The sequence below is a fragment of the Punica granatum genome, chromosome 5 (genome assembly GCF_007655135.1).
Source record: "Punica granatum isolate Tunisia-2019 chromosome 5, ASM765513v2, whole genome shotgun sequence".
NCBI classification, from domain to species: Eukaryota; Viridiplantae; Streptophyta; class Magnoliopsida; order Myrtales; family Lythraceae; genus Punica; species Punica granatum.
Genome location: NC_045131.1, coordinates 13989107 through 14061195, shown reverse-complemented (window position 1 = coordinate 14061195; position 72089 = coordinate 13989107). Strand labels below are relative to the sequence as shown.

General features: G+C 38.4%; 4 protein-coding genes across 4 annotated transcripts; 1 reads left to right on the top strand and 3 right to left on the bottom strand.

Moving 5' to 3' along the window:
- Window positions 1–34789: 34789 nt before the first annotated feature.
- Window positions 34790–36422, bottom strand: LOC116207200 (leucine-rich repeat extensin-like protein 6). The gene is made up of 2 exons (XM_031540087.1): window positions 35746–36422; window positions 34790–35663 (listed from the first exon to the last, which is right to left on the bottom strand). Exons 1-2 carry the CDS (start codon window positions 36362–36364, stop codon window positions 35083–35085), a joined length of 1200 nt encoding a protein of 399 aa, XP_031395947.1. The 5' UTR covers window positions 36365–36422; the 3' UTR covers window positions 34790–35082.
- Window positions 36423–53622: 17200 nt separating this feature from the next.
- On the top strand, window positions 53623–55968 carry LOC116209407 (40S ribosomal protein S3a-like). The gene is made up of 7 exons (XM_031543039.1): window positions 53623–53771; window positions 53893–53940; window positions 54045–54150; window positions 54734–54871; window positions 54958–55143; window positions 55368–55568; window positions 55652–55968. Exons 1-7 carry the CDS (start codon window positions 53761–53763, stop codon window positions 55745–55747), a joined length of 786 nt encoding a protein of 261 aa, XP_031398899.1. The 5' UTR covers window positions 53623–53760; the 3' UTR covers window positions 55748–55968.
- Window positions 55969–59757: 3789 nt separating this feature from the next.
- Window positions 59758–63424, bottom strand: LOC116208557 (protein tas). Its single transcript, XM_031542054.1, has 8 exons — window positions 63053–63424; window positions 62868–62963; window positions 62686–62769; window positions 61842–62002; window positions 61454–61571; window positions 61124–61259; window positions 60571–60749; window positions 59758–60259 (listed from the first exon to the last, which is right to left on the bottom strand). The coding sequence occupies exons 1-8, from the start codon at window positions 63311–63313 to the stop codon at window positions 60020–60022; spliced, it is 1275 nt and encodes a 424-aa protein (XP_031397914.1). The 5' UTR covers window positions 63314–63424; the 3' UTR covers window positions 59758–60019.
- A 654-nt stretch (window positions 63425–64078) lies between these two features.
- On the bottom strand, window positions 64079–71761 carry LOC116208556 (protein NETWORKED 1A). Its single transcript, XM_031542052.1, has 5 exons — window positions 71370–71761; window positions 70456–70715; window positions 69819–69969; window positions 65490–69330; window positions 64079–65379 (listed from the first exon to the last, which is right to left on the bottom strand). The coding sequence occupies exons 2-5, from the start codon at window positions 70556–70558 to the stop codon at window positions 64327–64329; spliced, it is 5148 nt and encodes a 1715-aa protein (XP_031397912.1). The 5' UTR covers window positions 70559–70715; window positions 71370–71761; the 3' UTR covers window positions 64079–64326.
- Between the last annotated feature and the right edge of the window lie 328 nt (window positions 71762–72089).

Here is a 72089-nt window from a genome sequence, read left to right as displayed (position 1 = left end):
CAAAATGGCCATCTTGCTTGGTGCGTTTACATCGAATATTCAGTGCTTTGGCATCGACTAAGCTGCCTCGAGCGAGTAAAGAAAGCGCTTAAGCACCGAACTTTCGCGCCATGGCACCGACTATGCTGTCTCTAGAACCCTAAAAGAAATTTCCCTTTTATTGTCAAGATTTCCTACTATTATTCTTTCTATGTAGTCTAATATCACTGTGTTTCCTTATTTTAGTTTATTTCCTTTTGTTAGTCATATCGATATCTTTAGGATTTTAATTTCTTTTATTAGTCGTATTATGATTTTATATTTAATGCATTGCAGGCCTATGGATATCAATGAATGAATGAATATGAATTGATTTGATATAGTTTTGAGAGCTTTCTCGTCGATCATGGCTCCTTTTGGTGTCTTAACAATTAATATTGCATAATCCTTGTTTATCACGCTTACCCCGCCGCGTCAGTTGGTAAAGCAGTGGTTCTATCGACGACGGTCATAGGACTAAGACCTCTAGGTCGAGAGATCGAGGGATGGCAATAAGGGAATGGAGGCAACAAGTTCATCAACGGTTCAATCGATTGGATAGACACTTCGATAGACTGGAGAGATGTTTCGATGAGGTCATTGAGAGGCTTGATGTCCTAGCTTTTGGAGCCAACATAAACGGGAAAACATGGGACGCATCACTGTGCGGACCTGAATTTCGTCTCGTTGGAACCCGCATGCATGTGCACTGATCGCACGGCTTGAGAGTATTCACCTTCTCGTGGGACATGTAACGGACATGTGTGAGAAAGAGTTGCCACTACCAATTTATGACCCGGAGGTCGAGGGCCGATAAGTTGTCCGCGACTAGGGGTAAGGAATACACTTAGTTTGCTAAGGCATATGGTCTGCAAAACCGAAGGTTCCAAGCTCGGGGGTTCTGTTATGTGCGGGGCCTATATCCCGCAGGCCCTATCGGTACTCTAATTTGTCTAAGGCTTGCCATTTTTAATTTATTTACTGCTTGATTAGGCTTCCCTCATCTCGCTCGTTTTGACACCGTAAATTCGTGATAATGATCGACTCTCAAACTCTACGCTTGTCAATCATGATCATTACATGAATAAATGTACAAATAAATACTTCACAATATACTCTCAAATGATAAATATTAAATAACAACAAATGGACCCCGATCGGTTTACATTCGGCCAATATTCCACTCATGCGCACCGTGACTTTTTTGAAAAGATCGAAACCGAAATTAATGCGATGCGGGCTCATAAGAGTCGAGGGTCGAGTTCGACCTAACCAACGAATCCCCGGATGACCAAATGGTCCTCGAGATAGCTGTGAGACCAGTCGAGCTCCCGGGTGATTGTCTAACCTTATTTCATGTATCCCGACCTGAGTCATCATCCGCTTGGATACTATCAAGGTCGAAATGGTGACCTGAGATTAGACCCCATTCCGCACTCGGGTCACGCGCACTCAGTGTGTGGGAGCATTAGACCCCGTGATCAATGGTTGGGGTATTGGACCCCGTGTGAACCTTGTCCTATGGGTTCGGGCTTGAACCGTCACAAAACAGACAAAAACAGATAAAAAAACATATAATGGATAAAAACAGACAAGTGGCGTGAATTAATTGCCATGTTTACGTGATTATCAGATTACGAACAGGGGTTGCTTAACAGACACGTCTCAATCCTAGATAGATAAAAACAGAGAAGACGCATGTGGTGAAAATCGACCATGGGCTGCCTTGGGGGTGTCAGCACCCCATTTTGGTCCACAAGTCAAACAATGTCCATCAATAGCAAACAATGCTACGACTTGAGCGTTATCACAGAAGAAGGCTCCACAGAGCGAGAAATCACTATTCATCCTCAAGTCGGCAAAATTGAGCAGAAGACATGCACACATGACAGAAGGATTCCAGGAGTCACCAAAGGGTAACATAGTGGCTAGAGAGCTCAACAACGTCCAAAAGAGGCATTTCCAGTGTACCACATGGACAGTCCTAATTTCCGATAGTTCGCTCGACCGTCGGAAGATAGCCAACATTGGACTTCAAAAATCCACATCGATGCCAAACAGATGAAAAGTGTCTTCAAACGCATGTCGCAAATCAACTGCTCTATACAGAACAACTTTCTGTATACAGACAACTTTTCAGTGGAAGTCCAAAAATGCCGATTTCTCGGAGAAAAGTTAATTCCAAATATCAGATGCAGCCATGCCCCACAATCATACAGAGCACGAGCAATGCTTCAGATTGTCTTTTGGAAGCCATACAAGCACTCTAAATGACTTCCGAGCGACAAAACGGGCATACCCCTCTTCGAAAGAGCATAACCGGAGAATGGTCTGATGGAATTACGGCAAACGAAGTTCATACTACATTGCCTTGAAAACTCCAGCGGACATTCGCAATTGGGCAAAACAGATAGCAAAACCCTTCACGGTTTCCCGAGTAACCTCCGAAGAGCACAAAAGGCCATTTTCAGTGAAAATCCATATCCGGAGGTCCTCTTTGGGGAAACTTGACGCCGGATGCTTACCTTACACAATGCTAACCTTCTCAAGGCTCAATGTGGAATCGTCGGAATGAATCACACAACTCATCTAGACCCCTCGAGCAATGCTTTAAGGGTCTCAGATGCACTTTTCATATCCTTAGAGGCCCAATCTCGGCAAACAGAGATCACAGTGATCTCCGGATCACCCAAGAAACTCAGAAAGCAATATGAGAAATCCAGTTTCGGCCTCCTAGGACATCTCCGGCTCCATATTTGCATTACCGGCTTAAGGATAAAGTGCCCGCGTAATTTGACAATTTATGTCAAAATGACCGACGTGGGATGCAGATACAAGATATGCTGTCAGAAGTGGGTAACCTCACTCTGAATGCTTAAAAGGAGCAAAACCAGCTTCCGAGCCTCATACAGACATTTGGCAATTTCTCACGGAAAATGCCAATCTCGGACTCTTTAAACCCGTTTCCTCGCGTATATCGATAATTCAAACCACGAACCTCGAATGCGCGATCAATCGAGATCCGAGCTTTTTTCCGGTTTCTCCTCTTTTGTCGTGGGACCCACGGGCTACCCAAGATGAGTCACCCTTTATTCTAAAAGTTTCTTCTTCTTCAATGCAAGAAGCCAACTTACACTCTTGTTTCAAAATATCCAAGAAGTTTGAAGACAACACTCAAGCCTTCATCAATGCTCATTAATGCTTTTGCCTCTTCCACATAATGGATACTTGGCTCACATTTATCCTCATCCTCATTAGGCAAACCAAAATTTGCTAATGGGAGGCTTAAGTGTGCTTGCTTTTGCTTAATTGCCCATTAGCTTTGCCTATAAATAGCCCCAAAGTGATTAATCTAATGACTTCTCCTCTTGCACACTCTCTCCAAGCTTTCTCCCTCAAGAAAAGCTCTCAACTCCATAGCCAAATCCAGCAAGCTTCAACACTTCAAAACCAAGAGAAAAAAACCCGAAGAAAACCCGAAGGAAGCTTTGAGTTTCTTAAGTCGGAAGCCGATGTTCATCATCCCGACTTAAGTCTAAAATTTCTCAAACTCCATGGACCACATGTTTTCGACCCAAGAAGTTCATTTATGAACTTAGATTTTTGGTTTGAAGTAATTTGTTTATCATTTCAGGTCATTTAGGTGATTCCGGGTGAAGGACGTGCTCTCGGGTGAACAGTACACTCGTCGCCGCACGCCCGCGCGCCAGACGCCGGCCCGCGCGCCAAAAGCCCGTCTCCGCGCACGCCCGCGCGCCAGACGCCCGTCCGCGCGCACGCCGCGCGCCAGACGGCCCCAGCGTGTACGCCCGCGCGCCCCCCGCGCCTCCCATGCACTCCAGCCGCACTCTCCGTGCACCTAGCTCTCCGAACGTGCATCCTTCCAAGCGTTCTACCGAGTCACCCGACTCTCGAATACTTCCCCGACTCTTTCCTCGTATCCCGAGGCTAGGTAAATCACTCTTGACTTAGAGGAGATAGGGTTTTTTACATTATTTGCATGGCTATGGAGTAATATGGCGTTTTATGCATGTTTAACTTACAAGACTTAATTTTTATACACTTTCTTGTTATATTATGCATGTTCATCATCATATAACATGTTAGCATGTCAGGAAACGTTTGGATCGACCCTCGGAAGACCTTCCCGACCCGAAATAAGCAAAAGAGCTCTCGGGTTTGCCTCAAGAAGAGGTGACCGAGGCTTGGCTTGCTTTCCTCGGGTTAAGATCGGCCTTCTTAGCCCGATCCAAGCTTGATTCCCGAGTTTTCTCGTGTTTTCTTACGTGCATGAAGTCGGTATTGTTTTATCGATTCCTTAAATAACTTGTTTGTGCATGTTTGCATGTTCGAATGCATTAGTCAAGTCATGGCAATACCGACTTTCATTTAATCGTGTCATTTATCATGTTTGTCGTTTAAGCATGCGAGAAATGATTCGAAACGAGACGGGGAAACCTCGTGGAATCCCATTCGGGCCATGAGACCTCTCGGCTATCTCCAAGGAGAAGTAACCGAGAGCCTCTTAGACTCGTACGGGTGGCATGAGGATTCTTCTTCCCGTTTTGAGTCCGTTCTCGGCCTTCGTGTAATTTGCAATTTACATTATTGTCGCAATATCGCATGAAAATGTCTTTTCAAAACAAAGCATGCATGGATTCGGGTATCAATGACTCATTCGGGTCCATTCGGTTACGAGGGTAGTTTCGGTCATTGGACCAAATATCCTCGATCCTTACGGAACCGTCTTGGTCGTCGAATCACGAATCGTTTTCACAATTAATGCATTCGGCGATAACCTTAAGCATTAATTCCACGAACGGGTTAATCGGGACGTTCACACGGTTAATTCATTCAATTTAAACAACTTTGCATGAATTGGACATTAATTTGTAACTCGCGTCGACGAATTACAAAACAGTGTTAATGCCCTTTTCAAAACCCTCATACTTTCAAATCCGTATTGTGTTGTTCTCCTTTTATGAAAACAAATTTTCAAATCAAGGGCAAGAACATCATTTTGTGATTTGCCGGCATCCTAGCTCAGTTTAAGGTATCAGTTGGGTACTCTGTATCAAAATTACAATTAACTGACTAATCATTTCACTCGACTTAACCAAATGCTAGAAAATGGTTAGGTGGAACTCTAGGTTCCAAATCTAGATTCAAAACACGAGTTGGGCTAATTCAGTGGTAATTCAGTATCACAACACCGAATCACTGTAAAAACAATCCACACACTCGAAACTTGACTACGGACACCCGACATGTCAGGTTCTCAAACCAAAGCCGAATGCTAAAACATTGGCACGTGCTTGTTTGTCTAGGGTAGGATTTGCATGCCAAAATACCCCGGATCAATAAACTTGTTAAAACATGTACACTCGACAATAACAAACACCTTGTCTGTTATTAACATGTTGCATGTTATCTTTCCGCACTTGTTTGCCATGCGGGTCGAGCCTGATCCCTAGGCCGAATAATATTAGGGTTCAACGCCCTAATCATCGAGCACAGGGTCCAACACCCTAATCAACACTCACAGGGTCCAACGCCCTATTCAATGAGAGCGTGCATTGAATTTCAGTTCTTCGGTCTTTTCCCTAAACTCACGGTGAGTTAGAGCGGAATAATAACCGAATGCGAGTCAACTGGAATTCGGCCATTTGTAATTTGTATTTATTGTTTTCGAGAGCATTGTAAGGACTTTTATTTTGTACATTTGCTCTGTAAGAATTCCAGTCGGTGAGCGAACGGTTCGAGAGTCGAATTAATCGAATCGGTCTAATGCTTGCCAAGACACAAGTAAATCCAAGATCTCGCGGTTTTGGTTCACACGGGGATTCAACCTCCATGGTTCGATGAACTGTAACGCAAGATTGTGAACCAACTCCCCGACATACGGGTTTACTTCTCTCTCGGCTTCTCAACCGACATCGTTTAATTCACCGAATCTCCGGTGTCAAAACGTGCGAGCCGAGTGCAGCTTAATTCATGCGGTAAATCAACAAAATGCAAGCCTAACAAACCAGAGTACCGAAAGGGCGTGCGGGATATAGGCCCACACGTAACATGAACCCCCGAACACGGACTTTCCGGTTCCGCACAGACCAATGCCTTAACAACAACTAGGTGTTCCATACCCCTAGACCCAGGGTAACTTATCCGCCCTCGACCTTCGGGTCGTAAAATGATAAGTGGCGACTCTTTCTCTCACGCGTGTCCGTCACGCGTCCCCACGGGAAGGTGGACACTCCCAAGCCGCGTGATCCAAAAGCGTGCAATGCGGGCCCCGACGAGAGTCCACATTCGGGTCCGCACAGGGGGCATTTAGCATTTGGCTTTGCTCAAAAAGGACTAGACGGATTGATGTCTGTTGTCAGGCGCTGAGTATGTGAGTTTCTTTTATGTTATTTTGTTTTGCGACGCTGCGGCTTTAACAAATTATAACAGAAGTGTGATTTTGCCTAAAACCCAAAACCTGATATTCGATCTAATTGTTTCCCATTGTTTAGTTATGTCGGGTGCATAATTAGTCAGGTTTTGTGTTTTATGACAGAAATACCCAATCTAAATACCCGTAACCATGTAATGACAAAAACACTCAAACGAGGTAAAAAGGGCTATACATGCGCCTACGCAAGTCACCCCGTCTGTATTCGTAACTCGGAGTGTTTTGACCACCCTAACCCTAGGGTTATCAGTAGGTTATGAATATATGATTTTTCCCTTGAGATGGAAAAATTGTTTTATGAAAGGCGAGACTACACAATGCAGGCCACCTCGACCTGTAACTGGTGTGGATCGATCCCCTGGATTCCCAAGGTTGTATGAAAACCCTGAAGGAGCCAGAAGACCAGTCAGTCTACCCGGAAGTGATCTAAGAAAAACTCTGGTGTTCCAACCTGAGTCGCTTGAAATTGGGCTAGGGCCCAAGTCGGGACATGCGAGTTTTCCCCAGACGTCCATGCTACTCGGACCGCGTGCCTCGATAGTTTATCAAAATATGAGTTTTGAAAAAGAGCACAATTACCGGTTCATGACTTATCGACTCGGTTACCAATTATTAGCCAATTCATGCAAGTTAACGAAAAGCCGAATGGAGCGTCCCGATCACCCATGTGTGAAATTATTAGTTAAAATATTGCCGAATGGTTTGGTTTGAGGGTTTCAAGCCGTCGAATCAACCATTGGTGGACCGCCCGATAGTAACTCTAATTCCTGACCGTGTTGGTATTAAATTCGATTTTTAGCCGACTTTACATGATTAATCTAGTTCATGCGATATTTTAATTGAAAATGCATTCGACATCCCAGAGCACACGAACACAGGCATACAACATCACAAGAAGATTTAATTTGTTGGTTTTATACTCAAATGACCAATTAAGCCGGTCTTAATGCCTTTAGTAGATTTAATTCCTTAAAGCCGAGTGAGCATAAGATTCGATTCGAGTGGATTCGTTCTCACTTCAAACAACCGTTTTTTAAGTATCACTCTTTAAAATATTCAAATTCGTATTCATATCGGTTTTTATCACACATTCCGATTTTAAGAGCCCGAGTTTAATCATTAAACTGGTTTGTGCTTATTATTAAACAACATGTCATAACATCATAACATCCACGCAAAAGAAAGAAGAAAACGTAAGTCCTAGGCATGCAACTAAGTTGGGATTTGATACCTCTCTCAAGCTTGTGTCAAAGAAGTCGCTCAAGCTTTAAAGATGCCTCAAGTTAAACCTCGTACTAGCAATAACACGGGAAGATCGAGCAACAACAACATGTCTTCAAAATGGGGCAAATGTCCTGCAAGAAATCAAAGCAAAAGCAGGAAGTAGCAATACAAACATAATGACACAGAGTAAGAGAGACAAATGAAAAAAAAAAAAAAAAGATAGAGAAAGGAGCTAAGAATTGGAGGCTCATCTCGGAGAAGTGCTGGACAGCAATAGCAGCAGCTCGGGGTCAAGAGCAGCTTAGGAAGGCATGGACAATACAACGGGGCAACATCTCAGTTCATGAGCTTCGAAAAGGGGACAGGATGGACGATGTTCAGCTCAAGGAGACGTGGAGGACTTGGAACATGTTGGCTTACAAACAAAGGAATGAGGAGCAGCACAACTCGCAGTAGAGGGGCTCAAGGAGATCGGGAAGGCCCAAACACCAGCAGTGATAGCAACTCAGTTGAGTCGAGGGCCCATGGCGACAATAAGTTGCAGTATCACACAGTAACAACTCAAGGAAGGAAGGAAAGAGGAAGGAGTGAAAAGAAATGATGAAACTGATGAAGTTGCTGAGGATGGTATGGGGAAAACGCTGAGGAAATTAAGGATCGTGGGAGAAGGAGCCGAGAGATCGGGAAGGGCTGCCAAGCAGAGATGATCATCAAGATCATGGATGCGTGGGAGGACAGGATGATGATGATGTTGAGCTCGCCTGTTCTTTCCTGCTCACACCAGAGAGAGAGAGAGAGAGCAATGGATTGAGCCAAGAGTAGAGCGGGAAGAAGAGCCTCCTGGATGGTCACTGCTAATCTGTCTATTTTTTTTGCCACCAATTGCACCCCAGGAAAACCGAAAAAGGAAAAAAAAGTGGGAGAGTTCAACAAAATGATGGGCAATCTATATGTCTGTCTGTTCAACAAAATGAGAGCTACCAAGCTGGTTGTTGGTTTTCCCCTTCGGTGCTTTCTTTCTGCCGTGAAGGAAAGGCCAAAAGCCGAGAGAAGAATGCAAGTGATGGTGATTGAGCAATTGGAGATGTGAAAAAGAGGATTGCAGAGGGAGAAGTTCAGAAAATCGGGCAAGCTTCAGATCAACTTGCTTGAAGGATGAAGATTGCAGGCTCTGATCCCTCTGAAGGAGAAAGACCGTGGTGGCAGAGTCTGGCAACTGCCAAAGAAAAAGAAGAAAAATAGAAAGGAAAGAAGAAGGATGGGATGAAAAGTGGTGCATGGGTTGGCTAATTTGGCCACTTGGCCGACCCATCTACCAACTTTCCTTCTTTTTTAAAAAAAATTTATCGTATTGGCGTCCTTCGGGCGAAATTCAATTTCTTGGGATCCGTTGATATTTTCAAAGTAAAAACTTCAAAATTGAGAAATTTGAAAAAATAATCGGCTTCATAGGAATTGCAATTTGCATAGATGGAGATTGAATTTCGATAAAAATCGACATTGAACCTCCGACACATATTGATCGTAATTGCTCGATTATTTTTTTAATTCAATCTTTAAAATCAGATATCCGAAAAATATTCTAGGGCCTCCATTGTGTACAAAAAATTTCAAGGATTGACATTATGTAGAAAAATATTTTCTAATCCCGAGTATCGTCTCAAATTTTGAAAAAAATCAAAGTTGATGCACTTAAGGCCTAATATTATCATCTTTTCAATCAGATATCAAAAAAATACTTCGGGACTACCATTGAGTTCAGAAAAATTCAAGGATTGATATTACGCATAAAAATATTTTTCAATCACGAGTATCGTCCCGAATTTGAAAAAAAGTCGAAATTGATGCACGTAAGGCCTAAAATTCTCGTCTTTTCAACCGAACATCCGAAAAATAATCTGGGATCACCGTTGTGTTCAGAAAAGTTTGAGAATCAATATTGTGCAGGAAAATATCTTTCGGCCTCGAGTTTTATTCCAAAATTTGAAAATCGAACTTAACGCACGTAAAGCTCGAAAACATCCGGTAGAGTATTTTTTTTCTAAAAAATGAGTTAAATTAAAGAAATGGCCCGATTTCCAAAAGTAGTGAATGTGTCGAGGGATAGTTAGACATGACTTCCTCGATAAATGGGAATACAATCTGGTCCCCTTCGACGGTCTCCAAGCGCCAATGGACCAAAACAGGATGTTGACAGCTTGTCCCTCTTTGGCTGAATTCTTGGGTAGAGGATGCGGTCAAAGACTTTGACGAGTATCCCAATTTGGTCCCAACATTCACCATGATACCTCTACTGGCCACTCCCTTTCTTTGTCTTTGGATATGTGGGAGAAGACAGTACAAATGCACAGACCTATCTCTTGCGGGCCAGGGGTGCCCCCGGCGCCAAGTACAAAGAATGCGGAAGAGTAGCATGAGGTGTGTGCAGGGAAAGTAAAGTTGTATGAAGTGGGAGTTGGAACCCAAAAGAGGAAACTGGGTGTCAAAACCCGATAGCGGTAAGCGAGTGTGGAACTCAAAAGCGGTAAACTGATGTGAAACCCTAAAGAGATAAGTGGGTGTGAAGTCCAAAAGCGATAAATGGGTATGAAATCCTAAACGTAGTAACTGGGTGTGAAATCCTAAAAGCAGTAAAATGTGTGTGAAACCTTGAAAACAGTAAAATGGGTGTGAAACCTTGAAAGCAGTAAAGCGAATGTGAAACCATGAAAGCAGTAAAATGGGTGTGAAACCTTGAAAGCAGTAAAGCAAATGTGAAATCACGAAAGCAGTAAAGTAGGTGTAAAACTCTGAAAACTGTAAAGCGGTTGTGAAACCTTGAAAGCAGTAAAGCGAGTGCAAAACCCTGAAAGCAGTAAAGCGGACGTGAAATCCTGAAAGCAGTAAAGCGGGCATGAATCTTGAAAGCAGTAAAGCGGGTATAAAATCTTGAAAGTAGTAAAGTGGGTGTGAAAACTTGAAAGCAGTAAAGTGGATGTGAAACTCTAAAAGCAGTAAAATTGGTGTGAAAATCCTTGTGGGCCACCTGTCGTTTGACGCATTATGGCCTATTATAAGTTCCAAATCGACAGAGAACCATATGAAAGGAGAACACATACATGGGAGTCGGGAGATTATCATCTGGGAAGAATCCCCATGATTGACAGGACCATATACGACGATGAATTTATGGATTGGTTGTTAGGTGTAGATCAATTCCTTAATTTCTATGACATTCTAGATAGAGGAAGAGCTCTAAAATGGTGGGAGAAGCAGTAACAAGATCGTGTTCGCAATGGAAAAGAGTCTATTTTTACGTGGAAGCGTATGAAGCGATTTCTAAAGGCTACGTTTCTTTCCATGGAATACGAGGAGTGCCTGGATCAGCTTCACCATGAAAGGAAAAAGATAAATCCTAACACGAAGCTGATATTAGCCCAGCAATAGAATAGGAAATCTCCAAGAAGAGTAATGTTTTGAGAAGGAAAATCCATAAGAAAGACAAGAGACTAAAAGCCAGTCAATAGAAAGGAGAAGCAAACTGAGGAAGTCTCCAAGAAGAACGACAATATTGAAACGAAAAGATTGACAAGGAAGATGTGAAGGAGATTGATGGTCTTAACAAGGATGAAGAACTCGAGCTCAAGAAAGAGATTATTTTAGGATCAAAGGAGATGCAAATTTTGAGCGGAATTATCATTGGAAGAGGAGATCCCGTAGATAGAACCAACGTTGAATTTGGTACATGTGGAAATCCGACCCATATCTATTGAAGATCCAACAATAAGAGCAAGTCAACAACATGTTCATGTTGGCATCTACAACACCTCTAAAGCTCGCTGTCGACGTTTTCACAAGCAGAGGAGAATGATGCGAGAAGTCTGCCTTATCTATTGTTCAAGTAACCTGAATTCAAATTAGTATATTTTGGGTTAATCGAATAAGGATTCTCGTTATTTGGAAAGGAAAGATGAGATGTCTTGACCTGGTCTTTTGGAATGTTAATAGTGCGGAGAGAACATTGGATAAGCTTATGGAATGTTGGCATTATCGAAAATCAAAGAAAGTAGTCTCGACCGAGCTTTCTTATCGATCATGGCTCCTTTTGGTGTCTTAATGATTAATGATGCATAATCCTTGTTTATCACGCTTACTCCGCCGCGTCAGTTGGTATCATAGCATGGCCAACCGATCAGATGGGAGAAGCGGTAATTCTATCTACGACGGTCACAGGACTGGGACCTCTAGGTCGAGAGATCGAGGGATGGCAATAAGGGAATGTAGGCAACAAGTTGATCAACGGTTCGATTGATTGGATAGATGCTTCAATGGACTGGAGAGGCGTTTCAACGAGGTCATTGAAAGGATTGATGCCCTAGCTTTTGGAGCTAACATAAACGGGGAACAAGGGAGGCATCACAACCGTGAAGAGTTACTTCACGGCTGACCAAACAAACAACCTGTTTTTGACAATCATCATAGACCATCTATCTATGATAACATATGGGATGAAGAAGACGGAGGTAGAGCATATCGAGATGCTCCTTATGGGCCACCTGTCGTTTGACGCATTCCGGCCTATTATAAGTTCCAAATCGACAGAGAACCATATGAAGGGAGAACACATGCATGAGATCCGGGAGATTATCATCTGGGAAGAATCCCCATGATCGACGGGACCATATACGACGATGAATTTTTGGATTGGTTGTTAGGTGTGGATCAATTCCTTAATTTCTATGACATTCTAGATAATGGAAGCCGAATCGATATGGTGGTTTATCGTTTGAGAGGAAGAGCTCTCAAATGGTGGGAGAAGCAGTAATAAGATCGTGTTCGCAATGGAAAAGAGTCTATTTTTACGTGGAATTATATGAAGCAATTTCTAAAGGCGAGGTTTCTTTCCGTGGAATACGAGGAGTGTCTGAGTCAACTTCACCATGAAAGGAAAAGATAAATCTTAACATGAAGCTGATATTTGCCCCGCAATAGAATAGGAAATCTCCAAGAAGAGTAATGTTTTGAGAAAGAAAATCCCTAAGAAAGACAAGAAACCGAAGCCAGATGACCGAAAGGAAGAGCAAACTGAAGAAGTCTCTGAGAAGAATGACAATATTGAGACGGAAGTTTTGCAAAAGATTGACAAGGAAGATGTGAAAGATACTGTTGGTCTTAACAAGGACGAAGAACTCGAGCTCAAGAAAGAGATTATTTCAAAATCAGAAAGAGATGCAAATTTTGAGCGGAGCTATCATCGGAAGAGGAGACCGTAGATACAACCAACATCGAATTTGGTACATGTGGAAATCCGACCATATCTATTGAAGATCCAGCAATAGGAGCAAGTCAACAACATGTTCATGTTGGCATCTACAACACCTCTAAAGCTCGAGGTCGACTTTTTCAAAAGCAGAGGAGAATGATGCGAGAAGTCTATGACTTATCTACCGTTCAAGTAACCCGAATTCGAGTTGGTATATTTTGGGTTAATCGAATAAGGATTCTCATTATTTGGAAAGGAAAGATAAGATGTCTTGACATGATCTTTTGGAATGATAATAGTGCGGAGAGAACATTGGATAAGCTTATGGAATGTTGGCATCAACAAAAATCAAAGAAAGTAGTCTCGATCGAGCAGCACCAACAACCATGCAATAGCAACAAAATGGCCAACATGCTTGGTGCCTTTGCATCGAATATTCAGTGCTTTGGCATCGCTGAGCTACCCCAAACCAATAAAGAAAACGGTTAAGCACCGCACTTTCGCGCCATGGCACCAACTATGCTGTCTCTAGAACCCTGAAAGAAATTTCCCTTTTGTTGTCAAGATTTCCTACCACTATTCTTTCTATGTAGTCTAATATCATTGTGTTTCCTTATTTTAGTTGATTTCCTTTTGTTGGTCATATTGATATCCTTAGGATTTTAATTTCTTTTATTAGTCATATTAGTATTTTTATTTAATGCATTGTAGGCCTATGGCCATGGATATCAGTGAATGAATGAATATGAATTGATTTGATATAGTTTCTAGAGCTTTCTCGTCTATCATGGCTCCTTGGGTGTATTAAGGATTTTCGTTGCATAATCCTTGTCTTTCACCCTCATCCCGCGACGTCAATTTATTTTATTAAACATGAGTATATTTAATCAAGGAGGAGTTCCAAAAAATAAAAAATCAATGGCTAGACTCGTCGAAGGAGAAAGGAAGAGAGAAGAAGATAAATATGAGAGAAAAGTGCGGGAGGTGGGGTTGGTGGTTGGAAAGATATATGGATTGACAATTTTACTTGTATTTTAGTGTCTCACAATTGTCTATTTTATTTTTAAATGGACATTTTTGAATGACATGTGTTCACAAGGAATTCCTGCATCGTTTATTTGGTTGGTATACTACTAGGCCCAAGTGATATGTAATACGGTAGCATACAAGACCTTCTCTTACAAATGAGGCGTGGCAAGCAAAATATTGAATGTGTAATTATGAGAAAGATGAGCTACTAGTTTAACTTATCATGCCATTAGCATTTGCTAGTAATGGTATATTATTAAATAAGCCAAATATCAACTGCAAAGTGAAAATAACCCTACATTTTCTTTTGGGAAATAACTTCAGGCACCCTGAACTTTTCACTTTCTGTCAATTTTATTTCAAAGAAAAAAAATTTTGCGACACATGCTTAACTATTTTTCTTATCAAATCTATCATGTCATCACCATTTCCGTCAAATATTAACGGAGATGCTGACATGTCTCCTTTAAGGAGTAACGGCGCCGAGTCACACTAACAAAATGACGTCACGTGTTCCTATAGCCCAATGGCTATTTGAAAAGACCCATATATTCTTGTATTTTTAAATTTGAGCCCAAAACTCTAGTTCTCTTTTCTTCTTCCTCCTCTATCCCCACTCTCTCTCTCTCTACCTCTGTTCCGCTCCCCTCCATCTCCCTCCACCGCGCCGGCCTCGACATCCCTGTCTCCTGAACACGTCATGCAATCGGAGCCATCCTATGCCGTATTGTGCCTCAATAACCATCGAAACTCGTTGTCGCTGTCCCGGCTTTCTGCAGAAGACACGACATTAGTACCGAACTTGGAGGTGCGACTTGACGCAAACCTCGTCCCGTCGTAAACTAGCGGAGGGTCAGATAACTAGAGCTAATTCTGCCCGATCATCAAATCCGGGCCCAAACGGCTCGTCGATCCTAGACCTACATCGAGTTCTCGGCTCTCCCTGGGGAATTCTAATGCTCTGTTGCTAAAGAACGCCGTCAGTGGCTCGCTGCGCTTCAGAATCTTGACTTAGCCCATGATGACCCTAGGCGCGGTGGATCAATCGCGTTGTTGAAAGTGGCCTCAATCGGTGAGCTTCCCGTGTGTCCGACGAGAGCAGTTGGGGCCACGACTTTGGAAGAAGCTGGGATTGGGTTGTCGTGAAGGATCGTCGCGACCATTGATTTGCGAGCAGAAGCGAAAGGAAGGGGACGAAAAGAAACCGCTGAATTGGGGAGAGAGGGAGGGTCCGTTTGGGTTTATGATATTCTTCGGTTGTCTAGGTTGGCTCCGATCGTGTGACGTGTTCAGGGAACAAGGTCGCTAGAGGCGGCACGGTAGAGGGAGATGGAGGGGGAGCTGAACAGAGGTAGACAGAGAAAGAGGGGATGAAGGAGGAAGAAGAAGAGAGAAATGGGCGGTAAAATTTTAAAAAATAAAAATATATAAGTCTTTTTAAATAGCGAGTAGGCCCATAGAACAAGTGTCATCATTTTTTTGGTATGACTTGATGCCATTATCCCTTAAAAGGAGATGCGGTAACATCTCTGTTAATATTTAACGAAAAGGGTGACGGCATGATAGATTTGATAGAGTAAACAAAATCTAGGGTGTGCTGCAAAATTTTTGTTCTTTGGGATACAATTGACAGAAACTGAAAAATTCAGGGTGCTTGAAGTTATTTTTCTTTTTTTTTTCCTAAGTGATATAGATTGAATTTAAACATCACACACCTATATAAATATATAAAGTTGTATCCCACCCAATTAAACGGGCTAGAATAAACTTATTAGAATAGTAAATGCCAAATAATATTTAGATTAGTTTTTATTAAAAATTTCTATATAATATATAAAATTGTACCCACCCTATTTAATAGGGTTAGAAGAGTAAATACTAAAATAATATTTAGGTTACTTCTTATTAGAAATAAACATACATATATATATATATATATATTTAACACCATCCTATTAGTAGAGTAGTAAATACCAAAATAACTTTTACGTTAATTATTATTAAAAAATTGCCAGTAGAGACATAGTTTATATTTACAGCAAAAAATCAATAAGTATTAAAGAGAATTAACATAAAAATACACTATATAAACCTCAACTGTGCGGTATCATACATGTATTTTCTCTTTGTCTAAAATGTCTCTCGGTAATAAGCAAGTGTTTTATTTTTATAATTACGTAATTTTGGACTTTTAAAACCTCTCTATATATATATATATATGCTAAAAGACAATTATATATATAAAGTCGAATACAAGTACATTTAAATAATGGTATAATTGTAAATATATAAAATATTTGTCAAAAGTGTTCAAAAAATATTTAGCAATAAATAAATGAGTTCATTTATATATTTAAGTACGATTCATTCATATAAACAAAATATTTACCAAAAATAAATAAGCTCATCTATATATTAATATACATATTTATAAATGATCATTTTAAAATATTATATTGGAATATTAATGCTATAAAATATGAAAAATCTTTATTTTACACAGATCAATTTAAAGTATACTAATTTAAAAATCCAAACCGTTGACATCTATATATAATTGTTTGCAAATACAATAATTTAAGTATTTTAATTTAAAAATCCAAATTATTCACATTAACATTATTTATCAGAACTAGACAAAACTAATTATTTATAATAAAATAATTTTCCATATATGTTTATATATTTATAAATGAACATTTTAGAAGATTAGATTCGAATACTAATACTTTCAAATCATGAAAACCATTATATATCTATATTTATATATAAACTTTCCTCCCACCCTAATAAATAGGGTCGAATCTGTAAATTCATATAAATTAAGAGTTTTTTTTTTAAGGTTAAGAGTTCATTAAATTTAGAGGCTAGACCAATTGGGCAAGGGCCAAATACGCCCATGTTGAGCCACTAGCCCAGGTGCTGTGGTCCAAGATGAAATGAAAAAGACAAACGTAGCCATTGACTCTCTTCTTCTTGCCCTCCCAGTTATTATTGTTTCCATTGTTGCCCATTAAACAACCATTTATGTGGTTTTAATTTTGTCACTGAATTTTGAATTGTAAGAGTTATGGAGTCAAATAAATTGCCATTTACCCAATTGAATGAGGTCAATAATGGTGATTAATATGAGGAAGTTATATCTCTCACGGTATTTTGCCCTATAAATACCGGGATTGGGTTACTCTCTCTACGTTTCTATATTCTTGGAGATAAGTAACAGCCAACTCTTTGAAGAGGCAGTCGGGCAGTGAGTAGAGGGTATTCTTGGAGAAAAGTAAGCTGCAATGTCCGTGTCCATTATTGACGTATTGCAACGATCTATTTTTTATTTTCTAATCTACAGTTTTTATTTTTATAATACATGCTCTATCTCTTCTTTTTAATATTGAAATGCGTCACGAGTTGGAAGTACTTTATTATCATTTTTATTATAATATTAAGTAATTTTTCGATGAAAGTGATATTTATGTACTGTAATTTCGATTTTATTTTAGTTTTAAAATTTAAAAGTTGAGGAGAGCATGAAATTTGCATATTCCTCTTTTTCTATACTACCATTTCATCACAATAGTCCAAAATTATTTCTCTATTTGTTCTTTTAAATTTTCGAGAAATAAAAAAAAACCTTTTAGATGGTACTTTATAAATTCTAAAAATCTACTGTTATAAATTTTATTTATATTTCGAAATTATTATATTTTAGATTAAAATTATTTTTATTTTTATGAAAGAGTTTAAGATTTAAATCAGAAGTGAGATGATTTACCTCCAAATAATTTTTTTTTGTGAAACTCTTAATAGTATTTAATTAAAATTTTATAATAACAATAACGTCTACAAATATATCAATGAATGGAAAAGTATTGTTACACTTTATAAGGTTATTTATTTTAAGAATTATTTTATATGATAATATAATTAATCACGTACATAAGTATTTTAGTAGATGCATCTATTTTGAATGAAAAACTTGGAGAACATATTCGTTCAACATAAGGAAGAACAATGAATTATTCACTCTTAATTTAACTTTTCACTCTTCTTTTCTTTCTAAGTACAGTGAATTATTCAATTGCTTGAGTTCTTCCTACGCTACAAAAATAATGAAAGAATAACTTCACAATTTCATATTATTACATAATTCCTTTCGGGAAATTCTTGAAAATGCAATTGTTATTTGCATGAATGTTAACTCATTTTGGGCGCGTGGCAACTAATAAAAATGAATTTACGTAAAATTTATTTGGCATTCAAGAAATAAGTGTGAAGATCTTATTTTCAGGAAGGCTGATTTATTTAAAATCAAGACTAACCTCTTTTCTTTAGTTAGCATATGTTCAATTTTCATTTTTTTTATAGGTATGCTCATTTGTTTCATTATTTATTTTTATGGATCTTCTTTATTGAGTTTTTTGGGGTGAATAATAAAATTTCTCATTTTTCATATTCATGAATAAAAGAATCATAATTTTTTAGAACTTTTTGGTTTGATGAATGTGGGATATTTTTTAATTGATTGACACAATATTATGATTTATTGATTATGGACCCAAATATATCAAAAATGACTTCCTTTTAAAATTTTAGTTGAATACATTTTGAAGAGTATGTATCATAATCACATTTTTTTATGTGTTTAAATAAAAAATGCAAAAATAAGAATTAATTTTCACTATTTGGCAATGTAAAACAAACACTATCAAATCATAAACTTGTGCAAAGCACGGGCAAAAAAAACTAGTATGAAGAAGGAAAGGGTATGATGAAACTAGCCATCATTTATTTATGTCAAAATATCTGACAAGTTTGTCACATGACTCACATCTATGACAATCTTCTTCATTATTTCTCATGCCCTCTTATTTAGATAATATGATTGGTGAAGGCCTTTTACAAAGCAATAGCAAAGGAAGACTTTGATCTTTCCCAAGACAGCACACTTTTATATCTTCTCGAATGGCTTTGACACCGCAATCTTTATATTCTTCATCAAAATCATTGTTGTGATTCCGCTCCATGCATGGAGCTGTCCAAAATTTGAAAACATAAGACTAATTATGTATGATATCCATGTCTTATTTTCATAGATCCCTCATTTAAAAATAAAAGGAAGATAATAGCAAATGGTGTTATACCTGCTAACAAGACCATTAGATAACTGATCTCAACAGATGTCCCTAGATAGTGTCTCCATTCCCTTTTGGAGTAGGTCTAGGTTATGGCACATTGAATAATTGAAAAAGAAAATTAATGAAACTATCAAGTATATGAATATTATGCTAATTAAATTGAGATAAGGTTAATAACAACTCAGCTCATGTTTAAATACTTGACCGAGGCATATGCGGGTAAGTTTCAAATAATGATGGAGGCCTTTATAAACCACTATAGGAATATGCAAACCTTGTGATGTGAGACTGCTCATACATTCAATGAAGACATTGTCATCCACTTGTCCATATTCATCTTCATCATCTGCTGGTACATATGGCTAAATTTTTCCATACAAAGGTAAACATAAGAAACAATCAATAAGATCAAGAGTAAATGAAAATCATTTTATTTGTCCAACGATGGAGCGCTTACCAATCCAATCACTTGATCCATCTGAATTCGATCTGTTCAAACAGTAAATGACAATTATTAGACAAAATTTCTTAAATGTCACTAACTATGAGTAAAATACTTCATTATAGTACATGAAACTGCTAGGGCTAGTTTGTTGATCTCCAACATTGATTTCTTCAATATTTCCTAATATCACTCGACAAAAGAGGATGTCTCTCACCCCATCCTCGTGGACATCACAATCTCTAGCACTGAAAGTGAGGATGAGGAGGAAAAAAATATTAGTTCATGTCTTTTGATTACGTAACTAAATGTTGAAAATTTTAGAAGAAATAAAAGAAAACCTTATATAAGGTTGATCCACTGGGGTCAATTGAGCCCCAAATCCAAAAGCACCCATACCAATCTTTCCTGGCAACCCAACACACTATTGACATGGCATTGTCTATGGTGTCCTTATCAGATGGTAGCCATCCATACTGAATATTTGTGTTTCCTCGAGAGTGTTTTACTATCTCAACATACTGCTCAAATATCTCAGCTCGAATTTGGAACCCCATCCTATTCGTTGGTTGGATATTAAGCACTTTCACATTAACGAAGTCTGCCATCCCGAGAATGAACATGTCTCTCACAAAAGTTGGGTTCATTGGTGCTCGTATTTGAATTGGGTTGGACCTAATACCAGAGAGCTCCGACTGGTTGCTTCCAAGTTGGTGTAATGGGAAGTGGCAACCCTCTTTATGGTCAACCCAAGCAATTAGTTTCTTCGAGATTTTCATAACATCATAAATGAACAAACTATGAAAGTCAAGCACAAACATCGTCTGACTCTGAATTTGTACTTGAACCCTACCATTTTTAGTTTGAAAATGGTTATGAATGAGTTGGACTAGAGTGATAGGGAAGTCAAGCACTGATATTATAATAGAAAAACAGATGGATAAGACAGCTATTCTTAAGGATGTCGACATAAGGCTCAAGGAACATATGATTGTTGCATTGAGCTCTCAAGCCTGGGAGCGCTTCAACTTCAGTAGCAGCAGAAGTCGAAGCAACAGTAGCATATTCGGAAGCATCGACAATTTTTCCCTTCTCCATGATTTGAAGCGATCAAATCCTAATGAAAAATACCAAGAAAAAAATTAAGAAAGATGTTTCTAAAATATATACACTACAAGAAATCATAGAGTTAGACATGAAATATATCCAAAGATATATTTCGCTAAAGATAGGTGAGTGGTATCAACCTCGCATTTGAAAATAAAAATAGATAAAAGGATGACCTACCTTGTTTACTATTAGCTTTGGTGAAAATAAGAGCTTAAGGAGCAAACAGATACTTTGAGAGTATATGTTCTAGATGAGAATCAAAGAAAGGAGAGGACCTCTATTTATATATAGAGAAAAAAATTAGGTAAGTATTGCAGAGAGTTGGTGAGTTTCTCTACATGCCATGATTGTCCATGCCATATTATTCTCTCCGATGACTTTCGTTTAATTTATCTTATAAATGATCGTGTTAGTTTGCCGATCTTTCATCTAAATCAAGACATTGTTATGTTAATTTACTATAAAAACTTACTACTACGAGATATGCGTTGACCTTCGAAGTTTTACAAGAAATTACCTTTTTTTCTAAATTCATGGCACCTCCTTCATGACGGAGCGAGCAACTTATCTTTTCTTCTTTAATAATATTTGGACACTTTCCTAACCCCAAAAAATTGATGATGGTTATCTTCTATGGTGTGACGTAAGCATGCATTACCATCTTGGAGGCTCGGTGCTGCTATTTTATAATATAATCATTATGGATATGCAATGATTATCTATAAATATATTTGAAAAAATTTGCGATCGTGGATAATAGATGTACATATACTATCTATAAAAAATATCAAGTTTTGGTTCATATTTGTAAAGTAATATTATTCTAAATAAATCCACGAGAAATAGCTTGCTATTGTAATAATTATTTGGTATAGTTTGTATCCATAATTTGAAATTTAATTTTGACTTTTGCCATTTCAATGCTAATTATTATTGCCAAAACAATATTGTCAAAATTTTCAACAAAAATATATTATCTGTAATATTTTTAGGCTAATAATCCTATAAGATATTTATTTGGCCTAAAAAGCTATTTATTTGATTTCCCAGCAAAATTTTTTGGTGGGATCCAATCACCAAGTTTTAATTGCATGACTGTGGCGCGTAATCATTTGCAATACGGAAATATATTAACTTGGTCCAACCACATGTTTTTTAGGCAATGACTCATTTAACTAATTTGGTAAGCAGTTAATATAAGATATGTGAATATAAAGTAATCAAGACCTTATGGTATATGTTTTACTTCTTTATTTATTTATTTATTTTGTAAGAATATATTTTACTTATTGATTTTGAAATTGAAAATACAACTGACCATTATAAGGCACAATAAAACCACATTTATGCCATTTTTATGTGTACATAAATATATCATAACAATAATAAACACTATAATCAACAAATTAGGGTATACAATATAATTGAGTAAACTATCAATTTGGTCCCTCACTTATGCAAATTGCATCACCTTGGTCCCAACTTAAAATCAACATCACTTTGGTCCTTACGAACATCAATTTGGTCATTTGGAACATCAAATTAGTCCTAGGTACATCACTTTAGTCCTTTTTAATATAACTTAGGTCCTCGTAACATCAATTTCATCTTTTGTGACATCGATTAGGTTCTTTTGTAACATCAAAAAGGTCATTCAATCATTATGGTCCCTGAAACCTTGTGAAATGCATCAATATAGTTTTTACTGTCATAACTCTGTTAATCTCAGTTAACTGTCCCAATAAATTTTATCAAATGAGTCCTCTTCTTTTCTATCAAATAATTCCTCTCTTCTTCTTCTTCTTTTAAGGCACAAATCATGTCGAAACCGAAACATATAAATGCTTTTCATTCATTCATTACATATAAAATTACACAACGAGGGGATCAGGAACAACTAAGGTTAGATAATCATCACCATCATCACTAGAGAGGGGAGAGGGGCTGCTACTCAAACTCAGAATCGAAGTCAGAACTGAAGTCAGAATTGTCACCATCATCACTAGAGGTAGGTGTGCTCTCGTCAGACATTCGACCGTAGTCGATGGGAGAATCATCTTCATTAGAGGGGGGGGGTGCTCTCATCAGATAATCGGGCAAAGGCAATAAGAGAGATATGATAGTCTTCATCACTAGAGTAGGAGCTTGTTGACAAGGAGAAAGTAGAGGAATCGTCAAACCCTTCTTCATCTTCTTTTTTCTCTTTCTCTCTCTTCATCTTTTTCTTTCTCTTCCTCTCCTCTCTCATCTTCTTCTTTCTCTTCCTCTTCTCTGCCATCTTCCTCCAATACATCAAGATTCCTCCCTTCATCTGTCAAGGCCCTCTTGGTTGGTGGAGAGGGAGATCAAGAAGGGGAACTATTAACTTCATCTGTCAGGGCCCTCTTGGGTGGAGAAGAGGGGGAGCGAGAAGGAGAACGATCTTTGATCTTTCTTTGACTTCTGTCCATGTTCTTCCTACAAGTTAAATTTTGAACAAGAGAAGAGAGAGCTAGAACGGTATGAATCATGGGGAGAAAGTACGCCATTTATAAGAAAAATACTTATTACTTTACTTTTGGGAGAAGTAAGGTGGTGCATGACCGCAAGCGTGCATGCATTCATCGGCAGGTGACTCTTCATTTCCCGGTGAGATCTGAAATATTTGGCTAATTCAATGTGACTCCTTGATTTCACTTACCTCATGCCATAAACAGGTTTGAACATGTATGAATATAGAACAATATGGAGAGTTTATGATGCTCATAGGCAAGCCACTAGTATTTCATTTCATTACAGATGGACAAAAACTCCACATAGCATAGACAAATGGAACAAAATGCAGTTGCATATACAAATGGACAAAAACTTCACATAGCAACTCAATGGTGTACTCAATGCTGCAATCATAGCAACTTAGTGGATAAAGCCACTACATATTTGAGACCAAATTGATAGTTTACTTGCACTATATCTAAGCTATATACCAGCAACAACGATCTTCACAACCAACAAAGCCACTACAATGGCCAAAATCAACAACAACTGATTCAGCTTCTTCAATTCATTCTCACACGCCGCAATTTTGTGATCTTGCGACATTGTTGAACTGCTCTCTAGTTGGTCTTCCCATCGAAAATACTTGCAAGTTATGCTTGATCCTTCCATAAAGAACACCTATAAAATGGTCGATTGAGAGTTGTAGTGGCATTGGAAATCATCTGATGAGCTCTTCATCCGCAATAATAGAGGAACGACCCAGCTCTGCAAATGGTGAAACTGCAATTGGACTAGCAACTCATCATGGATTTGTGATCTTCTCCAACCTATTTCTTCTGCAACAGTTAGGCTTCTTTATCCAGCCTCAAATTTCTTCGTTCTTCTGCAATGGAGGGGCAATGATAACATAGGAATTCAAAATTAGGATTTCCGGTGACTGAGGGTTTCCAATTTAGGAAGAGAAGATGGCTAAAACTTAGCGTTTTGGGGGGAGGGAAAGAAAGAAAATTCAAAAAGGGAGGAAAAAAGGATAGAAAGACTATTTTGATATTCCTTTCATTTGTCATCAAAACCTAATAGCGACTGACGGAAGGATCGATTTGATGTTACTTTAGGGCCAAACTGATTTTAATAGGACTAGATTGATGTTACTTAGGACTAACTTGATTTTACTGGGACCAAATTGATGTTACTTAAGACCAACTTGATGTTACATGGACTAAATTGTTGTCCCTAGGGACCAAAGTGATGCTAATTTTACACCCGGGACCAAGATGATACAACTTGCATAGGTCATGGACCAAATTGATAGTTTACTCCAATATAATTTGTTACACTTACATGTAACTCAAATATCCAAAAAAAGAAATAAAGAATGCCATAATAGTTACTTAATCTATTACTCCAAATAAAAAATATGGAATTCGTTAGTATGTTTTCTGGTAAATTGCAAAATTAATACAAAACGTTTTACGATTGTAGCACTTTGGTACAAAAAATAAACAGTGTAACAATCAAGAAATTTTTTTTCCAAACTGTAATAATATTGTACAAATCGTCAATTTGGGGCTAACTGAGTCAATTAGTGCTTATGTGGATCCTTCATGGCTGCTAACAACATTAAGCATCGCTTATGTGGCTCTAAGGGGTGTTATCATGTCATTTTAAATTAATAAAAAATAAAAAATAAGAATGAAATTAAAATAAATATTTAATAATAGAAATATAATAAATAAAAATAAAAACAAATTAATTTAAAATTTTAAATAATTTTTTAAAAAAATTAAATTAAATATATACAGATAAATAAAAATAAAATTATAAATAATGTAAAATAAATAACAATAAAAATAAAAGTTATAAAAATTCAAAATAAATAAATAAATAAACTAAAATAATGATATTAAGAAAGAAATTAATATTAATATTAAAATATATGAAATTATTAAAAAAACAAAAAGAGAACGGGTGAACAATGGTTGGATATAGAGGTGGGGGTGAGGGTGGCGCTACCGCGGGCCACCCATTTTCCTCCCTGACCAAGGTTGCCGGCGGGCTCAAAACCTTCAGCAACCTCAATCGAGAGGGTGGTGACCGACTGAGATCTCTAGCATATGGGGGCGGAGCTAGTTAGTGTGTTTTCACCCTTAGAGTTGCCTTTAGTGTATTTCATTTTCCCATGAAGACTTGTCAATTGTGTTTCCATAATCAAAAGGCACCCCATTAATCAAAAGGATTGTAGCGCAGTGGCGCACTCCCTCGCCTGATAACCTATAGGTTTCAGGTTCGATACTCAATGTATTTATCTGTTCCGACTTATTAATTATTAGGATATTGATTTTATTGTTTTATGTTCACCGGTCTTCCTTTATCATCCAAAAAAAAAAGAGAAGCTATTAAAATAGGAAAAGAAAACCCTTCGCTTCCTCTCCACTGTTCTTGTCTATCTGCCGAACTCTGACTCTTACCCTGCCATACGCCTCTCAAAAACAAGAGAAAATTTTAGATAATTCTACTTCAAACGACGTGGTGAGGAAGATTCAATAATAATTCTGTAATGAAGAATAATTATGATAATTATCTGAGTGATTAGCATCAATACTTTGTTTCATGCAATTTAATTGACATTTCCTTACGTCACGTGACGAAATTGGATCACTCAAGAACTTTTCCAGAAATAAAATTAATAACCACTCCCTGCCAACGGTCACCGCCAACATCTAATGTGCCAATATTCTTTCTTCTCTATCTTATAGCCCTTTGAAATCTCAATCTTCACACCTGCGTTTCTCTTTCCCTTTCCGTTCCCTTTTTTCGTTTCCCAAGTCCCACGCTCTCTCCGGAAATGATCTGTGCTATCGAAGTGCCCCCCTCTTTGCCCCGTGTACCCTTCTTGCTCTCTCTCTTTGAAGACTTTGCTTATCGAAGTGCCCATGCTGCCTTCCCCCATAGAGAAGCACCCACCACTACCGCTCCATTTCCCCGCGGATGCACTATAACGGCAATTGGCATCCCTCATCCTCTGCTTCTTTGTCTATATAATTGGAACCTCATTGCTTCGCCATAAATATGTATAACACCCAATTCTTTTTAATAGACCATCTAACACCTGTTTGCGACTCATTTACACTCATTTTCTGCACTTCGCAGTAGATGTGAGATAACATGCGTTAAGCTCACGAGGATGGCCCATAAACGAAGCCTGCGCATGGAGCAGCCCTGATTGAAGCCCGAGACAAGATCCGACCCGGATCTGCTGCACAGTCCGACTTGGACAGCATTGGAATGGGTTGGCGGCTCAAGGATAGAAATTATGGGAAGTTTCCTAGCATGGGCATGAACGAATGTGAACGGTTTTAAAATTGGTAAGGTTTCTCCATCTTGGAGAATTTCCTATGCAAGGCGTCCAATATATTGCTTAAGGTGGAACGTGTATATTATTTACCTTGTTGGGGATTTCTTATTTATGTGCACGGTCTCATATGAGGAGAATTAAATGAAGAATATTTATTTATGTGCACGGTCTTATTTAACGTAAGCCGTCTCGACGTCATTTATTGTTAGTAGTATTATTAGGGAGAATCCCCACGGCCAAATCCTATGCTACATCATCGTCAGAGCATCGTCATCAACACCTTCTATGATATCTTTCCTAAAATTCAGTTACCAACTAGACCTACGGACCGCCGAGCCATGGTGTCATGCTCTAAAACGGTGATGTCGGCTGGTGGTTTCGCTATAAATCCTTGGGACTGTGCTCTGCCACGCTTGACACCACTGATCTCGTAAGAGATTCACCAAGCCGGCGCCAAAGGTGGGATTGCGCGTTTTAATGCGAAACACATCTTGATCTAATTTTTGGCGTGCTGCTCTTTGCTTCATATTTGATTGTCTTTGTCACGGTTTAACATTTATAACTCGCCTTGCTGTCTTTTCCCATAAGGTCTCCGACATATTGCCCCCACGATTTCATTCAACATATTGCCCCTATAATTCATTTCTTATGCAGCTAAAGTCCAAGGTATGCTAATTGGTGTGCGCGATTAAACGATGTATTTTTTTTCCTTTTCACCTAACACGACCCCCCAAAACTCCGACTTGACCACTCCTAGGTTTGTTTTGTGTCCTATGCTTGGTCATGTAAGAGAAAAAACTTAGCCCAAGTTCGTATATACTCCTACTACTGCTGTATACTTCTACGCCAACATATTGTGGCAGTAATTTGGATGGACTGAATATCTTGGCATTCGGCGAAAGGGATTTCTCAATGATTGGTTGTTAATTGTCAACCTAATCGGCATTCTGCTTCTATATAAGTACATTTCCTTCTGCTTTAGCCATTAATTTTTGTCTCACCTTGCTTCTATCTAATTTTCAATGGTAGTTATCGACTGTTTCGTTTCGTTTTCATGTTCTTCTGATTTTAATCTAATAAAAGCCAACTAGCTGCTTTTACCAGTTAAACTACGCTGCATTTGCCTTCTCCACATTAAACTCTTTTGCTACAACTGGTGTACTGCATAGAGTATAATTGCTGTTAAGGTTCTCCTTTTAACTACGCAATTTTTTTCATGCATGAATTAGTGCCATCGTAGTTGAAATTCATGCATGAAAAAAAAATTGCGTAGTAAACAGAACTGATTTTTTTCTCCTCCTTTGTTCAGATGAATGCATAGTGATTGTCTTGATATATGGTTGGGTATGAATGCATTAATAGTTACACATACACGAAGGCATAATTAGAGCACTGCAAGCCTATACTTTTTTATTTCAATAGGACTCCTTACGACCAATAGTTTTGACTCCTTACGGTCAAATCATATGTAAAATAATTAGGATCCCGATTCATGAATTTCTCGGTTCGAGAAATAAAAATAAGAGGATCGAACCATTTCTTCTTCTTCTGACAATAAATTCCTACCTCCCTATCTATCTTTGAGATTATTGGAATTTTCAAAACTCCATGGACATGCAGAAGAGAAATGATATCCCCACTCGGACCAAGACATAACTTTTACTTGTTCAAATAACAATTAAGGTTCAGCTGGGTCAGGAACAACGAATCTCTTTATGATAAATTGATCCATTTTGCAAGTTCGTCATTACGGGTAGTTTCTACAAAGGCATGTGGCCGGATTTACCAATTCAGTGAACTTGCAGGGTGTTCACTTGAATATCGGGATTAGTCAGGCTGAGCCCGGTCATCCTCGTTATAAAAGGAAAAAGAAAAAAAAAACAACAACATAACTGTGAAAGTTCATGATTGGCTCTTACCTGCGAAAGTTTTTGACGTCTTTTGTACACACTCTTCATTCAATGCTTGTACTTTCCGTTAATATCATATGAAGGAGAATTTTTAGCATTTTATTCTGTAATATCTACAAATTTTTGATAAAGTCGAAATAATATATATTGGGACTTTGATAATTTAATTAAATTAGGAAGTCAAGGATTTGATCAGGAGTTAGATATTAATTAAGGAATTAATTATTTTACATATGATTTGACCTAAGCGGCTAATGAATAAATTTTGTTAGAGAAAATAGTACCGTATATTCCAACTTTTGAAAGTCGTTTCAGTTTTATTCTATCCTATAAATTTTATTTGAAAATACTCATTTAATTCTAAATCTATACCTTTTTTCCAAAGATTGACGGAGAGGTTAACGTGGCTCAGTTAAAGAGGTAATGGTTCCTACGTGTTAGGTATGAAAAAAGTCACCGTGGAATAGATTCTGAACGGAATATACACGTTAGGTATTTTCAAGTAATTTTTAAAGTATATAATAAAATTGAACTATATGCAAACGTTAGATTTCAGGCAATGAAATCTAAGCAAATTTGGAAGCCATTCTCTTGGCCGATTACCCACGAAATTGTGCCTTCATCGCGTCCATTCCATCTCGGCTGAGTTCGTCCACATTCTTGACTGAATTTGATTTGCCATGATATTTTTCTTGTTCTTATATCCACTACGTGGCTAAAGGGGTAATGATTTGCCTTCCATGCTAAGAATTAGCTAAACTTAGAAATTCACTCAAAGATTGGCTAACCATGAATCTACCCTCATCTTCATTCCACGTGAACTCCGTGACCACCACCCTAGGCTTTTGCCATCTTACAAGGGCGGCCTGAATCGGATTTTGCCGTGGGTTTATGGACTTGACAATGCATTGGCCTTTGGTATTGGGCTTCATCGATGTTTTATGACACATCTTGAAACCATCCATATCACGAACCATAAAAAATGGGTGTAAACATCTACATATAGGTAATTAAGTAATCTATTCAAAACATGTTGAATATTGTTAATTGTTAATATAATAAAAAATATATTGAAGACATCACGTTTAGATATATATATATATTATATATTATTTGGGTAAATTTAACCGTACAATACGATATTTTAAAAATTTTCACCACATAGCACATATCATATTAATTTCACCAAATTGTACAATATTTTGAAACTTTTTCATGGCATAGCACGACTTCAATTCCCTAACGGAAAGTTAACGTGGCTTACATTATCGGACCTACCCTTGCAGAGCTGAACTTTTTGTGGGCCCAATTGGCTTCTTCCCATCATATAAAACGCGCAATTTGGTGAAATTAATACTATATCTGCTACAATATGAAAATTTTTAAAGTTTTATACTATAAAGTGAAAAGTTTCAAGGCTCACAAAAATCTAGCTGTGCAAGGTGGGCCAAAAACATGGGGCATGTAAGCTCTCCGTGAGGGAATCGACAAAGAATCAACGCCGTCCTATACCATGAAAAAATTTCAAAATATCATATAATTTGATGAAATTAATACGATATGTGCTATGTAGTGAAAATTTTTAAAATATCATGTTGTACAGTAGAATTAACCTATTTTATTTTGCACATTTGTTGAAATATTGAAATTAAAATCCTTATTTTCACATGAAAAGTTTTATTTTTAAATTTGCTAGTAAATCCATATAACTAAATAATATCTTATGATAATTTATGCATATGATTAACTAATTATTTTCAAATATTAAAATATTTATATTTATTTTCATATATGTTTATTAAATTATTTGTTTTTCAAAATATTAAGTATAATTATTCCATATATTGATAGCATCTATTTATATATTATATTAATGTTGGCTCCTCAAGGCTCGAGTGACGAGAGGCCTCCATTCGTTCGATAATAACTTGTCGTGTCAGTGTTTTCACCCATTTATTGGCTCCTCATTGAAATTCAATTCGAATGCATCCATATGGAAATATCTATTGCAATAAAGAGGAATTTGTTTCGCCCGTTTTTCATATGGAAATAAGTTAGTCTTCAATATAGAGCAATTTATTTCCCCATTTTTCATATGGGAATAAATTAATCTTCATTATTCCTTTCTTATTTATGACGTCACATTTCCATTTGATCTTAGAGAATGAGAGAAGAATCAGAATTATGGCGGACTGGAGTAGCCTAGGTTGTGATATGCATTCCATGCTAGACTTTTAATTGGCGGAGCCCGATAAGCCGTTACTCGCCCGTTCCATTACATGCTTTAAGTAGTGCTTGCTCTGCATCGTGGTCAGCATTGTGATCACCACCACGTTCTACTTTGCCCTCCCATCCAAGCTCACCGCGATCGCCACCTACTGATCTGGCCATCATATCATTCTCTAAATTAATTGATTTATTTTGAAATAGAGACTGTGGGGTTGTTCCGGTTTAAGTATCCGTTGGATCTATGCTTCCAAATTGTCTGGCTGAGGGATCTGATTGAGTCTTTCACACCAATTGCTATGCTTGAGTGGGTCGATCTGTGAGCGGGGACGATGTTCGTACACTACCAAGCCGTCTGCTAGTTGTTCTTGGGTCTCTGGTTTATATGATGAAGCTCTATCAAGCTTAATAAGGAATAAAATGTCCAGCAATTGAGGTATGTTGTTGGGACTTTCCTTTTTTCAGTTGACATGATGATTACGTTTTTTCTTTCTAAATATTTGATTAGGCATTAAAACCTCCCAAATGGCAATTATTAATGGAAAACTCCTATAAAGCAAGACACAAGTTGGGAGCCAATTATATTTTATGTCGGCAATATAGCGGGTGAGTATAGCACTAGAGGTCTAAGCCACAATAATTATGGTGGAAATGTTGTTCCAACAAAAGAGTATGTAGGAAGGTATGCTTGCAGTTTTCTAAATATGTGCATCCTTGTGAGTTTCAGATGAATCTTTATACTCAAATTTTTGATGATTTAATCAGTGGGTGGATCCATGGTTGATTGGGGACGTGAACATAATAATGTTGGATAAAAGGACGAAGATGCAATGTGCGTTTCTGTACATGTTAGAAGCTTGGATGTTCTCTACGATGACATAATATTTTCTATTAATGTTCATTAATTTAATTTAAGATATTAATTAAAATTATGACTGTAATTCGTTCTATCCATTGCGAGCCCGAATCAAGGAAAGCCTTGATTGAAGAATCATCGCCGCAATCAAATTCTCTTATCAAGGAAAGCCAACAATCAAAATCCTAAAGGAAAGCCAAAATCAAAGGAGAAACATTGCATGCATGGGTGAATGAAAGTTTTAAATATTTTATTATTTCCTTCTCCCTCCTCAGATCTCTCCATTGACTATTTTATTTCTTTGTCAAGAGTTTTTCATTTCAAAGGAAAGTAGGGAGGAATCACTCAGTCTTTAGAGTATATATATGTATAAGTACACTAAGATATTATCAAGGGAATATTATTCTCCAAATCTTATTTTGTTCCTTGAACATCCATACAGACTAGAAGAAACATGGATGATCAAATGATATAGAGAATATATTTTGTCAATTTACAATCTAGATATAAAAGAGACCTGATAGCGATAGAACATGGTTGTAGATTTTTGAAAAGCAATAAAATTGTGAATATAATTTATAAAATATGAATAATTAAACTCTAAGTCGTCATTTCATTACATTTCTTAATATGTTTTACTGAAAATTAGCTAAAATACGTGAAAGATGACACCCGCTCAATGCTCGACTAAAAAAGCTAGTTTATTGTAAAAGTTAGTAAATTTTTCTTAAGTGATATATCTTAACGAGTATTTTGATTTGAGAAATTATTATTTTTATTTTGAATTGCATTAGTTATAGAGTATTTATTAAGTAGCTTTTATTGTTATTCAAGTAAATCTTACTAATATACTAGTTTATCAGTGCTTTTGGCCCCATGCATTGCACAAGTTCCTTTTCGTATAGCTTTGTATCATTGTTCTTGTAATTATTTATATTTTGAAACACAAATTTCTAATTAAAAATAATAGTTATTAATTTTAATTTTAATTTTCAAATAGTAATTTCAATATTTTTTGTTAAAAATTGGGGTAAATTAGTTATTTTAATAATAGTTTACAATTAATTGTTTCAATTCATAAGCATCATATATTTTAGTTAATTGAAAATATACCATATATATCAAGTTCAGTAATTAAAAAAAAAATTTACCCTTTTTATTTAAAGAGTGCTTATGACATTCTTATTTTTAAGTTTTATTTTTTATTCTATTTATGAGCTTATATTCAAATTATTGTCATAAGTTTTTCTATACTTTGTTATGGAAATCCCATACATGATCAATTAAAATTTTCTTGTAGTGTTTATATTTTATTTTTTGGCCAATTCTTTATATTTTTATTTATATACAAATTGACTATAATTTAATTAGTAGTGTTTATCTAATACTTGTTCTCAAGTCTCGCCCCTTTTTGTAGAGTTTGTATAAGACTTGTTCATTGTATCTTAAAATTTATTATATTATTTTTATATTTTTTATTTAGAATAACATTTTGTATTATAATGTATTCAATATAGGAAATTTTGTCTTTTTTACAATTTTGGGAGCATTTATTGCGGGCATTTATTATATGTGTACCCCCATTTTATTATATATATATATATATATATGATTATCAATGGTAATTATTTATAATTTTACAATTGTCAATAGTGACTAGAAATTTTTAAATAATAATCCTAATATATTCGAGACTCGTTATAAATAGTTGAATGTCGACTTGATACAAATTCTATTATTTAAATTGCTTTGAATATTTAATTTCTTTTTCTTTTTGAAAATCATATTTTGTTATACTGTTAGTTTATCTTTTTCACTTTTTATGTGGTCCTAACTTCACAAAATAGTGTCTTATATTGATTTTTGAAAATAGTGTGTATGGGTAACTAATTATTTATTTAATGTACGTCGCATATTTATTGAACTATCAATATAGTACAAAGATATATTAAAATCATCTTGTTTGGATATACAAACTTTGTTTTGTAAATAATATTATTCAAATTCATTAGTTTCACACGTAAATTTTACTTTTGATATGCTCGTAAATTCATATAATTAGCATCTTTTGGTAATCTATGCATATGCTTAAGTATAGGTGGTCCATTTTGATAGTATTTACAACAAAACCTTGTCAATTTTACTATATGTGATGATTCTCATTTATTTATTTCTTGTCAAATATTTTTAATTATAATTCTTTGTTTTAATTTTCTTTTAATTATTAAGGGATTTAGCTGCTTGTAATGCTACACTTAATGTTCCTATATATATATAAAGCAATTTCTTAATTTTGAAAATTAAAATTAACTTATTTTGACTTTTTAATTAGTTAATTTACTAAATCACATCTAGCACTATCAGGTGAATTTTGCTATATATAGATAGATATAGATATAGATAGATAACTCAAAATCCTTATTTCATACATTAAATTTTATCTCATATATGCTCATAAAGTTATATAATTAGTGCGTTGTGACAATTTATGTATATGCTTAATCAATTATTTTCTAGAATTATAATATCTATTTTCATATTTGTTTATTAGAATCTTTTATTACTTTAGAAAAATTTCAAGTATAATTATCGCATTTATCGATCACATTTATTGGAAGAAAGTAGTCAATTTTTTCATGATTCTATTTTTATGTATATTTGATTAATTCTTATTGAAATTACTCATATATATTTGTGAAACATAACTTTTCTTTTTAAGAATAATATTGGGATTAAAATTAAGTTATCTTCCATTTTTCAAGTTTATTAATTTAATTGTGGATATATAATATAGATCTTTAAGTAATATTTTAATTTGGAAAATTAAAATAATTTTCTTTTACTATTTTTCAAGGCATTATTTTAAACACATTTAATACTATTGAAGTGAGATTTTCTATAATTTCTAATTCCAAAAATTAAAATTATTTTTTTCTATTTTTAAGTATATTAATTTAAGAATATTTAATGCTCTTCAAGTGAATTTTCCTATATGTATAGATATAGATAAATAGATTTTCCACGTACTTCAGTGGGCGAAATAAAAATTATGAAAGTATCCAAATGTTGAATAACTGAAATGAAGAACTAGGAAAGGTGTTCACTTACCCTGACGGACAAATTATAGGATGTGGTGAAAGATGATAATAAATTTCAGGCACTTCTTTGATGGAGCCTTTTTTTGTTTTAATAAGGCTATGGGTATATTGTCGCCTGCAGATAAGACTAATTCTATTTGGATGTTGATGTAATGCAATCTTAATATTTACCATCAGTCACAAGGTACGCAAAGCCTTCTAGAAATAAACATCGATGCAATCAAGACACTTCAGGCGCTTATTCTTTTATTTCCTAAAGGATTTCCGTGAGGCGATACATATCGTTTCGTGAGTATATAAATTAGGAGACTCCAAACAAAATGACAAAAGAAAAATGCGATTATAAATTGCAAATTTTGTAAGTATCCTGACTTTTTTTCTTTTTTTCTTTTTTTTTCTTTTTTTTTTTTTGTACACCTTTTCCCACCCGACTCCTTTACAAGTAAACACCGGTGCATTAGAGACGGTAAACAGAGAAGGTCTGACTCCTACAATGGCTGTTACTTGATCACAGATAGTGGTGAACCGGTGGCGGAGGAGGAGATGGAGGAGGTGGTGGTGGCGGGGTTGGAGGAGGAGGTGGTGGCGGTGGCGGTGGCGGACTCTTGGGCCAACAGCCGTACGAACTACAATCAACAGGATGCATATAGAAAGCCGCGCATTCCTCCAGTGGCCTCTGCTTCGGCCTGTTGGGTATGCAGTTCTTCTTGTCGTCCATGTCTTTCAATTTGAGGCAGATTGGTGGCTCGGTGCAGAAGTAATTGTCCGAGTACGTGAAGTTCTCAAGCTTTGGTAAGGCGCAAATGCTCTCGGGGATTTCACCGGATAATTTATTGTGAGCCACATTGAGCTGCTCTAGGCTCTTCATCTGGCCGATCGTGTCGGGCAACTTCCCGACGAGGTTGTTGGAGCTAACGTCGAAGACTGTGACTTGGTTCAAGGCCCCAATCTCCGGCGGCAGGCACCCAGTTAGGCCGGAATTGATGATGACAACCTCATTCAATGTCGCTGCCATCTTTGATATGCTTGGGGGAAGGCAACCATTGAAGTTGTTGTTCGCGAGGACAATGACAGATACGGGAGAGTTACCTGTCATGGAGATTATCTTGTAACGTAAGAATATTAAAGAGAGATTGGTTGTACATCAAGTGAGGCATTTTTTGTTAGTTACCGATATTTTGCGGCAAGGACGAGGTGAAGTTGTTGTTGTTGATGAAGAGCGCATCAAGCTGCAGATCAAAAACTTTCGTGGGGATGTCACCGGAGTACCGGTTGTACCGAATATCAAGGTACTTGAGCGAAGGAATCTTGAGAAGGACCGATGGGAACCCTCCCGACAGCTTGTTGTTGCTCACGTCAAGCTCATAAAGGCGCTTGAGATCGCGGAACGAACTAGGTATGGTCCCAATGAAGCGGTTCGAGTTCAAGTGGAACAAAGCGATGTCACATAGTAAGCTGAGCTCTTCCACGAGAGTACCCGAAATGTTCCCATGGTTCAGGTCTATTCCGGCAACAGTGGTGATGTTCGAGTCATCTTGGGCAGGGGCGCAGTAGACACCGGTGTAGTTACACACTTCGGGGCCGCACCAGTTGCCCGTGAGATTCTTCGGGTCGTTGGTGATCGCGTGCTTCCATGCTTGGAGGGCTATGTATGCTTTCTCAAGCCTTGGGTTTGGGACAAAGTATGGAGGGAATGGAATTTGTTGGTGAGAGGGTTTGGACAATAATATGACACAAAGAATGCCCCAAAGGGCAGAGTTTAGATAAGGTTTTCGAACGATCTTCATCATGTTGGGAAGACGATCAATGAGATGTTCTTTTGGGGTCTGATGAATTTGGAAAATATGGACGTTTATACTGGGGAAACTTGTGTGTTTTGAACGAATTTGATGTTGATATATCAAATTTTTGCAATTTTATATGTTCATTTTTTAAATGGATTAAGAGCCTTGACTATATCTCACTCCAATCTTTTATTGGCCCTTTTAAATTTGGGGAGAAAAAAAATTATATATGAGGCAACGGTTGTTGGATTACAGAAGGGGTTTTACATTAATCTTTGACTTAGACCACCAACAAAGTAAGCATACATATGAATCTTCTGCTCATTTTATCTTATGTATTTAATTTGTCTCAAAACTGTTAATTCGTGTTAACATGTCATATTCATATCCTAAGAGTAACTCTCACGATACTAGGCCCGGGTTAGCAGTCTCAGATTATATATCACGTTAAAATTTTTCTTTTAGCAAATTTCATTCGATTTGTGTTATCAAACATCAGATATATACGCCTGTCGATCTTGATTACATTTTCTTTCGTCACATGCTTAGCTTTATTTAGTAATTATTGTCATGCAATGATAATTAACTGGCATGCATAGGTAAACATTTGTTGTGGGGAGTTGAAAGAGGGGATCGGTGTTTTGACCTCACCAAAAACGCGGTTCTTGCAATGCTTTTAATTCAGAATTTTTTTTTCCTTTTTCTGGGTTAATTAACACTGCAAGTAGCACTATTTAAAATTAGTCTACTATTTAAGCAGACTTACTATTACATATAAATGTATATCTATGGTTGAGTATAAGCATCAAAATTGGCTGCTCCGGCATGTACAATAACACGACAGCGACCCGTGGGTGCTACTAGTGTGCAATTTGATATGACCGAGGTCGCGGAGGCAGAAGCAACACCAAGGCATATTCCAATGATTTAAATACTGATTATGTTCATACGTACACTTCAAATCAGAAAACATATAGTTGAGAATGAATATGAAATTGGTTAATATATAAATTAATTAATTAAGTATTGATATGTCTGTCACCTATTTGATATATTCAAGTACACTACTGTTGAAGAAATTCTGTTTTATAAAAGTCTGGTTGGTTATCCACAAGCTTTCAAGCTTGATTATGAAAATCAGGGTGGTTGCAATTTCCACTAAAGAATCATGCCTTGATTCATTCCAAGGGTTTGGTTATGTGTCAATTGGACCCCCGACGGTAGCCTTTGTCTGCTTTAAACTCACACTTCTATAATTCTATTCCCTAATAAAGCTAGCTTAGCTATTTCTCCTCCTTGATCCTTTTTCACTAAATTTTTTAGCAGAGACAATACTCGATCATCACTTCATTTCCGTAATTTGAAACCCTATTTGAGTTCAGTGAAAAATGGGAATCAATCACACGATTATGATGTCACATCTAATAGAAACATATACGTCAGAGATGATAATCACATTCAGGACTTCTTGATTCTAAAACTTCTAATTAGGATTTCTAAATTCCTTTTTCTAAATAGTGAAAATATATCACTGTTACACACTTTGTATTTTTCTAGTCTAATTGCAATAATAAAGACATAAGTCCGAGGATTGAGCTAAAACTAGCATGTTTATTTATGGATATTATCTTTTGTTTTCTAAACTTCAAAAGAGACCCATAAGCCCATAAGGAGGTAGGAAAAGGACGATTAAAAGGGTATAGAGAGTCGCACTGCACTTAAAAATCAAAACTTCATATCTCTTGATGTCAAGTCGAGAGTAATATCACCTCACTAAATCTCATTTCTCAATTAATGATGCATATTAGGTGGGGAAACTTTGGAGCATGCTATGTTATTACTGTCGCGACTGCCCACTGAAACTTTCATTTTCGCATTTTAATGATTTTTTCAGGTTTATTTTAAGTGAAAAAAGATATTTTTGATCCTATAAATTTAGCATTCGGTCAATTTTAATGTTCTCAGTTTTAAAAGTGTCGAAATTAGTTCTATAGATTTGCTTCGTAAGGAAATTTTGGTCCATTTTATAACTTATAAGACTAGATATGTCTTTTTTTAAAAAACTTATAGGACCACATTTTGATTGAAAGTCAACTTATATGACCAAAAATGTCTTTTCCAAAACTTATATGACCGAAATTGTTTTACAGAACAAACATATAGGACCGAATCAGTAATTTTAAATATTATATGACTAAAATTGATTAAATGCCAAACTTATAAAACAAAAAATATCATTTTCCCTTATTATAAGCATACGATGTGACATATATTTGGTTTTATGCCTACTTGCATAGATGGGAAGCTTCTATCGAAGTCTCAAGTCTACGTGTGCGTGTGAAAAAGAAAACCTCGTGCTAGATCTTTTACCAACTGTATGAAAAACCTATACATGTATATAGTTTACCTTAACTTCCACTATGGGGCCCAAAAAAAAAATTCAACTGTGGAAATTAGTGAAGGCACTTGAAAGAAAATAAAGAATCTCAAAGGACGTACTCAACTTTTATATAATTTGAAACTTGTTATCTTTAGACTTTTTTCGCCGTGTGCTATCTTACATTCAAATGTCCAATGGGTTCGATTAATTCAAATTTGAGGCTGGTCAATCCACTAACATCGGTACGAGGCCTAGAGGGATGTTATGGTGCATGCTGTGCGCGTAACACCAAGCTAAGAATTAGCTAAACTTGATGTTAAATAACCATCTTCTTACAAACTGACCTAGAATGTGGCCAAGAAAAAAAAACAACAAACAACCTAGAATTACTCCTGAAACGCGAGAAAGTCTTATACGTAACGGATATATCATGTGGTAATGTTATAACTTAATAAGGGTTCATCAATACCTATTTATTTTAAGAAATATCACCAAAAAAAAAGAAAAATTATTATGAATAAAAATAGAATTTTTTTATGTAGTGTTGGGTGACACACTGCCTTATAGTATACCCATTACACATACCTTGCTCAAAATCACTTGGAGAATACCAGGACATTGCGTAAAGAGTAAAAGATTACCTTAACTAATAATTTGCTAATATGTAGGACCCCCGGTCGTAAAAACAATGCATCATTGGAATTTTCAAACATACAAATTATATATGTCGTGTGAATTTGGTGCTACCGGCATGACCCGGTTAAATCCTTGGATGTTTGGTAAGGCGAGAGGTGGTTCATTTTGAGGCAAAATATAGTTGGTTTGGTTGGAAGAAGAAATTTCTTGGACAAAAGGGGAAGGGAGGAAGAAGAAGCCCGGGGAAATCTTAAAGTAAACTACACATTCAGCAGTGGAGGATTCGGAGATCATTAGAAACACCTCGTAATCAAGGTTGAACCGACGTTCGAAACGATATTAGTTTCGCCAATAAATTCATCGTGTCCATGACTCTATAAAGAAATAATAATAATGAAAAAAGTCTATGCTCCTGAACGGAGGTAGAGAGGGAGTTTTCTTTTTTTCGGTGGATGTAAGGCGAGTGTTTTCGTTGACTTGGTTGGACAAAAATGACCCCATATTCTTTAATAGGGAAAAAAAAAGAAAAAAAAAAGGGTTTTTTTTCTTTTCTTTTCCATTTTTTTTTCTTCCTCTCCTCCACGAGATAAGTACGGATGATTCGGAGAAATTCCGAAGGCTGAAATGAAACAAAATTCGGTTGATGGAGAGATATGAACCATAAGGCCATGAATAATTACGGATGAAATGTCATTGGCCCATGAATTATTTTGTGTACGAAGTCTTAAAATGAGGGGACAAAGGGCTGACGGCAATCCTAATGTAACTATCAATCCACAAGTGCTTGTAATTGATATATCATATGGTATTGCGTCTCCAGACAAGTAAAAAAAAATATTTTTGTTAACAGTAAATTTTTTGTAATACCTCTAAAAATCAATAGATATTAAATCTTGACATATAAAGAGTACAATAATTGTGTGGACTATATATATAAGGTATGGTGGCCTTTGGACCAACTTCTTCGTAAGACAAAGTCATGTTGAATCAAAAGAGAGTGTAATGCAACGTCACACGCTCTCGTTTAGTAAACAATAGGTTTCAGGTTCGATACTCAGTGAGACTGCATGTACCATTTATTAGCTAATAAGATTACTATTTTATTGTACTAGATTCATTGGCATCTTTTGTAACCGAAAAAAAGGCATGTTCATGTCTGTTTCGCCTGAAATTCGTGATATACTCTCTGATTGCCACGTGGTGGTTATTGTCGCCAAGCATACAAGGATCTTGTCCCAAGATATAAGTGAGGGTGAAACCACTAGCCATCCTCACCGAGCTAGTGTGTTGCACCGCGGTCCCTAGGATCCTTAGGATTAGCCGGTGAATGGGTTTCGATGTGATGTTGTTGATCAGGAGATGATGGAGATGTTTCAGATGATGTCACGGCTTCGAGAGTTAAGCCATTTAAATTCTCCCATATATGCGTGTGATGTATTGCCCAATACTTATATGAAGACGGCCGGGAAGCCAGTCTTGTGGTGTCAAGACGGCTTGCAAGCCAGTCTAGAGAATAAGGGTCATGGCCCTAGGAAGGTTCGTGAAGATGAGTCTCGGCTGGTGGCGGCCGAAGAGGATGAGTTTTGGCCCGAAAGTCTCGACTCGAGGAATGCCTTCTTGATGGTGGATCTCAATTATAGGCAGCCAAAAAAGGAGAGTGTTGGCCTGGAAACCTAGACTCGTGTTGTAGACTCACGGCCCCCGGAAGGTTCGTGAAGGTAGCGGGTCTCGGTTGGTGGCAGCGGAAAGTTTAAGCCTTTGGCCGGAACCTTTGATGGCATTCATTCTTAGCCCGAAAATGTTAAATGGGTAGAAAAGATAAAGTCGACGGGTTGCTCTGGAAAGCTATTGCATAATAAAGAGTGCGAGAAAGATAAGAATACCGACGGATCGGCTTTGTGCGAGAATTAAATGTGCATAGTATTGAAGTGTGAGATATTGAGGTGCCGGATATGTAGATGTGCTGAAATGAAAGGGCAATGTATTGAAAATTACGGGAATGTAAATGTATTGAAATGATGCGATAGCGTTGAGCTGTTGTGTGTTTGTCGCAAGGAGAGAATACAATAAATGGCCTACTATGCTCTAATAGGCCGGACCTAGGATAGACTATCTTGAGCAATATCCGGTCTTATTACATCAAATAAACAAAACTAGCAACTAACTATGGAGCTCCTTATTTGTTTACTATAATTTAGGAAATAAATGAAATCCTAGCTAAAATAGAGGAATCACCTAACTTGGCAAATAATCTTGCCAATGTTGTAGTGCCCAAAAGTGTGCGCGCCTAGCTAAGGAAACAATCCCTAGCTGCCTTGTGAGAAGGACACCAGCCTTGTGTACGCGTCTAGGTTCGTGATTAGCTCCACCTAAAAAAGAATTGGAAGACTTCCCATGTGTGAGCCGCTTGCCAATCTTCTCGGCTATTTCCATCTCTTGTTCCCTTAGCTAAGGAAATAATCAGAATTTCCTTCCCGAGTAGCCAGCCTTCCACACGGCTATCGTACTGGGTCTTACCGAGGAATTCATGTCGAGTTTTCTCGTGGACCCTTGTTGTCGGTCTAATTAATACAATCCATTTTAGCAATAATTAGAAATGTGAGCAAATTTTGTATAAAATATGTAAAAGCATTTTTATGATAATACTTAATAAAAAAATAAATAGGAAATATAATAAAGGGAAATGGAGGAAAGGGGGAGAGACAGAGGAGGAGGTGAGAGAAAATAGTCGTGGAGTGATAAAATGGATGATTAAAGACAATAATAAAACTTCTTTAAACTTCCTGCTAATTTAAATTGTTAAAATTTATCATTTTTATTTTTCAATGACATTTTTAGAATAATGAAAGTCACCGTCCCTCTCCTTTTTGTTATATAGATATAGATATATTTACAGATGCATACATAAGTGATATATTTAATTTAGTTTGATCAGAAAGAGGTAGAGCTTTGAGGAATGGAGTTTTGATTAAAGAAGTTTGATGCAGTGACACAAGTTACCAACGCAAAACTATAAAATTTTGTATTTGATTTTCGTGGGAAGAATTGTTGTGCTTCTTTATTTTAGCATTTTCCTTTCGTATTTTAGGCCATAAACCTCCCTTTAACCAAGAAAAAGTAGAGCTTCTCATCGAGGGAGGAAAAAGGATAGAGCTAAATTTCAATCCAAGACACCTCGACTGTTATTGAAAACTAATTAAGAAATAGTCAAGTAAATCAGATCATGAACCATGGAATCGTCGACCATCTTATACATTATATAGACCTCCCCCCCCTCCCCCAAACTTTTCCGTCGGGGGGCCCCATGGTGTGGTGAAAGCGTGAATATTGTCTAGATGTCTTATGTCTTAACAGAAATAAAAAGGTTGAAAGTTGAATCTTGATCCTTACCACTTCAGAAAATCAATCCCTTAGGCAATTAAGGTTTCCACATACATTTTTACATCTAGAGATTAGTCTCAGCTCAGGTCGAAGCAGTGCATTTCGGACGTCTTCTAAGTTTCAAATGCATCAAAAAGAGTTAATTCTCACAAATCTCCAAGAAATTTTTAAGTCGAGACCTCGAGAAGGTGCATACATCAACAGATTGCGTGAACATGACCAATAGTTAGCTCTCTCTCCTAGGCTGCCCATTAAATTATTAGAAACGAAAGGTGCCAATCACCAACTTTGGTACGTCGTATTAAATACATAGCAGAAAATAACTATGTTGACTTGGCTATACACGGTGGATATATAAATTTCCATGTAAAATGAGAGGGGCGTGGTATACACTCTTCCTTGGCAATTCGCAGGATTTTTTTTTTTAATGGTAAGAGGCATCACTTAATACAATGAAATAAAACTTCTAATAGTTAATAAAGGGGTGTGGATAGATTCACAATAAGAATGAAACCCATAACCTTTTGATTGGCAATTAAGAGATTTTATATTTGATTCTCGCCAATATGACGGCTTGTTGTTTTTGTTTAATTTTTTCATTTATCTTTGTTAGAGTCATGAACTGCATTGAAGTCAAAAAAGAAAATAAATGTAAAGCATGGTCTTCTCCGAATTAAACTACTCGTAGAATTCCCTTTGAAAAGTTCTATTTGGTTATTAATAATCTAATAATTTCTTTGTTCGTAGTATCTATATATCTGTCTAACTATATATCTACATAGCTATAGCTATATATGATAATAAAAAGAGAATGTCACATAGGACTAAGGTGTGTTTATGTTAAGTGACTTTTCAAGTCTCGTCAATAGAGTTATGACAAATGGCACAATATTATGATGCCACCTGTCCCATGAAAGTCCAGAAGTCTCTAAATTGCATAAGTCTAAAGATTATAACTTACCAAAGTTTAAAATATTTAAACTAATGAAAGTCCAATGATCCTAACTCATGGTACTCAAAACATCTTAAGTTTGTTGTTTCTGATAGACCACCAAGGTGCCCATACGAAAAAGGATTTAGTTGATTTCTTGACGATGCTTTTTAAGGTGATGAAGTTAGGATTTGTTATCTCGATTTTATTAGTTGTAAACTTCTCCATTTTTTAATAGACTACTTCATGTTTTCGTAGGATAAAGGAGATGATAGAGATTCACCTCTCCATTATTATTAATATATTACTATCTTTCGAGTTTATGATATCTTGATGAATGTAAATGGTCATTCCATTTGAATAGCAACTGAGACGATTATCTACAATGCGGAACTACCAAAGGGAAGGAATTCTATTTCTCTTATTAACTATATTGGTTAGGTTGTATATTTATCTTCTATAATGATAGTTGATCAGTTGTTTGCCGTAGCAATTCTAGTCCGCACATATGTACGGCCTTTCACCTAGTTGCATATATTAAGGACTAAGTTCTTGCCCATTTAGAACTATCAAAGATGACATATTAATTCAATAAACTTCCTACTTCCGCGTAACCATGTTATTTTTTTTTCGGTAAGTAACCATGTTAAATTAGTCGTGGTCTATCCTTTCGTAAGTTTATTGCCTTTGATTATTTGTTTTACTTTTCTGATTAAGTGTATCATTTTACTAATGTGCAATTTACATTTATTATCTTTCTGAATATAGGTTTTTCTTAATTAGTGGTGAAATTTGATTACCATCAATCATAAATTAACGGTTTAAAACACACACACCCACACAATGTATATATATATATATATATATGAAAGTAAAAACATGGTGCTTTCGATTAGATGGCATTAGAACACCCAGATTATTGAATGAATTTTCTCAAATGTAGGAGATTTTTAATAATTTTTATATTTTTTTGGTTTTTTACGGATTATTTGTTTTTTGAATTGATATATACTTTTTTTCGATAGATTGAATTGATATATACTATATGTTAGTATTTTGGTGGATATTTAATTTCGATATTTTTTAGGATAAAATCTATATAATATTTTTATGCGGAAAAGTGACTACTTTTCTATTTTTAGTGTTTTTCTTCTTTTTTTTTACATTCTCATCTTTTGCATTTACACACTTTTCTCTTTTCATCGTTCTCATCACATATGTTACCCATTTCACATCATCAACAATAATATAAAAAAAAATTAAAATTCAATATATCATATATGGAAAATCCATTGGCTTATTTCCCCATAGAGAAAAAAAATTTGCTCCGCAACTCCAACCTTGACGGAAGTTGTCGGTGACTTTTGTGCCCACCGACTTCTATTCGGAAGTGGCTCGCCACCGAGGGCGCCCCCACCCCCTCTCAGATCTGTTAGTCACCCTTTTCTTTTTTTTTATAGCTTTTTTAATTTTTTTATTATTTTGCATTATTTGCTAAAATGGCATGACATCGTTTACCCACCATGTCAGCAAATTGGACAAAAAATTAGATGAATGCCAAAAGTGGCAATCGAATCAAAGTCTGTGAAAAATGGGGCTTTGATCACGTGCAAGCCACGAGCCTCGAGCTTCCTCGAACACCACACGAACAACCTGCAAAAGGGGAGATCGAGAGGAAATCTCAATTTCTCTTTCCGGTGCATAAATGAGAGTGCGTACGAGGAAGAATAGAGAATTGAACTTAGGGTTTAGGGGTACTTCGAGAGATATTTATAGAGATATACGAGATATTTGTATCAGGATATTGTAATATGTATCAAATATTCAATTGCATACAACCAGTAGATACACTCGCCAAATAGAAGGTTAGTTATTGTATAATATCTCATAAAGATATTGATAGAACATTCTAGAGATATGTCAAGATATCGATAGATGTACAAGAGATATAGGTAGAGAAATATCTTTAATATGATTTAATTACAAATTTGGCTGTATCCAAGTGGACCCATAATGGTAAGACAAACCAGACGGGTCAGATCGATTTTCCAATCCCTAACATATAGCATTAGCAAGGATAGCCGAAGCCCAACCAAATGGGATGTCTTCTTAGCCTACGTGATTTTCTACGTGGCATTTCCATGGGACAAATTGAGGTGACAAACTTTATCCATATGTTAGTTAGGACTTTGAATAATACACATGAACATAGGGTACATTTAAGTGACTTATTTTGCTTATCTCAACTACATACTGTAAGCAGCGCTTGCATCGCCTCTCTTTTTGGGATTTTTCACTTAACAAATAAACTAGCTAAAAAGAGTTAGCTGGACAATGATTCGAGTGATTTTTCGCTCTCCTTCCTTTTGTCCTCCGTCGCTCATCTATCTTAACAATGAAAACTAAATTTATTATTTTCTTTTACCCAACAAAAAAAAAATCCATTCTTTCTACTACCAAAAAAAAAAGATCCATTCTCCACCTTCATTCTCCTTTCCTCCCCTCGTCTCCTCTCATCTCCCTCTCTCTCACTAAGTGAAACTTATACCAACTTTGAAGGTTCGTGTCTCTCAAGATTAGGGTCAAATGAGGAGACACCTTTCCTAGATGCATCCTACGAATGCAGGTCCGAGGAGATACAAACAAACAAGTAACATCTACGTATAAATGGGTCTAAGGAGAGAAGTGAGGTGCTCGTGCCTCCTTAAACTAGTCCTTCAAAGATATATATATATATATATATATATATATGGCATTCTAATTGAGAATGAGTAAGCCCTACTCCCCAGCGAAATTCCCTGATGCTCCAAGCATGTTTTTTTCTCAGACTAATTTTGTTGTGGTGAGCCATGAAGAGATTAGGAATTTCACTCTTTTTTTTCCTTATATTTACGCAAGTTTATGAAAAATAACAGTGAAACTTTTGACTTGGACCTATTCTTTGTTCTTTTTTTTTAAATAATAATAATAATAATAATAATAATAATAATAATTGGTCTACTTAGAAGGCCACTTAATTGAATTAAAAATACTCATGCCAACTACTTATCTTTCTTAAACTTCAACAACTCTCGACCATGTCCAAAGTAAGAAGAAAAGATGTCTTGCCTTTTTCTTTCTAGAAACGAAGAATTCCGACACCAATATAGTTCATTAGTTCAAAGATTCATATATTTATAACACCAGGTAGGGCTAGTCGCTCCCTCATCCATCGTATATACATGTTTCGTACGCCTACTTTATCTCTTTTGAAATTATATAATGGAAAGACTATGCGTATAGAAAAGAATTAGAGTACAGCGAAATAAAGGGTACCAAAGTTGTTCAAATGACAATTTGATTAAAAAAAAATCTCAATTCATAATCGTAGATGAGTCTCACTGCACTAAACGTTTTACAGATATATGAAACTTACCATGTGTTGGCGTCTCCTTGATCCAAGGAGAAGTGACCACTCAATAATTAGTGCTGGGGCCTTGGAAAAGTTAGTGTCAAAATGTGGTGAAAGCAGAGGAAGCATGGAATGGCATGAAATTTTGAGAAGAACCAAAGGTAGTTTTTTGATGTGAGGGGTTGGTGGACCGTCGGCAAGTCAGTAAAAAGGCACTCCCATTAATAATCGCTCTGTTCAATTTAATCCTTCATCTCTAAACCTCTCTCTGTTTGTTCCATTATTAATTTATCATATCATTAATTTCAACATCTTTCTACATTTAAACTTCTTAGTATGGTCCAATATTGATTTATTATCTCTACTTCTCCTCTCTACTGTTAGTACAAAGAAACCTTTCATCACACTCCATTGCCGAAATTGCACAACTACATAAAATTTTATTAATAAGAACAATTAAATTGAGATCATAATAATAATAATAATTCTTTTTATAATAACTATCCGCTAATTCTAAATTTCACTCACCCTCTCTTTTCTTTTTCTTCCCATTCTCTCTTCCTCCCCAATTTATTTATTTTTTTGGTTAGATTTTTTTCTCCGGTAGAATCTTCCTCCCCAATTTTAACTTTGTCATCTTCACGTTGTGTTTTTTCCTTCTTTTTTTGTTTTCTTTTCTTTCTTTATTTTTTGGGGTGAATATATTTATGCATGAGTCTTGAACTCCTGATTGTCAAGAGCACGTTTTGGTCATTTGGTAAACATCTACAAGGGGTGACAAATCGTATCGTCCCACAGTTATTAGGCCGGTTGTCCCGACACGATAACTCTAATGCTCCCGGCACAAGATGATATGAGCAATTAAGGGGCAGTGTGTAGTGAATCCCACAATTGACAGAGGAAGTAATGGAACAAATGGAATAAAAATCAGGGAAGGAACGATGGAAATGCTTGTATTCAATCAGCAACTCTTAAGGGAGAATTGCAATCCTCACAGTAACACATTCAGGAGAAAAAGGGGATGATATTTCAGAAGAAGATGAGAATTACAGAGGGGGAGACTTCAGGGGATGAGAGAAGGGGAATATTACTCAACAGATTGCCTGCCCTTTCCTTCGTTCACCTCCTTATTATAACCACTCATTCCTCGCCCACATATGCCAGCACACACTTTTCTAACTAACTCGGGCCTCAAACGAAATCATCAAATCTTCGAGGAGGAATCTTCTGACGAGAGCTCCTTCTCTTGGCACCTCCACCGTCATCCATGCTGGCACCTGCTCCTTCATTCACAACAATACCCCCATCCCAAAATTGAACCTTGCCCTCAAGGTTCCAATCAGGAAAGTTCTGTAGTATGGAGGACTTATCTTCCCACGTAGCAGCCTCATCATCTAGGCCTTCCCATTTGATCAAACATTGATCTACAAGACTGCCAGCCCTTTTAATGATTCGTGATGCCAGAATTTTCTCTGGCTGCAATTGGAATGAACCGGTTGAGTCCACCAACTGTAACGGAGTGACCTGCTGATCCGGGTTTCCGATGCATTTCTTGAGCATCGACACATGGAACACAGGATGGATTCAGGCTGCCTCTGGTAAGGCCAACTTATAAGCCACTTCACCTACTCGTTTTAGCACCTGGAAGGGTCCGAAGTAGCGTCTTCCAATCTTGTGATAGCGTTGTAAGCGAACCGACCTTTGGAGATAAGATTTCAGTTTTACATAAACCCAATCACCTTCTTGGAAGTGCACCTCACGTCTCGTACGATCAGCTAGCTGCTTCATTCTGAGCTGAGCCTTAGCTAGATTTTGCCTCAGTAAGGCGAGAACCTCATCTCGATTCAGCAGCTGTTGCTCCACCAAGTCATTAGAACTACTTCCTTTAACATACCGTGCCATCGTGGGGGGCTCTCGACCATATAGAACTTGAAAAGGTGTCGTTCCAGCAGATGTTTGGAAGGAAGTATTGTACCAATACTCTGCCCACGGAAGCATTGACACCCAGCTACGTGGAGAATCAGCAAGGAAACATCGTAGATACATTTCCACGCATTTGTTGAGCGCCTCTGTTTGTCCGTCCGTTTGCGGGTGGTAGGCAGTGCTGAAAGCCAACGTGGTGCCCTGGAGTCGATTAATCTCTTGCCAAAACGAGTGCATGCATTTTGGGTCGCGATCAGTTATAATCACCCGAGGTACCCCATGTAATCGAATGATATCAGCCACAAAAACCTCAGCAACCTGCCTACTTGTGACATGAGCTGGTAAAGCAGTGAAATGCCCGTACTTCGATAATCGGTCGACGACCGTCAAGATAGTTGCTTTCCCTTTAGAACTAGGCAAACCTGTAATGAAATCCATGGAGATTTCTTCAAATACCATCTCTGGAATTGGAAGAGGTTGAAGCAAACCAGCTGGACGCTGGAAATTATCTTTCATTTGTTGACAGACTTGACAAGCAGCAACAAATTGTTGAACATCTTTTCGCATATGCTTCCAAGAAAAATTAGAAGATAATCGATGGAAGGTTCGCGCTATTCCCGCGTGCCCTCCAATTGGTGAAGAATGAAATTCTTCTAGAAGTGTGAGACGGAGAGGTGACCCCGAAGGAATCACTAGTCTTCCACGAAAAAATAACAAGTCATCCTTAAATTCATATCCTGGTAGGGAGCAGGGGTTTGTTTGCAATTGCTGCTGCAACTCTAATAACTCGGGGTGCTCTTTGTTAAGCTTGCGCAACTCATCGGCTAAAGCAAACTTTCGACTAGATAGAGCCAGCAGAGTAGCTGCAGGTACTCGGGATAAAGCATCTGCAGCTGAGTTTTGCTTGCCAGGACGGTACACTATAGTGCATTCATAACCAACCAGCTTGCTAAGCCATTTCTGCTGTTCAGGAGTTTGTATCACTTGCTCCTGTAAATTCTTCAAAGATTGCTGGTCTGTGATAAAGGTGAATTTGCGCCCCAGAAGATATTGTCGCCATTTATTTACTGCTTGGGTAATGGCATACATTTCCCTGTGATAAGTAGAAGCTCGTTGCATTCGTGGACACAGCTTCTGACTGAAATAAGCCACGGGATGACCGTCTTGGGACAACACAGCTCCAATACCAATACCAGAAGCATCAGTTTCAACCTGAAAGTCCTTAGAGAAATCGGGTAAGGCTAATACCGGCGTGGAACTGAGCTTCTGCTTCAGGGATTTGAATGCTTCCTGCGTCACTGTATTCCAACAAAAAGCATCTTTGCGCAGCAGGTCAGTTAAAGGACCAGAAACATGGGCATAATGTCGAATAAATCTCCTGTAGTACCCAGCTAAGCCCAGAAAACTACGGACTCCCTTGACATTTTGTGGTTGAGGCTACTGCAGAATAGTGAGAACTTTGTCCGGATCAACCGCTAGGCCTTGTTTGGAGATAACATGCCCCAAATAACCCACTTGAGTTTGACCAAATAAACATTTGGATTTCTTGGCCACAAGGTGGTTATCTCTCAGCAACTGCAAAACCAAACGTAAATGTTCCAAATGGGTCGCCCAAGTGGGACTATAGACAAGTATATCATCGAAGAAGACCAGAACAAACCGGCGCAAATAAGGCCGAAAGACTCCATTCATGAGGGCTTGGAAGGTCGAAGGAGCATTGGAGAGGTCGAAGGGCATTACCAAGAACTCGTAGTGTCCGTCATGAGTACGAAAAGCCGTTTTGTCCACATCTTCAGCTTTAATGCGTATCTGGTGATATCCTGCCAATAAGTCCAGCTTGGAGAAATAGTAAGCACCATGCAACTCATCAAATAACTCATCAATAGTTGGAATGGGAAATCGATCCCTAACTGTAATAGCATTGAGAGCCCTGTAGTCGACGCAAAAGCGCCATGTACCATCCTTCTTACGAACGAGCAAAACTGGAGAAGAAAAGGGGCTGGTGCTGTTTCGAATGATGCCCTCTTGAAGCATCTCAGCCACCAGTCTTTCCATTTCCTGCTTTTGAAAGTGTGGGTATCGATAGGGCTTCACGTTTACAGGACCAGAGTTGGGCAGCAAGTGGATGGAATGATCTTGTGCTCTCGAGGGCGGTAAGCCATGTGGTTTAGCAAAGACATCCGAGAAGACCGTCAATAACGCAGAGAGGTCTGGTGGGTATTCTGGGGTGGATTCCACACTCGTAGTTAATAATTCCAGACGAAAAAAAGAAGCAATAGAATCAGTATCCTGCATACGTCGCAGACACTGTAGCTGGACAGGTTGAATTGCAGGGGAAGAGTCTCCTATCCAACAAATCCGCTGCCCTTGAAAATCGAATTCAAAGCGACGATTTGCATAATCTGTGAGAATCGGACCCAAGGTGGCTAGCCAAGAGACGCCCAAAACTATATCAGACCCATGTAATTGAAGGACATAAAAATCGAGTGGAAGTTCACAGCCTTGAATTGACAGAGGAACACTTCGAATAAGCCCTTCACAGAACAATCGTTCACCGCTCCCAACTAACACTGAAAAAGCAGGAGAAGGTTCAATGGGTAACCCCAGAAATTTCGCCACCCGAGCTTGCACAAAATTGTGCGTGCTACCCCCATCCACCAGAACCTGAACTGGCATGCCATGGATGTGGCCAGTAAATCGGAGAGTGGTCGGCGAAATACTCCCAGCCAGTGCATGATAAGAAATAGTCGAAAGGGCTTGTACCTCTTGGATCTGTAACTCCTCGGCCAAGGCAGTATCACTGGGCGTCGGCGATACAGGTTCGCTGTGTTGCCCACCTTCATCCTCAAAGAGAAACAGCTTCGGTCGAGAGGCACATTTATGATTGAAGGTGTACTTCTCATCACAGTAAAAACACAGACCCTTCTCACGCCGTTGCTGGACTTCCGCATAACTCAGTCGTTTCACTGGTTGTTTCCCCGGAAGCGTTGTAGGAGGGGTGATCGTTGAACCCACGGAGCTGGAGGGAGTGGATGGCGTCGGAAGCAACGGAGGGGAGCGACCTAACGAAGGCCGAATAAAACCCTTCTCAAGAGCAAGGCGGTGCTCATGTAGACGGGCCAAGGTGATAGCATCCTCCAGTGTAGTAGGCCTATGGGCCAAGACTGCTGTCTTGATATCCAATCGTAAGCCCGAAATAAAACAATGGAGCAAGAACGTACCGGGTAAGGCCATAGTTTCATTAGAGATCGCTTCAAAGCTCGCCTGATACTCAGTGACAGTGGAGTGTTGGCGGAGTTTAGCCAGCCGCCCTTCAGGGGCTTCAAAATCCTTCTTACGGAACCGAGTAACGAGGGCTTCAGCAAGATGTGGCCAATCAACCAGCTGTTTGTTACGAAACATCCAGCGATACCACTCAAGAGCGGCACCCTCTAAGTAGAAGGAAGCGAGATCTAGCTGATGCTCGGGGTTGATGTTATAAAAGGTGAAGTAACGCTCCACCTGAAATGTCCAAGCTTCGGGGTTCGTGCCGCTGAAACGGCTAATGTCAACCGGAGCCGGCCGATGACGTAAGGTCGGAGTGTTGTTGGTCCCCGATCCTTGGCTCGAAAAATCAGCAGTAGCAGGACGAAATTTACCCGGAGTCGCCATGAAATCGTCCAGTTGAGTGCCCAGGGAAGACAAGCGGTGTAAGACCTCCTGAAATAGCTTTTGTTGACCCATCACGGTGGAATGCAAGCCTTCGAACTCCTTCTGGTGTTGGAGTTGAACCTCCTGAACAGCCTTTAGAGAATCATCGAGAACCTTGAGGCGAGTACCCTCGGCCATAGGAGATGAGAACGCAATGAAAGCACCAATGTAGTGAATCCCACAATTGACAGAGGAAGTAATGGAACAAATGGAATAAAAATCAGGGAAGGAACGATGGAAATGCTTGTATTCAATCAGCAACTCTTAAGGGAGAATTGCAATCCTCACAGTAACACATTCAGGAGAAAAGGGGGATGAGATTTCAGAAGAAGATGAGAATTACAGAGGGGGAGACTTCAGGGGATGAGAGAAGGGGAATATTACTCAACAGATTGCCTGCCCTTTCCTTCGTTCACCTCCTTATTATAACCACTCATTCCTCGCCCACATATGCCAGCACACACTTTTCTAACTAACTCGGGCCTCAAACGAAATCATCAAATCTTCGAGGAGGAATCTTCTGACGAGAGCTCCTTCTCTTGGCACCTCCACCGTCATCCATGCTGGCACCTGCTCCTTCATTCACAACACAGTGACGGATTAGCTCAACACAGCAGTATACACAAAAAGGGTCGTGCTGACACTGAACACAAACATGGTAAAAAAAAAGGTATTTTTTTCACACATTATGGGACAATAACGATAAATTTTTGTGCCTTACCGGACCATTCCAATAATGACATGGCACGATAAAACACGAGCAAAAAACGAATTGATCACGCCGTGCTATTGGGCGGGCCGAGAATTTGGATTGCATATTTCAATCGGAAGAGAAGCCCATCTCGTTAGGGAGCCAACGAGGGGGCCCGTTCAAAGTTGGGCCGGAGAGGGCAGAGATATACTAGAATGCAATACGACAACGTTTAGGGGACGTTCATATAAAAGGCCTGTCGCAACGCAAAAGTAGGGTTTTGAGCTGATCGAAGGGTTTGCTAGCGGAGCCGTCGTCCCTCCTCAGAGTACTCACAGTCCTCTGCTCCACCGCCGGAAGCCCTAACCTCCATCCGGCCATGGCCGTCGGGTCTCTCTCTTCTCTCTCTCTCTCTCTCTCTCCGCCCGGCCATTTCATGCTTACGACGCTACGACCTGTTCCCGTATCTCTTAGTGGCGCGCTGATTCGTTTGCTGTTGTGTTTGGCGCAGGAAGAACAAGCGGATTTCGAAGGGGAAGAAGGGTGGCAAGAAGAAGGCGTGAGTCCTCAATTCATCCCCTTCCTAATTGCATTGGTGCGATTGATCTGCTTTGGGAGCTTCTCTGGGTTCTCATTTGAAATCTCCGTGTTGTTGTTGTGCAGAGCCGATCCGTTTGCCAAGAAGGATTGGTACGATATCAAGGCTCCGTCCGTGTTCACTGTCAAGAACGTTGGGAAAACCCTAGTCACTCGTACTCAGGGCACGAAGGTATTGAATGAGACTTCTCCTGGTTTTATATTTAGCATTCGTTAGCAAGTAAGGGGAGAATTGGGATAAATTAAGTAGCTTTTCGTCTGACAAATCGTCTGAGCTGATTCAAGTTCATTGACGGTGCATAGTATCAAACCTGCGACGTTAAATTGGGAAATATAGGTACAGCGAATTAGTTGTTTTTGGACGGGGGTACAGCCTTTGGTTTCTGTCTGTTCATATTTTAGGTTTTGAGCTTATGCTCAGTAGCCAATGTTTGTATTTTGTAGAATTAGCAAATGTTCATTCTTAGTAGAAATTAATTTGTTAATGCATGTGAAATTGATATTGAGACCCTGTAATGTTAAGATTTGATCGAGTGTTTTCCTTGTATAATCAACCCAATAAGAAAATTGGTAAATGTGTTCTCGGGCCTTGCAAGAATACGGTCTCATTGATTTCTAATAGAGCTGTTGATATAAAATTTGATGGTTCTGTCTCTAGTCAGTTTCCACTTGAACTTTGATTATCTGAGGTCCTGCTTTATTAATGGGGCTTTCGGTCCTATTTTCTTTTGCCTGTCTGGGTTGCCATCTTATAGATTGCTTCAGAAGGACTGAAGCACAGAGTTTTCGAGATTTCCTTAGCTGACCTCCAGGGTGATGAGGACCACGCATACAGAAAGATCCGTTTGAGAGCAGAAGATGTCCAAGGGAGGAACGTCCTCACTAACTTCTGGGTAAGATTTAAGTTTGCCTTCACTCATACCATCACTTGATCTTGTTCCTTATGTAGCCTAACTAATGAATGTCCCTGAATATACAGGGCATGGACTTCACCACCGACAAGCTGAGGTCGCTGGTAAGGAAATGGCAAACTCTGATTGAAGCTCATGTGGATGTGAAGACAACAGACAGCTACACTCTGAGGATGTTTTGCATTGGCTTCACCAAGAGGCGTCCTAACCAGGTCAAGAGGACCTGCTATGCTCAATCTAGCCAGATTAGACAGGTAATCATTGGGTAACATGATTTTAATATTTGTTTTAACTAGGTAGAATCCTTGAGAATCCGGAAATATGAAAGGTCATGCAACCTCTAGATTTCTGAGAGATTAAGAGAGATTGTCTGCAACTATCTGAATGTTGTTTCGCTTAAACTGAACGAATTGAATTTATGTTTATCTGCATTTGGTACATATTTTTACCTAATATATGCCATTGGATTTTATTTTAGATCCGCCGGAAGATGAGGGAGATAATGGTGAATCAGGCAACGTCTTGTGACCTGAAGGAGTTAGTTAGGAAGTTCATTCCCGAGTCCATCGGAAAGGAAATTGAGAAAGCAACCTCGGGCATCTACCCCCTCCAGAACGTGTTCATCCGCAAAGTCAAAATTTTGAAAGCTCCCAAGTTTGATCTTGGAAAGTTGATGGAGGCACGTCTCTTTATCCTCCTTACTTGAAACACACTGTTTTTGGAGTCAGAAAAATTAAAGCTGTTTTTATTTATATGCTTCAGGTCCATGGTGATTTTTCGGAAGATGTTGGCGTGAAGGTGGACAGGCCAGCTGATGAAACAGTGGCAGAAGGGACCACCGAGGTCATTGGCGCTTAGAATGCAAGAGACTGCCGAGGTTTCTCCATCTTGTCTCTGGCTTACAGATGTGTTTATCATCTTTCTTTTTCTCCAAACAATTTAGAGCCTATAATGGGGTTTAGCTGAGCTGCTGCAAAGAGGAGACAATTTTGTTCTTGATTTTGTACCCTGTTAGATTGTCGATTGACACCCTATTTAAAAAGCATTTATGTTTATTTTCATTGGGTTGGTTTCTCAGACATCCTTTCCATTTTAGTCATGGATTTCATGGAATTATCTGAGAGTGAATATTCACTGATCTCCTAACAACATTGAACTGGAATCAGCCTGGGTGAGAAGGGGCTATGATAAATGAGATAGACTACTACAGGGCTATGGCTCGGTTTCGGTCAAGTTGAGTGCAGTCTTATTTTAGGCTCGGCAAATTTTCAATCTATTAACAATTAAATTTTTTGACTATTAGATGAAAAATGACCAGGACTTGATTATTGGTTGTCGATGACTACTTTATTTGGCTGCGGCTCATTGCAATTGCAAGGCGTCTCAATTCCTTAAGGACATTTCTTGGAGGTGCCTCGCCGAGGCAGCATGGATGAGTTCTTATGTTGGATCCAGTTAAAGTTTGTGTCCGAGAGCATCTTGCTAGTTAGTTGAAAATCTGGTTCAAACTAGTGTCAGGCGCCTTCGCCTCTCAACTTTCACGACTATATATATACATATATAAAACTAGTTGAGATAATCTAGTCAGTTAGGAGTAATGCTGAGCAATGCCGGGCGCCTTCGCCTCTCAATTGCCTATTTTTGGTTGGGCACTTTAGATGGCATTCTTTCTCGTCAGGTAGCTGACTTGTGGTCAGTGGTGATTGCAGCCTCCTGAAAGTTGGGAGGTGGGGTTCTTGCAGTGGGATCTTACCATCAGCTGCCGACACCCACCCCTTGATGCTGGCAATTTCGACCTCGGCTGGGATGGCCCTTTGAGACCGGCCTTTGAGACTGGCCTTTGAGATCATCCATGACCCTCATTCAAGTTGGGCATGGACACTTCCAGTTTCGATATTCTGTCTTTCAGAAAAATAGAAAACCCAAATTGTATGAATAAAATTTGTAGATAATATTTTCTATAAGAGTGTAAACTAGGCTTGTGTTTGGTTTTCAACTTAGATCATGATCCAACTTAACTTGATTTTGCGTAATGAATATTGTCAACAGTTCAGTTTGCGTAATGAATATTGCAAGTGTTGACAAACACATGATCTAATTTAACTCGATTTTGTGTAATGAATATTGCAAGTGTTGATAAATACGTGGATGAATGAAAATTTATATATGTATATATATAGTCGTGAAAGTAGATGAAAAATTTATTATTATAAAATTGATTGTAAGAGAGATTAATAACCAACAAAGGAAAAATATGAAAAATCAATTACTTTCATGAAATTTTTTGATCTACTAAATTTTTAAATTTTGGCATGAAAAATCACAACATTTACCTCCATTTCTCTTATCTATCAATCCATTAATTAGATCGTTGAAACTGTTGACGTGGCCGTTAACGGTAGTGATGTGGTAGACGGTTTGCCTACGTGAATAGCATGCCACAAATTTTTTAACCTAAAAAATCACATAGTTTGCTTCTTTTTTCTAATTCATCTACTAAAATATCAATAATTTTTTCCACGTCTACCAAAACATCAGTAACTTTGAAAAATCACATAATTTGCTTATGTTCCATCATCTACTAAGGTATGGCTTCTTTTGAAAATCACATCTACCAAAATATGACTTCTTTGAATAATTATAAGTTTGAATTAGGGACCTATATATGTATATGTTGATTTGAATGTTAAAAGAATTTTTAACAGAAAAGAAGTGTTAAAACGGTCGCTAGTTTGTCATTTGCAAATAAAAAAAATATCCATATCTATTATCACATTAAGTAATATATGAATTTAGACATATTATACTGTAAAGACAATAATCATGCCAAAATAACCATTACAATAGGCTTATGCAAATCAACGTCTATAAAATTTTAGCATGATTAAACTTGTTAGACACGATGACCGATTACTTTATAATGGTTCTACTTATTTTGGCATGGTCCGTGTTAATATAGATTTCTGAGATCGATTGTTATTGAATTGATAATGCAGATATGATGAAAATACTGAAGATAGAAATTCATCATATATGCATTTAAAATTTAATACCTAAACTACAAACATAAAATTGAAAAATCCTAAAATTCTAAAAACTTTTATGTGCAATAAAAAAATTGTTGAAGAACTCACCTCAAAAAATCTAGGGGGAGAACAAGCAGAGCAAGAAGGGTGTCGAGCAGGAGAAGGAAGGAGGGGTGGGAGGGTTGAGCTTGAGCTACCAATCGATGGTAGGAAGAATGGCGAGGAAGAAAGGATGGGACGAAAGGGGGTCTCGCTTGTCAGAAAAAAACGGGAAAATGGGTTTTGTCTATTTGCAAAAATGGGGTTGAGTTGAAATTTTCAAAAATCAACTCACAAACCAAATAAAGCATTAATTGTTGGGAATTCACCCAAGGTCTCCCATATATTTTGTCATTATTTATAGGGTTAATCACTAAGAAATGCACGACCCTTGTATTTTTTCTTAAATATAATACGACATTTAGAAAATAGCAGAGAAATGGATGACATTTTTATTTTTTCCTAAATATAGCACAACATTTGTAGAGTAGTACAAAAACTTTTACATTTTTTTCTAAATATAACACAATTTTTTTAAAATAGTACAAAAATGCACAACCTTCAAGCACAATCTTCTTTTTTAACGTACTAGAATGCAGCTAAACTTGAAAAAGTGCAAAGATCATGCTTATGTGCTACTCTTCAAAAATCGTGCTAAATTTAAAAAAAAAAGTGTAAAATTGTGTTTTTTTAGATGATTAACCCTTATTTATATCAATTTTGGAAAATATTATGTAAACTAGACTTTGTGCCTGCTCCACGAGGATGGAATATAAGGTTTTTGAGAAAAATTCCATTGAACTAGCCGATTCTATAGGTTTTCTATTTAGTTTTTTAATGTAAAAATTATTAGGTTGTTATAAGGACATAAACTCATAACCCCTTACTTCCCATACTGGCATGCTACCAACCAAGCCATCACTATCTTCTTGTTTTTTTAACTCCACTTTAATGTACTTATTAAAATTCAATATTTATTTTGGAATAAGAAATATTAAATATAGACATTTTCTTATACTATCCTTATATTTCTTTGAAATCATCATACTTTTATCCTAATTATCATATTTTTTTAATAATATAAATACTTATTTTATTTTAATTAAACGTGCAGTCCGACCCATCGACCTCCCGATTGAACCCATAAATCCATGAACCCATATTCCTTCCAGTTCATCGTCCGGTCCGGTTCTGATAACTCTATTTAATAATTCAAAAAAATTGTTTTTTAATTTTGCCTTATTTCATGTATATTCCCTCAAGCAAAATTGACTCCATTGAGAAAAATGAAAATTAATGCATGAAAATTAAAAGTTAAACAGAGGGCGAATGTAACGGAGGGACGTTGAGGTGGGATACGTGTAAATATATGGCGAGGAGTGAGATGGGCCCGGGGGTGCGTAATATTAGAACAGTGGATAATTCTTACGTTCATTCTTAGCCACAGTAACTATATATTCAATTGTACGAAAACGTACTTGTAGAATAATGTTTTATATAAGGAGAATAATATTTCGTACAATATAATCAGTCGACTGCAGATATTCAGTTGTACAAAAAAATTTTGTACTTGAGAATAATATTTCGTATAAAGAGAACAATGTTCCGTACAAAACAATCAATTGACTATATATATGAATCAATCGTCTAATTGTTTTATACGAAACATCATTCTTCTCGTATAAAACATTATTCTAAAAGTACGAAAACTTTTCATCCGAAGTAGTTCTACCATTGCATCCATGCATTAAGGTTCTATTTTATTTTATTTTTTCCGATAAATTTGAGCATAGGAAATTTATATGGTGGTCAAAACATGAGAAATTTTATTAAATAGTGCCATAAGGCAAGAAAAAATAATATAATAACATGGCCCTTCTGTTGTATAATGGAAAAGAGCGGAAAAAAATCATGAACAAATTTAATAAGGCATCGCATAATTCAGCAAAAAAGAAAAGAAAAGGTATGGTTGGTTGCCTTTTCGCTTTCTATTGAATGTCGGGAAATAAATCCTCTCATCATATGCCAAAGAGGCAGGAAAATCATGGATCTTGGTACACAATCCTTAGAGGACAGCCGGATCTCTGTATTTCTTGAAGATATTCTCGATATCCGCCATTACTTCTTCGGAAAGAGGCCTCTCGACTGTCAGAAAAGCATCAATATCTTCCTTTAATTGCTCGACAGAAGTTGCACCAATGATGGAGCTCGTCATGAATGGGCGGTCTCTCGCAAAAGCGAGTGCAAGCTGAACAAGGGTTAGCCCGTGTTTCTTCGCGACCTCAAGATATTTGAGCATTGCTTCCTGGTAAAATTAAAACAGCAGCAAAGATACTACGACTTAGTTCTACGCTCTTCGTTTTAGAGAAAATATCTGTGTGTCGAATGTTATAGGGTTCATTCATCATTAATAACTTCCCGTAAATGAAACATCATAAAAATAGCAAGACCTCATCGCATGAATTACAGTTAAGAAACACTTGCTAAAGCTGCTTTAATCTCCTGATAAATCGAACTTTTCACATGCTTTATGTTCTACTTGCAATATAAATTATGTTTATTTTCTTAATTATTATGCAAAAGTTCTGTTTACCATTTGAAAATAAACCTACATACCTTGGCATATGACTTGTTGTATCTCGCCATGTAGCCTGGGAACAGGTTGAATCTTCCCTTCTTGGCAGCCTCGGAATTGATGTCCAAGTACTTCCCACTCAACGCTCCACCAGCAAGCGGAGAATAAGAAAGTAAACCGATGTTGCAATGCTTCGGGTGGCAAACTTCCGCCAGATCAACTGCAATTTTAACATGAGCAAGAAAGGATTACAAACTTTTGACTTAAAGAGAGACTTCGTGTAGGCGTAATCTCTCTCTCTCTCTCTCTCTCTTTTGGGGGAGTCTGGATGTGCAAACGGAACTACAGAGAAAGCCAACAGGGTTTTGCTTGAATTTTCTCGAATTAGTAGCAGTCTTCCTCAGTTAAAACTAGAACTATAGATTAGCTGGTTGTTACCTGGTTTGGTTCTTAAACCTATCTACGCAGTTTAATCCTTTCTAAAACCTAATAATTGGCCTCTCATTTTTATCAGCTGCAAAGGATACTGAAAATTAACGCCTCTGAGATCGATGGTGAACAAACTGTAAGATGACAACTTTTGAATGGTGATACCTTCAACACGGCATCGGAAGAGCAAACTGTAGCTGTTCTGTATGCTAACAATCTTTGGTAGGCCCAGAGTTTTAGCAGCGTGAACGAACTCCATCACCCCATATGAAGTCTCATTCGAAACTCCAATATAACGGACCTGATATTGAGTTCAACTCCATTTCAAGTCATTCATGATAAAGTTTTCAAGATGCAACTGTTATGAAAGAATGTCTCATGATCGTCAATAATCCAAATTTAACCTGATATTGACTTCTCTTACGAATTTGTAGAGAAGGCCCTCGTTATGGTTTGAGAAACCTAAAGTTGAAGTATAAAAAAGCTGCAAATTACCTTTCCTTGATCAATGACTTCTTTAAGGGCCTCCAGCTGCTCCACAAAAGGTATGCTTGGTCTCCACTTTGCATAGTCATATGAAAATTCACCAAAAACCGGAACATAACGGTCTGGCCTGAAATAATATGATTTAGTAAGACACTAGAAATTTTTGGTTATATCTATCGAGCATGGCTTTGTAATTTTAAGTATATTTAGCAACGGAATAAACAATCGAAATACAATAGTTCTTATTGAAATTTCTTCCTAAATACAGAGAGTGAGAAGTAATGATGGACAAAGAGGGCTAAAGGACCTATGTATACCTAATGTGATCCCACTAGGGGAAAAAAGATGAAAAATAAATAAAGGTGCAGCAGTTCTTCTACGGAATAAGATAGGCTACCAATGAATTTGAAGCAAATCTATATAATCAGTTCCGAGGCGCTTAAGGCTCTTTTCTACGCTCTCCCTGATGTTGGGAGCATCGACCCGCAACACATCGATGTTGTCGCGTATATAACCTCTTCCTTCCGCGTAGCCGCACACTTTTGTTGCCACAATGACCTAGCCAGCACAACAAAGTCTGTTCAATTATAGCTTCTTTTCCCATGTTATCAGTTTTGCCAGCAATACTTTACACCACCAAAAATATCACAAAAGCAACCCTCAGCAATGAGATTGGAAAGCCAATGACAAGACCACTGAATTTGATAACAGAACCAAATCCCATTTCATTCCACAAAGCTAAGTGAATAAACAGAAAATCTGAAATCTAATTGTCGCAAATAGGAAATGTAACTGGCACCAACAAGAAAATTTATAGGCCAACGCTCTCAGTTTAAGCATTTGCTTTCAGAGTACAATTTATTATCGACATAGAAAATGCAGATATATCTCCAACTGATAACAAGACATATATTGTTAGTTCGCCATCTTCAATCTTGACAGAAAGACATACATGAAAAGGCTGACACTAAATTTCTCTTAGTACATGCTGGTAGCACTATAAAACAATTCTTTGAAAGGAACCTGAGTCAAAACTCCATTTAATTTAAGCAAGCTCACAGCAAAACGAAAACATTGGCTCAAATCACAGGCTTATTCGAGTACGAAAATTTCTGATGCTCGTCTCCAATTCATAGACTACTCTAATGGAATACATGTACGTATGCAGGAAAAGAATGCGCAGTATATAGCTCGGACTGAAAGAAGCAAAATGCTTTGAGTCGGGAGCTAAACTCGAATACCTTATCACGTGGCCAGGATTTAAGCCAGCTGCCGATATAGAGGTCCGTTCTTCCATTCGTCTCCTTCTTCATTGGCACTGGATACTGCATCAAAAACAACCTTCATGCCATTTCTAATGAATCTTTATGTAGTCAAAGCACGAATCGAGAATGTCAAAGAAAATCTGATGATGTATACTTACAGCCTCCGCAGTGTCGAGAATGTTTACGCCATGCTCGAACGCATAACTAAGAATGTCATGAGCTTCCTTCTCCGTATTTTGCTCCCCAAATGTCATCTGAAACATAAACAGTGTCTCCTAATTGACAATCTACGCTCAATTAGCATCAACAAAATGATGAGGATTATTCGAGGAGGATTCGCTACTGTTCCGATGGTAATCTCGCTGATTTCGAGGTCGGAATCGCCGAGCTTCCTGTACAGCAACGGGCTCTTCTCGCCGAGTTTCGCACGGACGGCTACGGCCGACTTCCTTCTCGACCGGAGCTTCACCGGGAACGCCGGCTGCCAGGAGAATGCAGCACGCCGGAAGGCTACAGAGGTGGAGGTTCCGCTGCTGCTTCTGTACAAGGAAGCCGGAATGGGAACGGAAGAACTCATCACAGCAGTTGAAGAAGAAGACGCCATTGGAAGTTGCGAAGGGAAAGCTTCGGTTCAAACTCCTAACTTGCCCGTTCTCCGTCTCTGTGTCTGTGGAAGCCGGAAGGCCTATAATTCAGCTCAGCCTTTATCAGAACAAATACTAAGAAAAGATGGATTGGTTCGCGTAAATAAAATTTTGGGTTCAAGTCTCGTGAAATAAAGAATATTCACGATTGTAGAGTTTCTCTTAATTGACCGAATCTGACTTCGAATCTAGCTGTAAAAAATGAAATAAAATAAAAGTAGCATTCTAGTAGCTATTCTCTATGCAGATTACCGCGAAAGGCTGAACCAGACTGAATCGAACCGAATAAACCTGAACCAAGTGCAAAATTAGAATTTGGGTGAATGAAGAGAGGAAAATTCTATATTACCTGAGCCTAGTTCCTTATTGAACGCTTAAACTGAATGTACCGAACTTTATGACCAATTTTTGATTGTGCACGTATAACTATTTTATTCGTGCAGTGGCTTGAGTCCATCAGCCGGCTATCCGGAGTCCGAGAGGAATCCAAACGACTCATCAGCGAGACCATGATCAGGGTCGAGAAGCTGAACAGCATTGCAGAATGTATGGGAGGCAGACAATTTCACACAGAACATCGACATGAAGGACCGATCTCTGGATAGCAATACCACATATTCGTTCTGCTTTTAGGTGACTTCCAAGTTCCAACTATTTCCTCGCACGAACACCTCAACCGTTTTATGGACTATTTTTGGGTAACTTCCAAGTGACAGTGAGCAAAAGAAGAGAGAGCCGAGTTCCATCGGTACTCTAAAGACATTAGCACGATTTATTACAGAGATATTATCGAACCCGACTAACAGTTTTGTCACTACAGGTTCCCATGAACACAAGGGCTAGCAGTCTTCACTGTCTAATTCAAGAAATGATCCCAAAACATAATACCAGGAAACCATTTCCTGTCATGGTACAAAAAGAACATAAAAATGGAAACACATACAATACAGCCCACAAGAAATCTTCCTTCTCCTCAGTCCCCCTTCGTAGATGTTCTCGAGCAGCCACAGAAGCACCCTTTCTTCAGCTTCCTCTCGCTGTTTCGTCTCCCGCTGTAGATAAAGTCCCTCAGAAGCACCCCCGTCCCAGATCTCGAGAACCGGTTCTTCCCTTTGGACTTCTTCTCGTCCTCCATCTTCACCAGAATGTACTGTATGTTCTGCACCTCGAACTGCAGCCGTCCAATCTTCTCGCTCTCTCTCTTGGCCTGCTCCCTCACCTTCTTCTCATGGACAGCCCCACCCAACTCATCCACTTCCGCAGGGGGGCCGCTCCCATCCACCGAGGACCGGCTTCCGTCAATATCCTTTGTCAGGTGATCATTAATTACCATCAGTTGCACAACTGCATCCTCGACTTCTTGTAGCTGTGTTTTAACCGCTTCGAGGTTGGCGTTCTTCTTCTTCCTGCTCCCCTTGCTTGCATCCACCTCCTCCTTTATATCTTCAACGTTTGTTCTTATGCTCGACAACTTTTGGGCATCCGATACGAGTCTTTCCAAGATTTTTCTCCTGTAAACTTCTTTCTCCAGTTCCCTGCTATTTGAAAGCTCGAGCTTGTCGACTCCCAACTCTTTCTCGAATTGCAACTCCAAGAACAAGTCTTCACTCTTCTTCTGCTCAGTGATCTCTGTTGCAGTTGAGGCACGAGAAGAATCAGGAAGGGGGTCGCTGTCCCTTAAGTTTCTTTGGCTCGTTCCTGAGAAGGAAGAATCCGAAACTTGATCGAGAGGGATATCTTTCATGAGCAGGCCAGTCCTTGAACGGGGAACTTCATTTTTAGTCTCATCCCTGGTGACAACTTTTCCATTGAGCAACTCGTCTTTGGTCTCCTCAACCGAAGTTCTTGGGTCTTCAACTCTCTCCATTTTGAGCCTTCCCATTTCTTCCATGACTGCCTTCTCGACAGCTTCAATTCTGCTGTGCATCCTCTGCAAGTTCGAGATTCCTGCTTGTATTGCAGCACTCTGGTCTTCTCCAAGTTCCTGATGGTTCTCACAGATCCTATTAGCCCTTTCCTCCACATCCTGTAAAGAAAAAAAGAAATAGCATCAGCACACTCTTTTATTTCAGTCTCCTAGTAACAATCAATTACACCAGTCCGACGATCTCAAGCTATAAGATGAAGTGCAAATACCTTCTTTTCAAGCTTCCCCTCCGCACAGAGTTGTCTCCAGAGGAGAGCATTCTGCTTGAGTGATGGCATGTCATCTCGAAGAGATGATATGACAGGAATATACGCAGACAGCTGGCTCTTCAACCCTCCAATCTCCCTCTCCAAGAAACCAACTCTTTCCTTCATGTGTTCGATCTCCTCGCCTCCTGAATTCTTTAGATTCTCACAAATCTCTGTTAACTCGTGAACCTTGTTCTCCAAGAGAACTTCACGGACACCTGAAATTTGGAGATCGAAGTAGAATGACGAAGCCTCTGACTCCCACAGCTCATTTTCATTACTCCTCTCTAGCAACTCTGAGCTCAAGCTCTCTTCTCGAGCCCTCCTTTCCTCCACTTCCTCTCTCAATCTACTAATCTCGAGCTCTAGTTCTCTGTTTGCTTCTAGAAGCCTCTCAATCTCCTCCTCCCTGTCTCTTCTTCCTTTCTTCGACTCCTCATGCTCCCTACTCAGCTCCTGGACAGTCCGACAGAGCTCGGTTGTTGAGCACTGGGATCGCTCGAGCTTGTTTTCCACTTCAGATAGCTCCCTCGCTTTCTCTCTGAGAAAATCATTCCCCATTACAATCTGATGGTTCAACTGATCATTCAGGTCGTTGACTTCATGCAGTTCTCCACTCAACTTCTCAACAGATCTCACAAGGCAGAGATTCTCTTCCCCTTTCACACCCAACTGATCCTTCAAGTTTCTTACCTCCTCCCTGAGTCTTCTGTTGATCTCATAGAGTTCTTGAAGATCTTCAGAGAGAGTTTTTATCTCGCACTCTTCTTCCTCCACTAAGCTCTTGTAAACCACCGAGAGGTTTCCTGCAGTGACTGCTTCTCTAAAAATTTCATCGTTTTCCTTCAAAAGAGCACGATTCTCTTCTTCCGTCAGACACATCTTTTCATGCAAAACTCGGTTTTCCTTTACTATTTCCAAATTTTCATGCTGCCACTTATCTAATTGTTCGCTGAGATTCTGTAAATCATATTGGAGTTCTTTCTCTCGTTCACCTCCCCCAGTAATTTGAAGCTTCAGCAGCTCGTTTTCCTCTAGAAGTTCGGTCTTCTCTTTTTCCACCAGGAAGTATTCTGCTGTTATCTTTTCGAGTTCCTTCTCCACTGACTTTTTCCCCGTCTCAAGTTCTTCACCCTCCACTCTAACTTGTCCAAGTACCGTCAATAGCAATGAGTTCTCGATCAACAAACTCAGCTTCTCGTCCTTGTTTCTTAAGAGAGAACTCTTCATATTCTCAATCTTATCCAAAATATGAAGCAACGGAACTTTTTCTGTATTCGCTTTCCCCACTTCATCTCTGTACCAAATTTGTGGATCAATCTGAAGTGCCCGAAAGACCTGATAAATCCCCGTCCTCAGCCGCCCCACTTCATCTGAGAGCATCTCGACTTCAACCTGCTGCTCAAGATTCTCACTCTCTAGTTCAGTAATCAACTTATTTGAAAGCTTTGAAGCTTCTACTTGCTTCTGGCACTCGAACAATAGAGACAGGTTCTTTTCCTCAAGATCCTCCACGAACTTCTGCAGGATGAAGATCTCGAGCTGGGAATTCACGGCCTTTTCCACCTCTTCCTCGAACTCCTTCTTCCTCAGCCGAATCTCTTCCTGTAGGAACTTCACATGGCTCTCTAGACCCGCCAAACGTGTCTCACTTGATTGAATATAGGTGGTTCGTTCTTGCTTCTCCAGGCCAAGGTAACCTCGGAGCTCTTCTACTTGGTTTAGAGTCGTCTCCTTCTCCTTCTCCAGCCTTGAGCACTTCTCTTCCATGTTCTCAAACCTCCTCACCAAATTAGATAGCCTCCTTTCGACGTTTTCCAACTGCGAGGCCAGACAGCTCCTATCTGTGAGAAGATTCGATTTCTCATTAATTACCAACTGACAGAATTCATCTACTCTCCTAGATTTCTCCCTTAAGCCTTCCACCTCAGCTCTTCCTGCAGACAGAGAACATTCCAATGAAGCATTCTTCTCTAGGAGCTTCTGCATGTCCTCGGTAATCTTCTGCAACTGAGAGAGTAAAGTGGCCTTATCGGTGACAAGGGTCGATTTCTCTCCCTCCAGAGATTGGCACGATTCCTGCAACTGCTTCACCATCTCCCTCGACTCCCTCAGAGCTCCATTCAACTCACACAAGGACCTCTCAAGAGCTGAGTTCTTCTCAGAAATCTCATCCATTATCTTCAGCTTATCATGAAGCGTTTCTCTCTCCTCCTCATCATGCTTCTGGCCCCCTCTCAGCTCTGTGTTTTCATCTCTCAACTCCTCAACTTGCAACAATAACAAGCCATAGGAACCATTCAAGCCTGTGATCTCCTCTCTTAACTGATTTATCTCTCGCTGGAGAGCATTACACTGCTCAGCCTGAGCAGCAAAATCCTCCTCGAGTTTCTTTTTCATCTCCTTCAAACTGCATAACTCCTCCCTTAAATTTTTCTCTGAAAGGGTAGAAGCCGAATTGATTTCACTGAGGCTGCAGTTCTCTTCCTTGACCCGCTGGATCTCCTCCTCTAACGCGAGCTTACGAGCTTCCAAGTCCTTCAACATCTGAAGGCCGCTTCTGATCTCCAAAGCCAGAGCTCTCTGCTCCTCCTGAGATTCATAATACAACTTCTGCAGAGTCTGGAGGCTGGCATCTACATGATTGAATCTCATATGCCCATCTTTCATTGAGGATTGAAGTTTCTCGAGCTTCTCGTCTTTGTGCAAAAGCTCTTGGTCCTTCATCTCAATCTTCTTTGCTAAATTCTCTGCCTCACACTGTAAGGAACGGTTTGATTTCTCCAATAAACTACGTTTTTCCTCAGCACTCTTCAGCTTCTCAGCACCAATCATGATCTCACTGTTAAGCCGTTTGGCTTCCTCCTGGAATCGAGAAAGCTCAGCTTCCATCTCACCCAGAGTCTCAAGGCACTGCTTGTATAGACAAGCCACTGCTTCTTTCTCTTCATTCAACTTTTTAACAGCCTCCCCGAGTTCTAGGACTCTTCTTTCTGCCTCATTAGCTTGCTCCGAAAGCTTCCTTGCATCCAGCTCAGCAAGCGAGATTTTGCTCTCAAGAGCAGAGATCGTCTCTAGACATTGATGATACTGAAGTAGCCCAGCTTCTCTCTCAGTTTCTAATCTCGATAGTTCGTGCTTAAGATTCTGAGTTTGCGATTCTGCCTTTTCGAGCATCAACTCAAGATTAGATATCTTTTTCAAACTCTCATTGTACTTCAAAAGGCTCATGTCTCTCTCAGTCTCCAGTTTCGCCAGGGCTTCCTTCAGTATCTTAATCTCAATCTCGGCTTTGCCTGCTCTTTCATCAAGCCCTTCCACATGTTCCTGTGCACAATTGAGCTCCCCCTTCAGGTTCGACAGCTTCTCCAAACTCTTTTCATACTCTGCCAGTATAGAATCCTTTTCAGCCTGCATCTGGGAGAGGATACTCTTCAAGGTCTGGACCTCGACCTCAGCTCTGCTCGCTCGTTCCGACTCTGAAACAACTTTAGTCTTGAGGTTTTTGTTCTCATGGGACAATTGGGACAGCCCTTGTTGGAAACTCTGGTGCACGGCATCCTCAGACTCAAACATGTCATGCACCTGCTTCAGCCCCTTCTTGGTAGAGCCAGAGTCAGATCCTTCAGGGTCGAGAAATGGACGAATAGGATGTGGCATCTCAGGCGTGTGGGGCTCCGCATCAGGGCCAGAAGAAGAGTTTGAGGGCGACTCATCAGAAAGAGAATAAGGCACTTGGTCTGGGAAGGCTTCAGCCATGGTGCGATGGGCTAGACGGAGCTCCACGGTCGCATGGTTGTACCTTGATTGAAGACCAGTCACAAATTTCAGGAATACATACTTATGGTGAAATCTCAGGACTATATATTTTTCCATTACTCGAAATGCACAAAAGAAAGGAGTAAGGGTTTGGATTGCAGAGTAGAAGACGTAATTTTCAAAGGAAGCTGGAAATATTCTCTTTGTTTTTTCGAGAAAAAATGCAGGGACAGAAATCAAATGCATTGTACTTCTACCAAAAAAAGATGCATCTTACAACAAGCAAACAGAAAATTATTCAGACTACGTTTTACTTTTCAAATCTTGAATGATCATATTCATGCAATGCTGCCAATGCATTGAGTGCATCGAATCTCCAAATCTTTATGCCTGGTGTTTTGATGTTAATTAGACCTTATAGATCAAATATAAAAAGTGTACTCTATTCTACATCCCTCTATTCTCTGTCTCCAGCAGATTTCTGTTCAGTCACCATTGATTTTTGTTGGCTAAATTTGCATCAGTAAGTACCTCTCTGCTAGTGCACGGTAAGCTCGGTAAAACTCCTCGACCAGCTTCATGAGCTCCGGCCGTCTTTTGTAGTACATCTCTGCCCTCCTAGCAAACGAGTCTGCATCTTCTTCGATTAGCTTGATCATAGCTTTCACTTTTGTATCCATATCTGTCCAACAAGAGAGACACAATACTATTAATCTTACCATGAAACAGTGTTCTGTCTAGCAAGTAATGCAAACTCTTTAGCTGGTCAATGGAATGCTCATCCTTGGTGTTTAAAAAGCTCTTATTCGTTTCAAATACATTTCAGTAAAATCTGACAATACAAACCATGCATTGGAAAATATTTCTTATTACAGCACTATCACGAGTAATTCTATGAGTTTCATATGAAACAGCAAGTAACTGAGAGAAAATTGAATCACACAGAGAAAATTCAAGACGTGCTCTTTCAGGAGTCAAGATTAGTTCCAATTAGATCAAATCTCAGGTTCACTGTTTAAAGTTCTTTGCAGCAAAATTTTTTTGATAAATAATGACTCAGCCACCGTATTGGAAAGTAAGGGAACTGAACAAAATCAAAGCAAATGGAAGCTTTTCTGCAGAAACACGGCAGAGTATGAATTTAACCAGTGAAGCTGGCCATCAATACCTGTGAGATTCTCCTGAAGCCATTTCGAGTTTTTGGGGCTGATGTGGCTGCTCCACCACCAAGAGTACAAGCGCCTCGATTCAGAATGCAACAGAGTTGCCATGAGCCCAGCAAGTAACAAGTAAACGGCTGGTTTTGACTTGGCAAAGGCCTCGTCCAAACTTAAGTTGTGGATCCAGGCCAGAATAATACACTAGTACAGATTCCTCCTGCCACCGCTTTACTTTACTGGGATAACTTTGTATCTTGTTTTCGGGAACCTGGATATGGTAAATACAGGATTAAAACAGATATGGGTACGATTAGGGAAAAACCACTGTAGCTCATGTATGGAAAAGGGAAGCCATGGATTTCTCGAAAAATTAACTTTCTACTAACCGTATAAAGGGAGGAGGATGAAAACTAATCTTGCTTTAATATCACAAACAAGTGCACGAAAGACTAATAAAAGCAGGAAAAATTAACATACGCACAAAAAATTGAAGAATTTCCAGGTAATCAATTGGAATCTATAACATCAGATCTCACAGAAACTCAATTGAAAATCCAATCAAATGGATGCAGAACCACAGGCAAAGAATCCCGAGTTTTCACGAAAACCAACTCGAACACAAACTGCTGAGGTGGGATTACTATGTCCAGAGCAGAAGATCAGGCAAAGAACAAAGCCATGCCAAGAGAACAGAGCGAAACCTGAAAATCGAACTCAGCAGACACGCGGATATAGGGGCAACAATGCAGCAGCAGAGCGAGAGTGAATTCATAATCAGTCAAATTTACTCAGCAGAACAATGTAAAGACTCAAACTTTCCAGCAAATTAGCCCAATTTCTGAACAAAGCAACAGAAGATCACGAAGCTAATAAGCTAAGGGAAACTCAGATTCATCAGAGGACAAGATCATCAGGAACTTACAGGAAACCTTGTTGACTGCCCCAGATCAGAAAAGACACACACTCTCCTGTCCAACTACAACACAGACGGATAACCTCTGCCCCGAAAGACAATCAGCTCATCATCAGGAAGAAAGATTGCCCAAAAGGGCCTACAATGCCAGGAAGTGATCAGCAGCTATGGAACTGTAAAAAACTTCCAGCTGCCCCCATTTCTCTCTCTCTCTCTCTCTCTCTCTCTCTCACCCCATTCTCTCTCTCACTCTCTCTCTCGTTTTGTCACTCTGTGCAAAACTCTCGTTTTCTTGATGGGTCATCTCCCCTGCATTATATTTGAAGATTTGGTACTATGCTGCCGAATGTGTCTATAAGTCTATAGACACAGATAGGTTGAGAGAGAGAGAGAGAGGGAGAGGGGAGAGAGAGTCTGTAAAGGGTGGGACAATTATGGATGAAATTTGGATTGTTACAATGATTTTTTTTTTTTGAGGTTGTTGTGTGGTGTTGCTGTTGCTGTTCTTTCCCGGTCGGTCATTTTGGAAGTGTGAAGAAAGATTAACGGCTGGGAAATAAGTTTGATTGATCACTAATTAACTAAAGCATGTATAATAATCTCCAAAAAGGAGTAGAGATTACGATGCCTAATCCACCCCTTGCTTAACATCTCACCTATGTTCTTTTCTTGGGCTTGTTGATAGCTCACCCCACGTGCTTTTTAATTTCCACTCTCTTTTAAAAATTC

What these genes read in the sequence shown, in the direction of transcription:
- LOC116207200 (XM_031540087.1), bottom strand. Translation starts at nt 36,364, where the DNA reads ATGATGAAGATCGTTCGAAAACCTTATCTAAACTCTGCCCTTTGGGGC. An exon ending in GTCCTTGCCGCAAAATATCG is followed by an intron (nt 35,664 to 35,745) that starts GTAACTAACAAA and finishes TCTCCATGACAG; the next exon opens with GTAACTCTCCCGTATCTGTC.
- LOC116209407 (XM_031543039.1), top strand. An exon ending in AAGGGTGGCAAGAAGAAGGC is followed by an intron (nt 53,941 to 54,044) that starts GTGAGTCCTCAA and finishes GTTGTTGTGCAG; the next exon opens with AGCCGATCCGTTTGCCAAGA. An exon ending in AATCTAGCCAGATTAGACAG is followed by an intron (nt 55,144 to 55,367) that starts GTAATCATTGGG and finishes ATTTTATTTTAG; the next exon opens with ATCCGCCGGAAGATGAGGGA.
- LOC116208557 (XM_031542054.1), bottom strand. Translation starts at nt 63,313, where the DNA reads ATGGCGTCTTCTTCTTCAACTGCTGTGATGAGTTCTTCCGTTCCCATT. An exon ending in GCGAGATTACCATCGGAACA is followed by an intron (nt 62,964 to 63,052) that starts GTAGCGAATCCT and finishes TTTATGTTTCAG; the next exon opens with ATGACATTTGGGGAGCAAAA. An exon ending in CTTCCGATGCCGTGTTGAAG is followed by an intron (nt 60,750 to 61,123) that starts GTATCACCATTC and finishes TTAAAATTGCAG; the next exon opens with TTGATCTGGCGGAAGTTTGC.
- LOC116208556 (XM_031542052.1), bottom strand. Translation starts at nt 70,558, where the DNA reads ATGGCAACTCTGTTGCATTCTGAATCGAGGCGCTTGTACTCTTGGTGG. An exon ending in TACCGTGCACTAGCAGAGAG is followed by an intron (nt 69,331 to 69,818) that starts GTACTTACTGAT and finishes TCTTCAATCAAG; the next exon opens with GTACAACCATGCGACCGTGG. An exon ending in AGGGGAAGCTTGAAAAGAAG is followed by an intron (nt 65,380 to 65,489) that starts GTATTTGCACTT and finishes TTTTCTTTACAG; the next exon opens with GATGTGGAGGAAAGGGCTAA.